This window comes from Oreochromis aureus, linkage group 14 (assembly GCF_013358895.1).
Source record: "Oreochromis aureus strain Israel breed Guangdong linkage group 14, ZZ_aureus, whole genome shotgun sequence".
Lineage (NCBI taxonomy): Eukaryota > Metazoa > Chordata > Actinopteri > Cichliformes > Cichlidae > Oreochromis > Oreochromis aureus.
Genome location: NC_052955.1, coordinates 36904134 through 36965081, shown reverse-complemented (window position 1 = coordinate 36965081; position 60948 = coordinate 36904134). Strand labels below are relative to the sequence as shown.

Below are 60948 nucleotides of genomic sequence, written 5' to 3'. Positions count from 1 at the left end.
TATTTTGTCTCTATCTGCCATTCTGCAATTCATCTCATGTAAACAATAACGTGGCGCACAGCGTGACGTGAAAAGAGGCACATACCTTTGACGTTGCGTGACGAACTCTGTATTCCTCGTCCACACGTAAACGCAAAAAAGGAGTTTTAAATAATCTCCGTTTTCGGTGAATCGCAACGCCGTTTACGTGTTGACGAAAAGCCCAAACGCATAGAAACAGCTGAGTTTTCAAAAATACCCGTGTAGGTGTGGACGTAGCGTAAAAGAGTATATTTTATTACTACCTGTAATTTATTGCCATTTACTTGTATTTGCTTAATTGTTTACTAAATGTTTGAGGTGTGAAATAAACCGCAATGGAGTTTGTAAACAAAATATGGGTGTGTGTGTTTGGAGGATGTGTTTGCGCGGGTGGGGGGACATTTTCTTGTAAAAAGGGGGCCTGGCAAAAAAAAGTTTGGGAACCACTGGGTTAGTGAATTCCACAGTAAACCATCTTCTGTTTGTAGAAACTGTGCAGAACCTTTATTTTACAGTAGAGGTTATTCCAGTCAACAAATTCTTTGCACTTCCTTTTTTTGGCTGGTACAGAGAAAGCAACTTTATTGCTCTGTTGAAAAAAGGAAAAGATGAACTTTAAACTCTCCTTGTCAGCTGACTAGAGATAAAACTATTATGTGGGACAACGGCTCAACAGGGCCAGAAACTCTTAAAGAACAAAGGCCAAGAATAAAAACATGCCTAGATTTCATGAAAGGATCTGGGAAATGTAGAAGGCACAGACATTTACAAGCATTTAGAGTGGCTTTTCTGGTTCTGCAACAGAGAGAGTTTTAGAGCAGAAAGGCATTATAAGCTGGTAAGACTAGGTTGAGTTCAGGAATGTTGGCACATAACAGGGTGGTGTAGGGAGGGAGAAAGAGGGAGGGACACAAACAGAGGAGGGACAAAGAACAGGAGAGAGTCATAAATGTAATAATTACACTGTAGTCATAAATAAGCGTCAAGCACTCATTCCACAGGTTACCCATGTAGTTAACAACATTATTGTTGTACGGATAGAAGGAAGAGAAGGCTGAGGATTCCCTTTTCTGATCTTAAAATTGTTTTCAACTGTATTCTTTTTTTTTTTTTTCATTTTTCATCTGAATTTCTGATTCAAAGTGATGGATTTATTTCTGGATTCTGGCTAACTATGGCAAATTTCTTTCCACTCATTTCCTCAACGCCAAACAACATTTTCCTGTCTTAGTTTTTCAGTTAATTGAACAATAGATTTCACTATGTCTGTAGCTACCCTGTTCAGGGGTAAGTGGGGGCAGAAACCAAAAGATGTCACAGAAAAGCAACCAGTTGTGGTTCAACAAAGCCAAGAGGAAGATGATGATGATGACTCCAGCACTGGATTTAGTAGAGAACCTATTCGCAGGAACTCCCGCTTTTACCGGTCAATGAGGAAGAAGAGACTGATCTCATCTGAGCAATCTGAAAGTAAGACAAGAAGACCAGCAAAGAATTTGGCTGTGACCACAATTTAACAATGTATTTCCTGTTAAGTTAATTTTAGCTGGGTTTTAATCCCAGCTAAAATCTTTTTTACTTAATGCTAGATGTATAGTTAACTTTAAATTAATGATTTATATATAACTGTGCTACAGCTAGGTTATGAATTCAGTTCTCACACGTTGTTATCATAGGCATCTTTTTAGGGACTGCTCTAGTTAATGGTGCAGTTGTTATTGAAAGTAGAAGAAAGGCACTTTCTACCCTTCAGTAGAAATCTAAATGAATACAACCTGAGAAACTGGTTCTGTTTGAACCGCATACAGTGGTGAATAATGTATTTCCCACAGGTAAATGGACTGGCGTTCAACATATGACCTCAAGCTATTAAAGCAAGAACAACCATGAGTTTAAATGTTAAAATGAACCTACCTGGATAACAATATACTTGTCCTGCTATATAACCCCAATTTTGAACAAACAAACAAACAAACAAACAAACAAACAAACAAACATGCTGTTTAAATGCTGAGTAAATAAAACAGATGCAACGATTTGCAGATCTCATAAACCTGTATTTCATTCACAATAACACAGAAAATGCCAAATCAAGAGCGTGCATCATTTTAAGAAAAGTATTCAGTTAGGATTTGATTTCAGAAAAAAAAAAAAAAGTTGGGACAGGGTCATGTTTAACAACAGTCCATAAGGAGGATGAGACTGAGGAGACCAGTTGCTGGACTTCTGGCAAAAGAATGTTATCTCATTCTTGTTTGATATAGAATTCTACCTCCTCAACATTTCTTAATTTTCCTGATTTAATTTCACCACTTGTTTTCCAGTTGATGATGCCTTTCTAAATTTCCAAGCTGCCACTTCCATAGGCACTAATGCATTCCCTAAAGAAGATGGGAATCAATAAGGATGTTATCAATGTTGCATCTCTGATGGTATATCAGATGGTATATCAACACTGGTAAAAACATGGATGGGGTTAAAAAAGGAATCCATTTCAAATAAGAGAAACAATATTAAGCCAAGATCTCCAAAAGTTGAATCTGTTCATCTGGACGTAGCGTTTGATGGGAGAAACGTTTGGTCACTCATCCAAGTGACTTCTTCAGTCTCAGCTGACTGCAGGTTTCCCCAAACCTTATAAACAGTACATTTGCATAATGACTGAAACCAGCCCACTGAAGGAACAATGGGCTGTGAGGTCAGTTCCTTAATCATAATTATGGATATTATTATTATTATCACTTGGATGAGTGACGAAGCGTTTCTCCCATCAAACGCTACGTCCAGATGAACAGATTCAACTTTTGGAGATCTACTTTCCTGGATGATTGAGAATGCATCAAGACATTAAGCCAAGATATTATTTTTTTGATAAACACAGAATATTAGAAAAGCACACATAGATAAACTCTGTTTTAAGACCCTGTATCATTTAACCATAAAAGGATTTAACATCCAACCTTATTATTTCACGTTTGGATGAAGATGAGCTGAGGGATCTCAAGCTCTTCGACAAGGGAAACAATACAGCTGACTGTGTCTACATAAAGATACAAGGTGCATAAAGAGCCATCCCCCACCTAGACCTGTATGACCATATCTCACTCATGTTGTTCCCCACCTACCAACCCCTATTAAAACACTACAAACTAATAATGTAGACCATCACTGTATGGCCCAGTGACACTGCCTCTGTGCTGTAGGACTCTTTTCAATCTACAGACAGGCAGCTCTTCAGAGACACAGTTACATATGAGGGAGAGATCAAGCTGGAAGAATACTTATCTTTAGTTACATGATGTAACAGCCACCAAGTCAGTTACCACTGCAGAACCAAGAAACCTAGCTGAATGTGGAGGTTGGATCTCTGTGGAAAGACAACGATGTCGCATTCAGAACTGGTGATGCATCAACACTTTGAATGGCCTGGAAATCCCTGTCTGCACTGGGATTTATCTCTGCCTGATTATCCCAATGACTTTCATGTCTGCTTCATTGAGTATGAAACCTCCCCTCTAGCACTACACTCACTTCAACACCAGATGAACTACGATTCAGCTTGACCTCAGCAGAACTGGCCCACATGAAGTTGCAGGCACTGACAGTATTCTAGAATGGGCACTGAGAGATTGTGCCAGTCAGCTGTCAGATAATAGGATCTCATCAGTGTTTCCTGATATTCCAACCTTGAGAATAAGGACTTGTATATATGTCTCCTATTCTTGGACCACTTATGGCCTCAGTACAATAATTCCACAAACTCAGCAACAAAAACTTGCAAAACTTGACCTGAGCTTCTCCCTCTGCAGTTGGTTCCTGGACTTCTTAATCACTAGACCCCCCTTGGGTTGTGTATGATATCTCTCCTGTTCACTCTGCTGACATATGACTGCTCAGTAGAATATCTAAGCCCTCACATTGTGACGTTTGTAGATGACACAACAGTGGTGAGATGGAAACCAACAGTGATGCGTCTGACTACAGGCAGGAATTACAAAACAACCAGTGAGCTGGTGCTCTAGAAAACCAAGGAGATGATTGTGGATTTCAGGAAGTGTAGAATCCCCCCCCCCCCTTCACACTCCTATACATCAAGGGAGTAGCTGTTGAAGAGGCCTCCAGCTGTAAGGATCTCAGTGTACATCTTTCTGAGGACCTTTTCTGGAGTCACAATACATCCTTCCTTGTCTAGAAGACGTACCAGTGTCACTACTTTCTTAGAAAGTTGAGGTTCACTGTATTTGAGGGCTAAGTCTTGACCTCAACAGGAAAAGACTCAGCTGTGTTTTAGAAGAAAGGTCACACTTTATAAAAAAAAGGAAGCCAAGTAAGTCCACTGTAAGTAACCATTATTGAACAGAAGGGGCGGATTATGACACCAGCTATTAGTCAGCTATACTCCTACTCCACCTTGCTCCAAGTCACCATCAGTAATTCACATGATCGTGTGTTGGGGTAATGTCTTACAACATGGCCCGTTACAGTCAAAATGATTTTTTCTCCACATCTCAGCTCATGTGACAACCAAGGTGGTTACTAATGGACCCTAGGACCACCACCAAAGTTACAACCCCCAATAGGAGTTAACTACCTTGAACTTAAACACAAACCTAAACAACTCCAATTGCTTATTTTTAAAGTGCTTGAGACTACAATGACCAGAATGAATGAAAACCTACGCAGGGATCTTTTTTAAAAATCCTAATATAATATATAATATAATATAATATGTGTTCTATTTAGTAGCTTGTGACTGAGCTCTCATTGTTTTTTCATGGAGCCTTGTCTTCATTTTTGCTGATCAACGGGAGAGTATTCACTAAGGTTTCTTTTTGTGTGTGAAAAGGGTGTAGATCTCAGTAAGTGTTCAACTTCTACCTACTCCTGTTTGGGTACAGTATGCACACAGTGTGTAAATTAAACATTATTTCATATTGTTGCACATGGAGTGTAAGGACCCTTGTTCTCCCTCTCAAAGGACTGCTCCTTTGTCCATGTATTGTAGATGTTTATTATTATTTTATTAACCTTTATTTAACCAGGAAGATCCCATTGATATTAAAAACCTCTTTTTCAAGGGAGACCTGGCCAAGATAGGCAGCAGCAAGTGTCTCACAGTTACAGAAATTACTCAATTAAACACAGGCAGCAACAACACACATGCAAAAATAAATGTTGTTAATAGTATTCCGGAATAAAATACCCCTCCAAAAAAACAAAACAGTTTATATATAATGATTTTGGATGCTTTTATGTACTGAAAGAGTTATATCATTGGACAACTGACTGATACTATTTGATTACTTATTTGATTGTTTTTAAGAATAGAAATCAATAGGAAAAGTATCAAGTTTTTCCTACCTTTAAGAATTCCTTCCTAGAGTACTTGGTATCTTGGTAGAGTCGGACTTTCTGTTGCTTCTGCAAAGTGTCTTCTTTACCTGGGAAGCCTTGTACATGAGACGTTGTAAATAAAATATAAGCTCCCTACCTGCAAAACTGTTGTTACTACAAGCTTCGGAATCTGATGTCAATGACTGGACATCTAAATATTTTAGGGACTTCAAGCATCAATCATTCTATGCTTGCTAACTTGAAATACGCTCCTGAATTTCTGTATTCATAGAGCCATAGTACCAGTTATTTAACCTAAAAACAATTACAGACCTATCTAGATAATGGAATTTTAATATGAACCTTCAAAACATGTCTAAAAGCACTCTTACCTTAAGCTATGTTTCTTTTCTCTTGCAGTTTTTATAGCAAATCTCTGATGTTCAAATGGAATGGCCTTTAATCCATCCATTCTCTTCCACTTATCCTTATCAGGGTTGCGGGGGGGGGGGGGGACTGGAATTTATCCCAGCTATCATATGATGAGAGTCAGGTATACCCTGGACAGGTTGCCAATCTAATACAGGGCTGAAATGCTATTAAGCCACAAGAAAAAATGGACACTGATTCATTCAGTCTTCATTCAACTCCTGTTTCAGTGAGATTTCTTGAATCCTTGTTGTTGAATTACACTTAGTCTAGCCCCTCACCAATTTGTCTTTGGAGAGCCTATCAGGCACAAATTGCCTCTCAAGACATAGGTACTAGGATCAATTCGGCACCTAAATCACTTTGACATAATAAGACAGTTACTCATAGCGGAGGGATGTTTACATTCAAGTGATAACGCACTGTAGTGATAACTGAATAGCAGAGTTACAGGTCAACAAAGAGGGCTTAGTATTTTTTTTCATTTCCTATTACCAGTGGACACCTTTTACTCTGACAAAATACTTTACCCCAAAATGTAAATGTTTATCTTATGGCTGCTGGCAGTGACCTGTGTCTGTACAGAGTAATTAACTTGTTAAGGCGCTCTGAGTGCTTGAAAGCCTAGAAAAACAATGACAATCTAATACTTCAGCCAGTTTAGTTACAAAAATTAATTAAAAAAACCTACTTCACAGAGGAAACAGGTGTGAGTGAAAGAGAAAGAGAGAAAAACAGATAGAATTTGTGTAACCGACTAGAAATAAGTGATTAAATTGTTGGCATTTTAACTACTGTGTAATTTTCAAATTCCTCCCTACTGTACCTATAAATACACTCTCTGTCTTTCTAACTTTCCAGATTCCACCAGGTCTACTTTAGACCACAGTCCATCCAGTAGTGCAGGATCTTCCTCTTCTCATTCTCCCTTACCCCACAAGTCACCTTTGTTGCCAGGGGCTAGACGGTGAGTCTGCATGCCTTCACTGCCCAACCCTGTAACCAAACACACCCAGAAAACAAACAATCACATAACAATGCTTGCTTGAACATGGCACACTGCTTTATATTTAACACCTGGCACTCTTAGTGGCTTATCATATCTGTGATAAGCATACAAGTCTCTGTGAAAGTTAAGTCTTTGTTCCTGTCATGGTTCTAGATCTTTCACCAAAGAGTTTTGTGTTTTGACTTTTGAATCGCGTTAATTCATTATTGTTTTGATTGAAGAATTGGGATTTGTTTCTAGATTCTATTAATTATCTTTGGTTTCGTTGCACTTATGAGTTTTCTTATCTCTGTTTGTTCCCAATTGTATTATTTTATGTAACTAGTATAGTCATAAATTACTTTAGGTTTGTTAGTTCCCTTCTGATTCTCTTAGTTTCATCTCTGTGTTTTGCCTTTATTATCTCCCATGTTCAGTCGGTCTTGTCTTTGTGTCTGATTACGCTTTTGTGTGTGTCAAGCTCAGGTGTCTTAGTCTTGGTATTAGTTCCTGTTTTATTTTGATAGTTCCTTGTCTCATGTGCTTTATGTTCAGTTTTACTTTTCCCAATTTTTTTACCCTGATGAGTTTCAGCTCTGTTCCCTGGTATTTCCCCATCTCCCTTATTAGTCTCCTGTGTATATATTCTCTCTGTTTCCCTCTGTCAGAGCACTTGCCCTTGTTTGTCTTCAAGCTCTGAGTGCTTGTTTTCTAGTGGTCTTCCCCAGTGTAGGTTTTCTGTTGACAGAAGAGTTAAAAAATAAGAGACAAAATACCCATCAAGTCAAAAACAAATTTACAATATTTAAAATTACTAATAAGAACAGAGGATTCATGTGAAAGGTGTAAGATAATCTGAGCAAGTATGTTTAAAGCGGTGCATTTTAAGAAAGGATTTGAAAATGCAAAGATGTTAAACTTACTGGATCTTATATACCTCTTTTCTAATGAGCTCTGAGCTCTACCTGAGCACTCATTGTGCTTTATACAACTTGCCTCATTCATCCATTCATACAGAGAGCAACTTTGGGTTAGTATCTTGCCTAGTGATATTTGCCATGCTGGAGCATCCAGGGATCAAATCACCAACCTTCTGATTAGTAGATGACCTCCCAGGTATTCTAGCTTGACCTAAAAAGTCACATTTGACATTTGACAACCATATATATAACAGTAAAAAGGCCTTTAGTGTAACTTGCCTCTAGAGGGTCACCCTCGCTGCCCCACAGCGCCGCACTAAATAATCACAGGGGTCATGCAGAGCCTAGAGGGCATCCTTTTTCATTGGCCACCTCTGTCCAACTCACTTGAGGGTGAGTTCCCGAGAGGAACCATTGACTCTGGCTTCCGAGGAATCATCTCCTCAGCCATTGGCAAGCTCTAGCTAAAGCATGGGATTAGTCACGTTTACAATACATTGTTTGAGGCTGGACCAGCCAAAATACCAGACAAGTAGATGTGGCAAAGGTACTGACATACTGTACTTAAGTAAAGGTACTGATAAAAAATACTGCTGATTCAATTTCTTTACTTAAGTAAAACTGAAAAAAAAAAGTTTCTGAAATGTACTCAAAGTAAGAAAATAAAAAATAGCTCTTTTGAGGACATTTCAACCAGCTATTTTTATGCAAAGCTAAATGAACCTTGCAATATATTAATATAATAAACTATATGTACATGGGAATACAAACTTTATTTTGGTATAAATTTTATTTCTAATAAATGCACTCAGTTTAAATCAAATATATATAGCAGAGGAAAAGAAGGAGAATCTTTAAAAACAGCTCTATTTTCTGTCTATTACATTGTAGTAGAGATGGCACGATACCACTTTTTTATGTCCGATACCGATATCATAAATTTGGCTATCTGCCGATACCGATATGAACTGTTTTTTTAATATCTTGCTGCATTTTGTATAAATTCATACTCAAGTTAAAAAAACTAAACTAAACTAAAGCTATTCTGTTATAACTGCATGCAAAAAATACACTGCACCCAAAATATTTGATAGTTCAGCAATACTGATCAATCTAATAAACTTGAACCTACACCATCCTCCCTATTCTGGTACTTGGTACTTAGCGGAAATATTAAGCAACCTAACTAATAGGGTTGCAAACTCCCAGCAAAAAAAAAAAAAAAGGAACCAACCCCCACCCTCTGCCTTGTGATGCTTAATCGATGTAATCAACTTTAATTTATTGCACGTGTAAAAAAAAAAAAATGCACAGAAATTAATTATTTTTCCACAATAATTAAATAGATACAACATCTTTCTTCAAAAGAATTGCAGACTGCACAGATGATACCTTCCCAAAGGAAAAAGTACTATATACAATAATGGACTTCTATACATTTTACATCAGATTAAAATTTGGGTGTAAGATTCAGATAATTATTTATTAAAAGCTAGATGTTTTAAATGAGAATAACAAAGAAAAGTATTTCGTTGTGCCCCCTTTTCCCTGTTAATGCCCTATCTGCCCTCCTGGCAAAACTTTGCTAGACCCGCCCCTGCACAGTTACCAGCTGTCAGCTACGCAGAAAAGGATCCTGGGGCCCGTTCTTCGTACCTCGCTAAGTAAGTTAGCCGGATTTGAATGTTGACGATTTCGCGTGATCTTGGATCGTTCGGTTCTCCGAAGCTCATCTGGGACTTGCTGTCATAGCAACAGATCCGTAAGCGTAAACCTGCTCGGGAGCAGGTTTACTTTATGTAAACAGGATTAGATCGCGGCCACTCAGGTATGTCCGCTGCAGTTATATGAAAGCAAGAGCGATATTTCGCCACTGTTTTACCATAAATAAATATTATCAATGTAACTAAAGATAATGCAGCATTTGATTCTTTTATTGATTCCATACAGATACATACAGGTCATTTCCGAAAAAAAGGGAAATGTACTATTAATCATTCTATTACATGTAGTAGATCATGTCAGATGTAATTCATATTTTAGGGTAGTAATAGTAAATTACTACGTGCAATCAAGATGAGAGACCACGACTATAAAAGCGAAGGTGGATTTGGGAAGTCTGTCGCAGCCATGTCCTGTCCGTTTGTACGCGAGCAAGGAAGGTGCAAGATTGATAAGGAGAGTTTACAGAATTTAGCGTATATTGCGGGATAGACAGGATCCTTTAGCTCAGCGCGACGGTGTGCTCATAGAGAGATATCGATTCTCCCGTGAGGGTATTATTTACTTTCTTCCTCTCTCTCTCTCTCTCTCTCTCTCTCTCTCTCTCTCTCTATATATACTTACTGTACTGTATATACTTACTCCCGACTTACTGTGCATGCTTCAGTCACCCCTTGCATGGGAACAGGTAAAAGTGATGGAGTGTTATGTCAAACTACACACAAAAAACCCACAATGTCAATAAATGTCACAGTACAAAAAGGGGTGTGACGAGGGGGTGCAGGACCACCACCTGTCTTTATTTGCTCTGCCCTTTTCTTGGTTGCTGTTATAAACAAACAAACAGATTATTCCAGGGTCTCTTGTCATAGACTAAAAGCAATATAAGTGATAAATATTACCATTCTGTGGAATATTCTTATATTTCACTTTTTACTTTTTCCCATGTTCTAGTGGGTCCTGTTGTGGCTCTAATGTGAAAGAGGATATGATGTAATATAATATAATGTGGTATAATATAATATCACATGATATAATGTAATATCATGGATCACTTACGAGTTTGATTTGTCAGCAACTTTCTGCCAGCCCTCTCTCCTTGCTTTTGCAGCCTTTGCAGTGTTCCCCTGCGTTTTAATTAAACTCTGAAACTCCTGATATCCCTCAATCAAGAGTTCTTGGTCTGCTGCCGTGAAATACTGTGCGCGCTCCTTCGACATCTTCGCCGACCAATCACAGGGTTGCCGATCAATGTTTCTACTATCGATGCGTAGCCCCTTTTAAGCCACCCAGTGATCTCAGATTACTTCATCCAGCTATACTAATCGTCAACAACAGGTGTGTTCGGAGAACCGGATTAGCGAGCTCAAAGTTAGCGCGATGATTTGATCTTGGATGTGTCATTTGATCTTGGATGTAGTAAGCGAGGTACGAAGAACGGGCCCCAGGTGTAGAAAGTAATATTGAATTCATTCTAACAACAGCTTATCAAGCTTAAATGTGCTGCTATTGTTCAGCCGCTGGTTTCCTCTTTCTGGTGCAAAGTGGACGATAAACAAACAAGAGAGACGGGAGTCACGACAGAAAAGCCGATCAGCTGACCATTAATCAGTTTCACGACTGAAGTAGCAACAGGAGAGGGAGGGAGAGAGAAGAGGCAGTCGCTCCATATATCGGTTATTAAGCTTAACGTCGGAGTGCTTTACTAGCATTCAAAGATGAACTTACACACTTGTTTTACTTCTCTGTGGGATAACTTTCTGAGATGACATGGTGGTTTGGTAGCGAGGCTCCAAATGCTCAACTAGTACTCAGACAGGTCTCGCACACCATAGCCGCTCTATCACATGACGCATATTCCTCCGACGTGCTAAGGTTCTGAGCTGAGTTACGCCATGTCGCAAGTTTTGTGAGGTGCTTTCCTGATATTTAATGGATCGGATTACATTTTTTATTTCTCTCCGATATCCGATCCAGTAATTTAGTCGTTTGGTCGTTGTGTCCTTGGGCAAGACACTTTACCCTACCGCCTACTGGTGTTGGCCAGAGGGGCCGATGGCGCGATATGGCAGCCTCGCTTCTGTCAATCTGCCCCAGGGCAGCTGTGGCTACAACCGTAGCTTGCCTCCACCAGGGTGTGAATGTGAGCGTGAATGAATAATGTCATTGTAAAGCGCTTTGAGTGCCTTGAAAAGCGCTATATAAATCCAATGCATTATTATTATTATTACAATCTGAAAATCAGTTGTAGTAGCTCAGGGTGGGGAAAAAAATCACAACTCACAATAATTTCTTCTGTGGGCTCCATCAGATTTTCAGTGTATTGGCTGTGATCAGCTGACCATTCAGCAAGATGTGAGCACATTTATGAACAGCCTTCACTAATTTCCCTCCCCTACACTGACAGCATACTGTTTATACTGTATTAATAGTAGGTGGTATAACTTTGGTATGAAGGTGAAAATCAGTGAATGAATCTTAGCATCATCAGCTTAAACTTAATTCTCGATTTTAGCAATTCTTGATGCATTTTTTTTGTTTGTTATTTTGCTTTGATTCTTTGTAAGGAGCTTGGAAATTAAAGTGACTGGACTTCTTTCAATTTCCTGAAGACGTTTCACCTCTCAGCCAACAAGCTTCTTTAGTTCTGAAACCAAATGGTGGAGTGCCCCACCACTCCCTACTATTTGGTTTTAAAATTAGAAACTTAAGCCACCACTCTCCTTAGATTACCATGACCTGGATGACTGAGAACCTACACAGATACTCTGATTCTTTGTTTAACGCACAGCTCTGTAACACTTAGTTGTCACCATGTAAACGCCAGCGTTTCACCTACATTTGTGACTAAAAATAGACCTGCAATATAAACATGTATAAGAGGAACCTAAATAAAAATCAAAATAGTCTAAGGAGCTTGAAAAGAAAGTGACTGGATCTCTTGAAGTTTCTTCACAAAACTTAAAGAGATGTAACACTGTCTGTGAAGCTGGATTTAAGAAATAAATGCTTAAAGATTTAAAAACATGTTTAGCGCCATCTTCTGTCAATAAGTGATGTCATGTGGTTGGTTGGTTGGCTAATAGACTTAAATTAATTTATGTTAGCTAACTAAGTAGAAAATTGATAACTCAGAAGAAAATCAGGACACTAAAACTAAAAATATGTTTAAGGGGGTCACATCGGGGCTGGCCCTGGCTGCAACAATGATTTTTATGATAAGAAAACAAGGCTATACTGTCCACTTTCACTTTACAGGCTGCTGAAGACACTCTCCGTATTTTGCTCTGGTTTCCGACGCACAACAAGTATGTCAAACTTCCTTTGTTGCCTGATCTTAGACTTCTCATGCTGTGCTAGACGAACCTTCTCTGTGAATTCAGAAACCCTTTTTAAGAGTATTCTCATCTAGAAGCATAGTAAGTCTCTGTCGGATCCGCTCCTCTTTAGCACTTCTTTGGTAAAATTTGTTTGTCTCACCTGTTCATTGAGCAGCTGGTGCTGTGCCTTCTGGAGGATTTATGTTGCCCGGAAGTCCTTAACTGAAGAGCTCATTTGCAGACTTTTAGAAGTAATCCTGTTTTGTCTGCATCTGAGGCTGGATCTCAGGTGGTTCCTGTAATTAGCCATCTTATGTCCTGTTTGCTCATACTGATGTACAAGCTTTAGGAAGTCCTTGCCAAAGTGGGTTAAAATTGTATGTATTTCACATACAAGGGTCAGTACTGCAGGCAGAAACATGGGTGTACCATGGGTTCCCCAATTTCACCCATTCTGGCCAACTTGTACATGGAAGAAGTGAAAAAGAGTCCTTTGTTATAATACCCTCGAACACCACCAAGTCATTAGTTCAGGTATGTGGATGACACCTGGGTGAAAATCAAATCTCAGGACCTACCACAGTTCACGGGTCACATTCACTCAGTGGACCAAAACATCAAATTCACCAGGGAGAATATGAAAAATGGCAAGTTAGCCTTAGACTGTGAGATTTCCATCCGTAATGGGGGACATTTAAAAGTTGATGTGTACCGTAAACCTACACATACGCATTAGTTTTTAAGGTTCAACTCTCATCATCCACTGGAGCATGAACTGTGGATGATGAGAGTCCACAGTGGTGGTGATGGTAAAACAGAGACCGAACACCATCCCCACAGACACAGCGGCCAGGGAAGCAGAAGAACATCACATCAAGAAGGCCCTGAGTAAATGTGGTTATCCCAGCTGGACATTTGTTAAAGCTGGGAAGGTGCATAAAGAAAGCTCCAGTCGATCCAGGAGAGAAGGACAACCGCTGCCTAAGTGAAAACCCCTGGTGATCCCATATGTGTCAGGCTCAGGAGAGACTCGGAGGCAGACCGTCACTAAAGTTCACAATTTATTACACACAGACACCAGGTGCAGATATATACAGGTGAGGGGGCACAGGAAGAGGGTCTCCGGGGAACACAGGCACAGGAAGGGAACGGGCTATATACACAATCCTCCACTGAAGCTCAGGTTAGCTCGGACTAGCTCAGACTCCGGCTTTTAGCTCACCACACGGCGGTCCTCAGGCTGGCGAGAAATCTGGCACAGGGAGGAAGAACATGTGAGTTGCGGCACGAAAGAAACTCGGGAAAAAGCTCAGACTTGCAATGACACTGACGAGTGTTACACAATAATCCAGCGAAGAAGCACTCTCAGCAGCCGCCTTAAGAAGTGAGCATGGTGATGATATGATTGCTTGCAGGTGTCCGAGCCAGGGGCTGGAGCCGTCATGACTCCGCCCCGGTAGAGCGCAGTGCGCGGGAGGGGAGAGAGAGAGATGCAACACAACAAAAACACTTGTAGCCATACAGAGTCAGCCGAGAGGGCACAGGGTCATGACAATATGTGTCAATAGTATCGGAAAAGCTGAGATGCATTTATCCCTCTGTGGCTTTTAAACCCCAAAACACGCTTGGCCAACCCCAAGGATCGGGACACAAACAGAGTAATATAGCGTACGCTGTTAAGTGCCATGATTTATGTTTTGGGGAAACCAAGCAACCTTCGGATGGCACAACACAGAAGAGCTACCTACCAACTCCGCAGTGTATTTGCCCCTACAGGCCAGTGGGCACTCTTTCAATGATGAGGATGTACAAATCCTGAACAGGGAGGAACGCCGGTTTGAGCATCGAGTCAAGGAGGCCATTAACAGGAAAAAGGAAAGACCATCTCTGAATTGAGGAGGTGGCTGAAGCGTAAATCTTTCATCTTTCAGCTCCATCCCCACAACATTACCAGCCTTGCGGATCAGTTTATTGAGTCTGTTCGCGTCTGCGACCCTTAACCTGATGTCTCAGTGTGGACCAGCACGGCAGTAAGGACGGCACTGGCCACAACAGACTAATAGAAAATCCTGAGCACTGTCCAATGTCAAAGATGTTAAATGATCTCAGCCGCCTCAGAAAATAGACACAACTCTGTCCCTTCCTGTACAGTGCAGTGGTATTTTTTAACCCAGTCCAGTTTATTATCTATGTGTACTCCGAGGTATTTATGGTCCTCTACAATATCAACCCTCTGGATTGAAACATGGGTCACAGGTTTCCTGGTCCTCCTAAAGTCCACAATCAGTTCTTTGGTCTTCGTCACATTGAGCTGCAGATGATTCTGCTCACACCACGTGACAAAGGAGCCAACCATAGCCCGGTACTCTGTCTCATCACCCTCTCTGATGCATTCAGCCACTGCAGAGTCATCAGAAAACTTCTGAAGATGGCAGGTCTCTGCAGTGGCTGAAGTATGTGGTGTAGAGGGTGAAGAGGAAAGGGAAGAGGACGGTCCCTTTGGTCCCCCTGTGTTGTTGATCATCTTGTCAGACACACCATGTTGAAGATGCACATATTGTGATCTTCCTCTCACGTAATCAACAATCCAGGACACGAGAGAGGTATCTACCTGCATCGCTATCAGCTTATCAACCAGTAGGGTCAGTCTGATGGTACTGAATGCACTGGAAATGTTGAAAAACATGACTTTCACAGTGCTCATCAGCTGGTCTGGATGGGTGTAGACATGATTAAACAGATAGATGATTTTGTCCTCAGCTCTGAGTCTGAGCTCTTAAGTGAACTGAAGGGGATACTGAGGTGGCCTGCCAATAGGTTGGGGCTGGTCAAGGATGAGTCTTTCCAGGGTTTTCATGATGTGGGAAGTCAGTGCCACAGGTCTCCAACCCTGGGGGGCACTGGGACATGGCGTTTTTGGTACGGAAATAAGGGATGACGTCTTCCACAACACTGGGACCCTCTACGGACTTAGACTCATCATGAACAGTTTATGAAAGACTCCACAAAGCTGGAGGGCAGACTTGCCTGAGTGGAGTCTTCTCATTTTTCTCTGAATCTGGTCATGAGTGAAAGCGACAAGTGGGGGAGAGGTGTCAGGACTTTCACAGGAGGCTATGGTGGAATGTGGAGACAGAGAGAGAGAGGCTGTGGATTGCAGGCTGAGTACAGGTAAATCACTAGAGGGGTGAGCATTTACCTCAGTTTCGATTCCGATGAAAAACACATTCAGCTCATTGGCTTTGTCTTCACTGCCCCAGCTTTTATGCTGTTGGATGACCTGGATCCAGTGATTGTCTTCATGCCAATGCACACCTGTGTCATGCTATTCTGCTGGAGTTTTCACTCCAGCTTCCTCCTGTAATTGTCTCTCCTCTTGCCCTTCAGTAATGCCTGAACCATTTTCACCTCACTTATTAATTAACAAGACGTTGAGCAAGTTAACCCAATTCCTTCTTCAGGTTTCCTCACTTACATCTACATGAAACTAGTTACATCAACTAGCAGCTAATTTAAAGATTTCTCATGCACAAGGGCAACAAATTTTCCTGTGATAATGAGAAAACCTAATTAAAATATCCTCTAAATATGCACACAAATTTAAGAATTTGCTGTTGTCAGTTAAGCTTTAGATGATGTGAATGGCTTCTGTATATGTATTTCTAAGGTGTGTTTCTTGTTTTTTCTTCTGTCAGATGTAGTCCTCAGTTCTTGCGACAGCCTCATCATTCCAGAGATTTGTTGCCAAGCAATGGTGAGTTCAGTAGCACACATGCTCTGTACAACCAGAATGCTGCGGATAAGAGAAGAGGAGGAGTGGGAGGAAAGAGGACTGTGGAAATATCAGCTGCTTCATGCAGTCAGCAAAGAGATTTTACAGCAGAAATGAGCACGAACTGGACTCGCAACAGTGACAGTGAAGTCATAGAAGAGCTTTCTGAGCAAACAGCTAAAGCTTGCACTGTGAAGGACACCAGAAGGAAGACCATGAACTCACAACAGCTTAATTCTGAAGAAGACCTGGATATCCACATGAACCACAGGTCAGACCAAATTACTTTAGAAATAGAGATATAAATATTTTAGAAACAGAGATATAAATTTAAGAAATTAAAAAGGACTCTTTTTTAAAATGCCTAATCATTTGAATTCCGATGAAAGCAAATAATAAGATGAGAAATTAGGCAAATAAATAACATAAAAAATGCATACTGTTTTTTCGCAAAATAAAATTACACATTGTAAGAATGTATATTATGAATTATATTATATTATATTATGAATATATCTATCTATATACATACACACACACCGAGAGAAAGAGAGAGATAAGCTCTCTCTTCACAAAGGTATGTCCTTTTTTTCTTCGTAGGGTGCTGAGGAATGGAGAATGCGCACAGACAATCTGCCACAGTCTCAAAATCGTCAAAAATATTGGTGAGTTTGACAAAGGGTGAGAGTATTGCATACATTACACCCACCATCAGAGCTATTGCTAGAAAACCCATTTGTATTTGTTTCTATATTATGGCTAAGATAAGCAGTGGTAAGTCACACCATTCATGTAAGCTTTCTAACACTTTACTATCTCAACAATATGCATGACAAATGCTGTAGATACAGATCTCTGACTGGTTAAGCGATTTTGTGCCTCTTGTAGAGTTTCCTGGATTGATAGACTACTCCACACAGTCTTATTCACTTTGGATGATTTTTACTGGGTTAGTAGAAACTTACGCATGATGGCAGCGTTTAAGAATATAATAAACAATTCAAAATCTTAAATGAAGAAGAGGAAGCCTGAAAATTGACTAAGAAGTGGAACAATACAGTACACATAGACTATTTGTTTCTCCAAAGTCTGTGCATTTTTTTTTTGCTATGTGTCAGACTGTACTTTCACCCTGCTCTTATGTAATTCAAGTCCAGTTCTACACCCACCAAAGTAATCTGCAGTATATGACTGAGGAAGATTACACAACATGTTCCAATTTCTGTACCAGCAAACTTTCAGCCCACCTGTGAGAAACACAGTTTAGCTGTATTAGGGTGTCTGTAGCTCAGGATGTGAAGAGGTTCATCTTATAATTTGAAGATTGGTAGTTTTGATCCCTGGTTGCTCCAGTCTCCAATCTGCATCCCTAAGTATACTTGGGCAAGATACTTAACCTTAAGGTGGTCTCTGAAGATACCCTCCTCAAGTATAAATGTGCGTGAATCTTAGATAGAAAGCACTTATGTGTACTAAAAATAGTGCTTAAATGATTGTTTGGGTTTGAGATTGATTGGTTGTGAATGTGTGAACATGTGTAAAGGGCTTTGAATGGTCAAGCAGAATAGAAACGAGCTATATAAGAACCAACCAGTTCATTTATTACTAAGAAATTTTAATTATCCTGATTTTCTATTAATATTTTGTTAGTATATATTTGAGTTTGTCTAAGGAGCTTGGAAAGTAAGTGAATGGACTTCTTTAAGTTTTGTGAAGATGTCTCACCTCTAAACGTCTTCTTCAGTTCTAAAATGTGTCCATGGAATGAACCAGTTTTTCTGCTTCTTCAGTTTTGATTTTGACCCAGGTATCACCACATATCATATCAACTCATTAGATAGAAACATAGTTCACCAGGAAAGATACAGGGAACCCTCAAAATATAAGCTCTAACACTGAAGTTTACCAGAAGCCCCCCCACACAGTCTGGTACCTAGTGTTTGACTCCCATCACCCTCTGGAACAACAACTTGTGATAAATCAGAAAAGATGCACAGGAAAAAAGGTCAGACGCCAACTAGGGAGAAAAACAGAATAACATAAAAACAACACTGTTGTCACTCATGTAGCAGGATAATCAGACAAACTGATCCAGCCACACCCTCAGACAAAAACTTGTTGAATCCAAAGACAAAACTCCAAAATGCAAACTAAGCAACATACTGTATATTGTGCAGTGCAGTACATTTGCAATACATTTCTTTAATGTAGAAACCAAACAGCCACTCTATAAATTCATGATGCAACATAGAAGAGCCACCTCGACAGGACAAGACTTAGCTGTACATCTGGACCTGAAGGATAAAGGTCATTCTTTTGAGGATGCCAGTGTTCACATTTTGGACTGAAAAGTAGAAGGAGCCATCTATGTCCACTGTGAACAACGATCATTAAACAGAGAAGATTTGTCATGGCACCAACTGTCAGCCACCTACAATGCAGTTTTGAGATCATTTCCCCGGCGCCTCAAACCGTACTCACATCTTGGGTCAGGTGTCCTGAATAGGTCACAAAAAAGATGGAGACAATATCTCGCAATGGTTTCACTTGAAACTTCTGGTAATAATGACCAGCGCTGTTTTTCACACATTGGCTCATGTGATGAGGCATATGATTAGGATAGTGGGTCAACAACCCTTTTAAGGGACAACACCCAGTATGGGTTTAAATACCTGGGACTCGCCACCATTTGATTTAGCACTGAATAAGCCTCCTGGATGAAAGGTGTCTTCTCGACACTTAAAGAAGTCCAGTCACTTTCTTTCCAAACTCCTTAGACTATTATGACCTAGATGACTGAGAACCTACACAGATATTTAAAAGTGTCACGAGAGTTTGATAATATAACAATACAAGTAATTTAGACATCCCATTCTCAATAAATATTATGCATAAATTCTGGATCATGGTTCTATTGATTATTTGGCCACACCAAAAAATTCTAACACCAAAGGCAATTCCTGTATATTTTTGTTTTATTTTTATTTAATTTGTAAGTATCTTTGGCAGAATGTTGATTAGCACTGGCACCTCAGCGCCAGTGAATGGATGGATAGACTATATGACAGTTCATTTTTAGCTAACTGTTAAAATAGACTTTTCTAAAAATTTACAAATTGCCACTAGCTGTTGGGGGACAACTTACTGTAAATTAGCCACTGTTAGCCATCCCAAGCAGATGGGACATTAGGCCAGCTGGGTGACGGTGAGTGGGAAGAGTAGCCCTAAGCAGAAGCCCCTGGTACACCACCAGTCTCTGCACATTTCAAATTGATTTTCCCCCTTCACACACCTGCATGTGCTAAAAAAACTCTTTAGCACATGTTTTCTATAAACAGCTGGGTACCCGAGTGCTGTCCAGAAAGTGACATGGACTTCTTGGGGTCTTGCTCAAGAGTGAGGGGAGCAGAAGATTGACAGATGGATCAGGGGCCAGTTGAGGTAGTTTGGGCATCTGACGAGGATGCCTGGTGGGTGCTTCCTGGGTGAGGTGTTCTGGGCATGTCCATTGCATTAGAACGCCTCTGTGTTTCTCCCAGTAAACTGGAGGAGGTGGCAAGGGAGAGGAAGTTCTGGGCTTCTCAACTTAGGAAGCTGCCCTTGTGACCCAGACACAGATAAGTAAAAGAAAATGGATAGATGGAGTATTAAAACCTCACCTCCTGTTATTTCCTAAAACTATATCCCCATGGAGATTTTGTGTGCTCCCTGACCATAACAAATAAACCAAAAATGAGCAAAAATTGATTTAAGCTTAAAAATGTAATAAGGAAGAACAATACATTATCCCCAACAGATGGATAAGTAAAAGAGTTAAATGTGGATTATTAAACATAAGGTCTCTCTTCTAAGTGACTGTTTGTAAATTATATAAATGCCCCCAAACTCCCAAGTGTTAACTCATTTGATCCTGAATGAACACGCTTAGCCTTGTCCACCCTAAAAGGAAAACTCTAAAATCAGTTTTATTTGTTGTTATCTTTTGTTCACCTTGCTTCACTGTTTCTATCTGATTTCGCAGACCTTTTATCTCATTTTGTAGTCAGAGCTAAAACTTAATAATAGTATAGGTTTTGTGGTTCCTAACCAATTTCCTTTTACAATGACATCTAGGAGTGATGAAATTTTAACTTGTTCCAGTGGTGGCATCCTCTTATAGCACCACACTTAAATTCAGTGAACTCTTTAAAACAACCCTATAACAAATGTTTGTAAAGGCAGACTAAATTGTTAGGTGCTTGATTAAAAAAAAAAGTACCTTTTCAGCCTAGCTGAGAACTTTTATCCATATACAATAGTGTATGCCTTCTGTTTAGACACCGTATGAAAGAATAGTAATTGAAGCCACTGAAAAAATAACTTGTATATGCATACTCCATGCCCACTAATTGTTTTTTGACTCTTTAGCTTTCCTGTACCAGGAATACCGAGACACCTCCAAGCAGCAGGAGATTGAGCAGCGGCGTCAGCGTGACAACCTTTTTCCTGGGGTCAATGCAGGGACTGTGGTGACAGACTCTGGTGTAATGTCTCCACCAGTGTTACAGCTGCAACTGAGGAATAGTGCTCAGTCACTGACCTTGTGGCAGAACCTGGAAGCTGTGCAGGCAAGCGGTCTGCTTACTCAGTTACCGCACAAAGAAATTATAATGCAAGAGGTGAGCAATTTTGTGAGGCCAAAGAGTTTTTTGGCTTGAGTAACGTTATTTATTACAGTAACATGTTTGATTTCAATGACGTCTTTAGAACAACTCGTTTCACTCGTTTGTAAAGGCAGACTGTATGGCTAGGGTCCTTTATTGCAAAGTGAGTTTAGTGTATCTAGATTATGTCTCTGTTATCTGAATTCACTTACCCTACAATGATGATCAGGAAAAGCAGTCTCATGAAGCTGGTTATCAACTCGCTATATTAATCCAAGGTTTTGATTTTATTCACCTGTGGCAATGGGACTGAAAGCACCTGCATTTAAAATTTAATGTTTTAATGTGTGTCTATATAGTGTACTTTATTAATCACAAATTTGGGAGTAAAATTGTAGTGCTGGTCATTTGGTCCTTGATCCTTCTACAACTTAAAATTGCCCTGGGCAAGACACTGAACCCAAAAGTTGCTCCCAAGCAAACCAGTGCTTTGGTTTGCTTGGGAACATCTTTTTGCAACTTTTGCTTACATAGCAAAAACACATTGTAAAGTGCAATGCTTAAAAAGGACTAAGTAAAGACTATTTGCCCAAATGGTAGACAGACTAACAATGCTGCTGAGAAACAAATTAAAAGACAGCTGCCCTGGTGGTGATTTGTTCATGCTGTATTAAAATTTCCTTTTGTCCCTAGGCCATGTTTGAGCTGGTCACATCAGAGGCATCCTACTACAAGAGTTTGGAAATTTTAGAGACACATTTCCTACGTAACCCTGTTTTAGTCAACACTCTAAGCCAGTCCGACATGCATTTTCTGTTTTCTAACATCGAGGAAGTGATGAAAGCCAGTGAAAGGTGGGACAGTCTATGTTAACCACAATCAGTTTATACTGTGAAGTTTTAGCCACACAAATATCCTTGAGTTATAGAAATCTCATAAATTTTTCAGGTTCTTGATGGATCTTGAACACCGAATTGAGAAGTCTATTTTGATTTCTGATGTGTGTGACATTGTTTATTACCATGCAGCAAATCACTTCAATGTTTTTATCACATACGTCATTAATCAGGCGTACCAGGAGAAGAATTACAGACGCATTTTGTGAGTATTGCATTTTATATGCCTTCTTCATACACAAATAGTTAAATCATGGAGTTTGTTTGTTGTTGTTTGAAAAGTATGAATGATCAGAATTTATATTTAATGACACTTATATTTTGTTTATGATTAATTTTTCATAGTACTTTTGTTTCTGTAAAAACAACACAATATAGTTCCTGCAATTTTTTGTATGCAGTGCTGTTAATGATAAATACATATTTGGAATTAGAGATAGTTTTAAAAACAAACATCGTCTGTTAACCTTTTAAGTCTCTATTAAGCATTTTTTTTTTTTAATGACAAATCTTGAGAATGTGCAGCGTTGTGGATTTGACCATTACAATGGGAGAAATAATCATTTGATCCCTGCTGAATTTTGTAAGTTTGCTTATAAATGAAATGATCAGTCTCTAAGTTTAATGTTAGCTTTAGTTTAATACATGTAATCATGTAAGCATCTTGCGTGTATTCAACAAAATTGCCTCATGCTTTAAAGTTAAATGAAACTACATGATATGCAGAGAGGGTATATTAATTTATTCATATCATGTTTGAGTGAAGTAAGTCAATAATATAGCAATGTTAAATCTCATGACACCACACGCGATTTAATCTCGTTCGCTTTGGATCGTGGTTTGAGGAAGGCATCCATCTCAGTCAAGTCAAGCAGCCGCCTCTACTTTTTTCGGTATACCGAAAAAAGGACATTGGGTGGTTGTTACATTTACAAAAGTCTAACTTGTAATTTGAACAAAATAATTTCATGTTTCTATGGTGAACATAATTAAATCATGTAGGATCTGTAAGAAATTCAACAATTTCATTTGTTCTTGTTAAGATGATCTGATACAATCTAGTAAGAGTGGTTAGTTGCTGGACTCATGAAGTTCACAAGATCACATGAGATTTCAAAATGCAAAATCACTGGAGTTATCAGAGGCAGACAACTACGCACACACCACGTGTATGCTATCGTTATTTATTGTGGTTTAACCTGTCAAGGATAAATCATAGCTTTCCTAGGCTGGATTGGTGGCATGGTGGTTAGTGCTGTTGCCTCACAGCAAGAAGGTCCTAGGTTCAAATCCACAATCTGGTTAGTTTGAAGTGGGTTCTCTCTGGGTATTCTGGCTTCCTCCCACAGTTAAAAGTCATGCAATTAGAGTAAGGTTAATTGGTGATCCCAAATTGCCCATGAATGTGAGTGCAGTGGTTGTTTGTCTCTATGTGATAGACTGGTGACCTCTCCAAGGTGTACCCTGCCTCTTAACCTATCATTTTGGGGTTATGCCCCAGCCCCCCTGCAACCCAGATAAAGATAGCAGGATGGTATGAAGACAACATGTAGTATTTAAGTTACCAAGTAGTACTGAAGTAAAAGTTATTGAATAGTGTTGGAATTAAATGACAAAAGTGTGAATGATTAAAATATTCCAAAGGCTCAACTTACTTCATCTAAACATGTTTCAATCACGTTTCATCAACACAAAATGCACAGGTTTATTGAATATGAATAAGTTGTGTTGATTTAACTAAGCTGTTTAAGTTTCTGCCAAAGCAAAACAATTGTATGCAACCAATGTCCACTACTGAATTAAGTAAATCCAACATGCTCTTTTTTTCAGTGAGAAGGCTGACAAAATATCAACCAAAAAATGCTGTTACATAAAAATTATACATTTATTTGCACGCCATTGACTGAAATAAGTATTTAATCTCCAAACAAAACAGTACTGGATCATCTTTGGTTGCCAAGTACAACAGAAAGACATTTCTTGTAGTTGGTCACCAGGATTCAGGAGGGATTTTGGCTTACACCTCTTTAAGTAAAGTCTTTAATAAACTCAGTTTAAACTAACCCCTAACCCAATTTATGAAGCCCACATTATTGTCTTAATCCCTTTGTAGCTTCTAATTTTTTTTCCTTTGTTTTCACTTCTTCAAAGGAAATTGTGGAATTTTAAGGAAATTCTGGTTTCTTTCTTGCATTTTGTTAAAGTGTTTTTTCATTGTTTGGTTCATATGTATGTCATTGTAGTGATTTTCAAAATGTGTTCTCCAAATGTTGTCATTTTGGATAGGTAATGATTGTTGGTTGTTTGTATTGTAGCTGTTCCTCATGAAAAATATTGATGTCATTAGTGACTATATTGACACCTTATTTGTACTGTCTTTAGTAGGGACATATTGTTTTTTGTTATATATGACTAAAAAAAGACAGGAGAAGGAGCTAGAGGTGGCAGAGATGTTATGATTTTTATTGGGAGTGATGAGGATGGAGTAGATTAGAAATGAATACTTTAGAGGGGCGCCTCAGATCGAATGAATTGGAAAGATGATTTGCAAAGGTAAAAAAGCAAAAGTTGATTTGAACATGAGCAGAGCAGTGATATGTTAGACAAAGGGTGTTGAATGTGCCAGGAGCTGCCAGGGAGAGTGAAAAGCGAAAGACGAGAGAGGAGATATATGTAAGTAGAGAAGAAGGATATGCAGAGGGTGTGCAAAAAAGGATACTAGGAACAGATTGAGATAGAGGCTAATGATTTGCTTTTATGGACCCTAAAGGGTGCAGCTGATTGCTCTTGATTTAGTATGAATCTCCCTAAAGAATCTCTTTTTAACCTATCATTAACTATGTACGGGCCAAAGACATGTCATAGACATACTGCCTCACTGCCACTTTCCTTATCTCTCAACACATATAGAGATAAGGAGAAGAACATATAGTATATAGAGAACATATAGTATTCAAATAAGCAATGTGTTTGAATGTCTAAGTTCTGATTATGACTGTCTGTCCAGAGAAGGAAACCAGCAATTTCGGGACACTATGGCTGCACTGGAAAACCATCCACGTGTCAGGGGCCTGTCCTTTACATCTTTCCTCATCCTTCCTTTCCAAAGGATTACAAGGCTCAAGCTTCTTGTTCAGGTGAGTTTGCCAACACTATTACTGGAAAATAAGTTTAGTCTTGAGTTGGTACTTTCATGCATCAGTTTATTTTTATTTCTGGTTCATGTTTTCTTGTCTCTGTCTCATCCCTGTGTCTCCTCTGACAGTCTGTCATGTCCTCGGTGTATGTTTTCCCAGTCATTTCTCTGTTTATTCCCTCTCCATCTCATGTTTGTGTTCCCTATTTGTTTCTCGCTTCCTCAGACCATGTGTCTAAAATTGTGTCTCTATGTTTCATCTTCTTTACCTGTTCCCATGTTCCTCTCCATGTGTTTCATCCTTTGTCTCCCCCAGTCTGTTATATGGCTCGATGTTTTGTATATCCCAATTTTCTGTCAAGCTTGTTTGTTCATGTACTTCCTGTTTTATTTTGAAAGTCACTCGTCCTGTGCTCAGTGTGTTCAGTTTTGCTTTCCCTGTCTCGTTATGTTTAAAATTTGTTCCTGCTGTGTTTCCATGTATTTCCACTTCCCTCGTCACCCTTCAGTATATATTGTCTCTGTCTTCCTCACCCCTTTGTCAGATCGTCTGTTCATCTTCCTCACGTGCACAAGGTTTTCATGTTTCTAGTTTCATGTTCCTTGCTTCATGTGTCACATCCTTAGTGATTTAGTTAGTGCCCAGTTAGTGTTTCCTAGTGATCTCTTGTCATTGTTTTGCATCTTTATTTTAGCCTCAATAGCCTTTTGTTAAAACCTAGTTTTTGCCTCAAAATGTCTGCATTTGGGTCCTTACTACAACTACAAGGAACCAGTGACAGTGTCACAGTTTGATGTTTACTCCATGCCCCAGGTCCTGGACCGGTTAGGCACTGCTTGTTTTTTCACAACACTGGATTTAACTAAGGACTACTGGCAGATTGCCTTGCCTGTAGTGGAAAAACCAGCCTTCTGCACTGCATGGTTGCCTTATGGGTGTTGTGTCATGCTGCATATCCTTCCATCTACTTGGATGATGTTATCATCACCAATGGCATCTGAGCAGAGTATGTGCAGTGAGTAGCCACGGGCCTGGAGTCTCTAAGACTCACAGCCAATCCAAAGAAGTGTGCAGTTGGACGGAGAGAGGTACAGTATCTGGAGTACCACTTAAGAAGTGGGCAGATGTACCCTCAGATGGAAAAAAAACAGCAGCCTTCACATTCTGCCTACATACCAAGACCAAAAAAGAGGTGAGGCAGTTCTTGGGGCTGGCTGGTTACTATCTGACCCTAGCTGACTAGCCCCTCGCAGATCTGGTCTGGTGAACGGAGCGGTGGCAGGCAGGTTTCGTGCAGGTAAAAAATGGCTCTTTATTGGGAACCCCTGCTCCACACTTCTAACGTTTCCCTCCCTTTCATTCTGCTGACTGACGCCTCAAACAAAGGGCTGGTGACAGTACAGTGGAAAAAGAATGCCTGGCCATGCAATGGGCAGTCGACTCTCTTCATTATTACCTCCTGGGCAACCCTTTTACCCTCTGTTTGGATCCCTGCTGCATTCCCTCCATCATATGAAGGATGCCAATACAGATCAACCACTGATATCTGGCTCTCCAGTCTTTTAAATGGTAAAAAATGGTAAATGGACTGATTCTTATATAGCGCTTTTCTACTCTCTTGGAGTACTCAAAGCGCTGTATACAACATGCCTCATTCACCCTTTAAGTTCTAGGTGATCCATAGGCCATGCGCACAGATGGTTGTGGCTGATTTCCTAAGTCAGGAGATAGGGATATGTGAACATCTGAATTTAAGAAGGATGCAGGGACCTGATGACAGAGCTGTCTGGGGTGTGTAGAGCAGCAAAAGGCAGCAGAAAAGCTGTGCTGAACAATCTACAGGGTGGGCCATTTATATGGATACACTGTAATAAAATGGGAATGGTTGGTGATATTAAAGTCCTGTTTGTGGCACATTAGTATATGTGAGGGGGAAAACTCCTCAAGATGGGTGGTGACCATGGTGGCCATTTAGAAGTCGGCCATCTTGGATACAACTTTTGTTTTTTCAATAGGAAGAGGGCCATGTGACACATCAAACTTATTGGTAATGTCACAAGAAAAACAATGGTGTGCTTGGTTTCAACGTAACTTTATTCTTTCATGAGTTATTTGCAAGTTTCTGACCACTTATAAAATATGTTCAATGTGCTGCCAATTGTGTTGTATTGTCAATACAACCCTCTTCTCCCACTCTTCACACACTGATAGCAACACCACAGGAGAAATGCCAGCACAGGCATCCAGTATCCGTAGTTTCAGGTGCTGCACATCTCGTATCTTCACACCATAGACAATTGCCTTCAGATGACCCCAAAGATAAAAGTCTAAGGGGGTCAGATCCGGAGACCTTGGGGGCCATTCAACTGGCCCACGATGACCAATCCACTTTCCAGGAAACTGTTCATCTAGGAATGCTCGGACCTGGCACCCATAATGTGATGGTGCACCATCTTGCTGGAAAAACTCAGGGAACATGCCAGCTTCAGTGCATAAAGAGCGAAACACATCATCATGTAGCAATTTCAAATATCCAGTGGCCTTGAGGTTTCCATTGATGAAGAATGGACCCACTATCGTTGTACCCCATATACCACACCAAACCATCACTTTTGTTGTTCCAACAGTCTTGGAGGGATCCATCTAATGTGGGTTAGTGTCAGACCAATAGCGGTGGTTTTGTTTGTTAACTTCACCATTCACATAAAAGTTTGCCTCATCACTGAACAAAATCTTCTGCGTGAACTGAGGGTCCTGTTCCAATTTTTGTTTTGCCCATTCTGCAAATTCTGTGCGCCGATCTGGGTCATCCTCGTTGAGATGCTGCAGTAGCTGGAGTTTGTAAGGGTGCCATTTGTGAGTAGCTAATATCCGCCAAAGGGATGTTCGACTAATGCCACTCTCCAGTGACATGCAGCGAGTGCTACGCTGTGGGCTCTTGCTGAATGAAGCTAGGACAGCCACTGATGTTTCTTCATTGGTGACAGTTTTCTTGCATCCACATTTTGGCAAATCCAACACTGAACCAGTTTCACGAAACTTAGCAAGCAGTTTGCTAACTGTAGCATGGGAGATGGGTGGTCTCGTAGGGTGTCTTGCATTGAAATCTGCCGGTTACTGCGTTCAACAGATATCAACACAATTTCGATCCGCTCCTCACGTGTTAACTTCTTCGACATGTCAATGGCTGTGAACAAAGAGAAACTTGTAAATAACTCATGAAAGAATAAAGTTACGTTGAAACCAAGCACACCATTGTTCTTCTTGTGAAATTACCAATAAGTTTGATGTGTCACATGGCCCTCTTCCTATTGAAAAAACAAAAGTTGTATCCAAGATGGCCGACTTCTAAATGGCTGCTATGGTCACCACCCATCTTGAGGAGTTTACCCCCTCACATATACTAATGTGCCACAAACAGGACTTTAATATCACCAACCATTCCCATTTTATTACAGTGTATCCATATAAATGACCCACCCTGTACAATAAAAATACACATTTACAACACTGCAACGCTGTGTGTGGGGGGTGCTTTTTCCTTTACACAAAGTTATTTAAAATCATGGTCAAGACAGGTAATATTTCACATGTCCCCAGTTTGGAGAGTTTCTTGTCTGACAACAACCTAAACCTTACCAATGGAGTCATAGACAACATTGTTACATACTTTGTCTCTTTCAGACAACAGTTCAGTAAATATTTTCCAGGGAGAGCAGAAGTGAACAGCTGGATGAGAAACCCATTCAACATCAAAGCATCTGACATGTCTGAAGACTTTACAGTTGTTCAGCAGGAGAGTTTAATAGAACTGTCTTGTGACGAGACACTGAGGTCCGCTTTCAGAAATCAGACATGGTTGGACTTTTGAATACAACTCCCCAGCAAATCACTTAGGCAAAGCCATGTGCTTTCTTTTTCCATTTGTGACTACATATCTATGTGAAAAAGTCCTCTCTTCACTCACGATCATAAAGGCTAAATGTAGAAGCAGGTTGAATGCTGAATCAAATCTCAGACTGAAACTGACCTCAACTGACCTTTACATCACAGAGCTGTGTTTATTGAGCCATGCCCATCCTTTTCATTAGGTGGGTAGGCTGTTTCCTGGAACCAGGAGCATAAACCAGCTGCACTCCACTGAACCATCCAAGATGTGCTCTCAGTGGCAGAGGAACAATATGTGAACAGCCCCACCAAGGGTGGTGACAGAGCATATGGGAGAAGGACGCAATTTATAATAACAATGCTCAGTGGCCAGTGGAGCTAATAACAGACCACAGTAACCTCTCTAAACAGGATCCAGTAACCATCATAATGACAGACATCCAAGAAATAAACTCAAGCATGAAGAGCTGGACAGCATGAAGAGTTGGACAGTTCTTACATGCACATGTACTGTCTAAATAAGTTAACTGCACCTGGCAGCACAAACGAACCAGCTATTAATGGATAAGACACATCCAGACTGGCTAAGTGAAGGTGGGACAGTCCGAAACCCTAAAGACCAGCTTCAATACTACATGAAAGATCCTGTCATTGTAGCAGCTAAGAGGAACAGGCAATAGAAAGGAGTAGGCAGAAAAACCAGAGAGGCAAAGCACCTGCTACGGGTAGATATAGCAGTAGCTCTAGACCATAAAACAAGACCAACCTGTGCACTGCCTGGATGGACTACAAGAAAGCCAGTGGCTCAACCCCATACACATATGGATCCTGGAATGCCTAGAACTATACAAGCTTCATCAAGCTCAATTTGTTGGGGTGTGGTGAACAACACTAGAGACCAACTTCAAGCCAATTGTAAAAGTCACCATCAATTGCTGCATTTACCAAGGAGACGGTCTGTCCAAAATGCTATTCTGCATAGACCTGAAGCTCCTCAGCCAGATCATCAACAAGACTGGCTATGGATGCAGAATGAAGCAAACATTAGCAACCTCCTCTACAAGGATGGAATCAAGCTGTATGCCTGAAGGGAAGGAGACATCGATTCACTGAAACATACCACTAGATCTACAGCAACAACATGAGAATGTCATCCGGACTTGAGCAGTGTAGTTGGGTGGTAACAAAGAGAGGGACGGTAGTCAGAACTAAGGGGACTGCATTACCAGAAGGGAAAGACAGCTACAAGTACCTGGGAATCCCACAGGCAAATGGGAACCATGAAGACACTGCTAGGAAAGCTGCAAAAACCAAATGTCTACAGAGAGTAAGGCTAGTCATTAGAACCGAATGGGAAGAACAAGATCCAGGCAATCAATCCCTATGGCCTGTTGTTCATCAGATAGCCTGCTGGGATAATCAGCTGGCCAAAGGGGGAAATAGAAGCCACTGATATCAAGACCAGGAAGCTCCTTACTATGCATGGAGGGTTTCACCTGAAGTCCAGCACCCTGAGGCTGTACACGAAGCATAGGGAAGGAGGCCGGGACTGGTGACTGTCAGTATCACAGTCCAGGATGAGATAACTAACATCCACGAATACATCAGGAAGATGGTCCCAACCGACCGCGTGCTCAGGGAGTACCTCAGGCAGCAGAAACCGAAGAAAGAGGAGGAAGAGGAGGAACCAACATGGAAGGATAGGTCCCTGCACTGTATGTACCACCGGCAGAGGAAGTGGCTGACATCCAAAAATCCTACCAGTGCCAGGACAAAGCTGGACTGAAAGACAGCACAGAGGCACTAATCATGGCAGCAAAGGAACAAGCTCTGAGCACAAGATCCATACAGGCTGGGGTCTATCACACCAGGCAAGATCCCAGGTGCAGGCTATGTAAAGATGCTCCTGAGACAATCCAGCACATAACAGCAGGACCAAAGATGCTAGCAGGCAGGAATGTACATGGAACGCCATAACCAAGTGGCCGGCATAGTATACAGAAACATCTGTGCTGAGTATGGCCTGGAAGTCCCGAGGTCAAAATGGGAGATGTGAGGGCTAAGTGAGGATGCATGAACAGCATCCTCACATAGCGCGTCCTGTTCTCCAGATGGCTCAGTGCTCTGTGAAGGGTGATGATGATGGCATCCTCTGTGGAGCAATTTTCTCTGTAAGCAAACTGGTGGGGGTCAATGGAGTGGGGTAGACAGTCTCTGATATGCTGAGACACTATCCACTTGAACACTTCATGACTACAGAAGTGAGGGCTATAGGTCTGTAGTCATTGGGGCTGTCTACACCAGTCTTTTGGGGGATGAGAATGATAGTGGAGGTCTTCAAACAGGTGGGAATGTTGGCATGAGTCAAGGAGAGGTTGAATAGCCAATTGGTCTGCGTAGGCTTTAACCACAGCCTTTAACCCTGGAAGTTGCGGATTAGGGGTGGTCTCAAACAGAGCAAAGAAAATGTTGAGCTCCTCTGCTAGTTTATCTGCTGTCGGGGGTTGCAAGGCTCTGGCCTTTGTAGTTGGTGAGAGCTTGGATGCCTCTCCACACCTGGCAGGGGTTGTCAGTGAGGAAGCCCCCTATCCTCATCCCGTAGGCCTCCTTGGCCTGTTTGATGCCAATTCTCAGGTTGGCTCTGGCAGTTGTTAGGGTTCAATGTTGAGAGAAGAATCCATAAATAACCACAGATCCGGTCCGGTGTGCAATTAGACAGTATTTTAATAAACACATGTGTGAGTTCAACAACCCAATCAGGGTTGAACTGTCTTTCTCATATTCAGACAACTGTTTTATGGGGTTAAGATAGTACAGCCCCCTTTCCTGTTACTAGGCAGATTTAAACAAAGCATACGTCACTCCAAAACCACAATGACTTTTAACATAGAACATCATCTTCGTGTCGACGGCTGATGCTTCCTGTCTCCATCCTCGCTGTCGCTCCATGAGCGCCTCCTTATCTCCCCGATCAGGTGGACTTCCTGTAACAGACTACCACGTACGCCTCGACTTTGCAGCCATAGCAAAACGTATTTCAACTCTTGCCTACTAAATGAGTCTCTCTAATTTCTGTGTGCGTGCACGTGCAGGGGCGCGTGCATGCTGTGTACTGCGTACGTGTCATGACCTCTCACTATTTGTCTGTCTGTACGTGCAGAGTTTGCATCTGCTTTCTGAACCTTAGTTGACCTCAACTTAAGCAACCAACCAGGCTAAGGCCATCCTGTGTGTAATGATCTTGACTTATATGTAAAATATATAACAACTGTTTCAGTCTACCACAACTACTTAAGGCTTAATCCGCAGTATGCATACTAAACACCCTGCTCTTCACTTGCACTCACTCTGCTTTCGGTTTCACTTCTGCAAAAGCATGTAACTTCCTGTCCCTGCAGTCAGCTTCTCACCCACTGAAGACTTCAGTATAAGAATATAAAAACATTCGAAAACCTTTAAATTTTTGCACAACCTGTAATAAACATGTTAATATTTGATTATGATAACCCCTGTAATACAAATTATAACCTAATGCCAGCACTTCAATAAATGCTTGGATGAAATGATAATTAATGCAATGATAAAGATGATGGTTATGAACAGTAACCCTAAAATAATTCCTATAATTCTACACAGTGCTGTACAGAGAACTGTTCCCCAAGCTGAAGGCTGAGTAACGACTACTGGTTCAGATTTCAAACGTTAACGTCTCCTCATCAGCTTGCTTGGTAGATATAATGGCCTACACTGAATGTACATGGCTTCTAAGTCCGGTGAACAACTGTCTATAATTCTATGCACAATAAGGTAGTGGGCTCACACAGAGCCTGTCGTTTTCAATTTCTTCGAAGGAAGTACAGGGCAAAGATTTAATTTGCTTCGGCAGTTGAAATTGCACGTTTAAAGCACCGAACCTCTCTGTGAACATAGCCATCTGTCTTCACCGAAAGGATGACCCTGAATCGGGCTGTACAGTTTTATACCCCAACAATAACACATTATTATTATGACTATTTTCTTCCATAACCAATGTGACAGTCCTGATGTCTGATGCCAGTACTTGTCTGCACAGCCACATTTCAGTGTGGCATATTGTACTGGTCTCTCTGAATTCTCTCTGGGCACAGGTGAGCACTCTCATCTTGTCCATTTTATTCGCCAGGGTCCTTACGTTCCCTATAAGGACTGATGGCACACAGATTTCAAACCTCCTCCTTTTCATTTATTGATTAACCCCTGCTCTACAGCCAAGCTCTCTTTATCAGTTCATTCGGTATTGTAGGCTTTTCAGTGTAAAAGAGAATATATGTCTTCAGGGCAAGGAGCTGATGCATGTTACACAAAGCTGGAGGTGCAGCCAACAGGGCTTCCAGTTATCAATAACAATCTAAGTGTGGAAAAACGTGGTCAAAATTGTCTGAATAATTAAAAAAAAAAAATTAAGATTAAGCTTAAAAAACAATAACTATAGAGAAAAAAGATAACAGAAGCACTAAATATCATGATTCTGGGTCATTTGATGCAGCTTTTTGATTTTATGTTGTTTTCTGCATTCTTTGTCTTGTAATGTTTTAGTTTTTTTTATTGTGTTGTTTTGTTTAGTCATGGTTTATCCTTCTAAGTTAATTATACTCCCAGCCCATGTTTTCTTCTCCCCGTGTCATTCCTTTTCTTGTCTGAGTCCATGACGTCCTCTGTGTCGCACCGTTGTCTCTAGACTCTTTCCTGTGTACATGTTCCCCTCCTTGCATTTCATTTCTTGTCTCCCCTGTCTGTATTGTGCTTTCATGTATGGTCTCCCCAGCCTGCCATGTTTTTCACTCTTGCTCTCTCCCCCCTCTTGTCCCTTACTCTTTCTCTCGTCCTAGCTCTGTTAAGGGTAGACTCGTCTCCCTTAAATGTTTAAATTTCCCCTCTTTGTGTCTCCTCCCGTTATCTCCCAAGTCCCGTCTCCCTGAGTATTCCTTCCTCCAGCCTTCTGTGTCAAGTTGTGTGTACTGTCTGCGTCTTAGTGTTTCCTGTTTTACTTTGACAGTCTCTCATCTCCTGCTCAGTGTTCACTTTTGCTTCACTTTTGTGTCACTATGTCTGTTCATCCTAGCTGTGTTCCAATGTGTTTCCACTTCCCTCGTCACCCCTCTGTGTATTTAGTGTGTGGATTTTTCTTTTGTTTATTGTCAGGTTGTCTGTTTGTCTCACATCATTTTTCCAGGTACTCATGTTCTAGTCCCATGTTCAAGGTTTAGTGTTTTAGTTTTCCCAGTGTAGTTTACTGCTAGCTCCGTCTTTGTTCCCCTCTGCCTTTTGTTTTTCATTTTTTCCATCAGGCACAATAAAGGCTCGCTTTTTGTTAAGTTCAGTCCCGCCTTTGTTTGTCTGCATTTGGGTCCACACACATCACAACTTAGGAAACTGCTACAACAGACAGGACAGCACCATAATGAGCAATGCTGGTGCTCACTTCATCCATAGTTCCCATATGCATTGTAAATAACCTCGCTCAGTGGGTTTGCTGGCATAGTAAAAACCAATCCATTCTGTGTTATCAGTTATGTATGGTTTGTTCCACTATCCCACTAGTCATCAGTATATCCTGTTTCCTCAAAACTTGATGTGGACCTTGTTTATCTGGGAAATATCTGAGTCAGTTAGACTTCAGTTATTTGTCTCTCGTTCATACTTCGAAGACGGCTTAGGTACCATGGGGGGCCATGATTTTGTTCCAAAGACAATGTTGCAACCAGACTATCCAGTTGCATAAACACACACCTCAAACAATTAAACAAACACACAAACAAAGGGTTCTTAAACAGTTTAAGCTGCTTTGGTGTTAATCAAATTAACAACAGGTTCACTATGGTAAATGGACTGGTTCTTATATAGCACTTTTCTACTCTTCTGAGCACTCAAAATGCTTTACTCAACTTGTGCATTCACCCATTCACACCAGCACATTTTCTTAGTGCTTTCTAACTAACATTCACACTCCAATAGATACATCAGGTCGATGCATCAGGTCTTCAACCTATCAGCAGGAACGGTATCTGCTCCTCTGTGCAAGGAGGAACAGGATGAGTTCAAGGATAAGCCAGCAGGCCAGTGGTCTGAATGTCTGTAAATAATCAGAAACAGACTTCATGAATGTGGCCTGGCGGCCCCACATCCTCTAGTAGATCCTTCTACTCTCTACCCAGTATTCTGGATCCCAGTTGGTATTGCCAGGTCTTCCACTGGTGCCCTGTGGTTTTCACATATGAGAACAGGTTTGTTCAGAGCACTTGTTACAGTACAGATGTGAAAGGGTCTGGAGAAGCTGGGGGGAACATTATACTGCCTGTAACATCATTCAGTATGACCACTTTAATGGGTCAATGATGGTCTGGGGTGGCATATCATTGAAGGAACCCACAGACCCCTACAGGCTAGGTAAAAGCACCCTACATTCTTGGACCCATTGTCAGACCCTACACTAGTGCAGTGGGTCATGGGTTTCTCCTTATGCACAACAATGCCCAGTCTCATGATCCACAACTTAGACATCCACATCACTCACACTCTCATAACACATACATATAGGGCCTTGAGGGTGGGCACGTTAACGGCATCCAGAGGACGGTCTGTGTATTCAACCCCACCTCTGACGCCAGTGCCCACCTCTCAATTTTAAATCCATGTAGACATTGAGGGTTCTCGGGAGGGGCCGTGCTAACACCTGCTGTTCTCTGGCAGCAGCACCATGCCCTCCCGTGTTTTAAATGCACTTTAGAACAACACGCAGCAACACTACACATGAGCGGGAGGAGGGAGGTATGGGGTCTTCACACACCCCTGTTCTCTGCTGGCCATCGGGGCGGGGGGGGGCTGGGAGGAGGTGTTGGCAGTCCGACTGGGATCTGGGTTGTGGGGCCTCCCTGCTGCTGCGGAGCTGGGGTGGTCAGCTTGGCTCCACCCCAGGGGAAAGGGTAACATCTCTTGGGTCTAGGTGCCGTTTCCCCCTCTGGGGGCGAGGGTACCTGGACCCGGGGTATAGAGTGTGTTTGGGGAGTGTGATTGTGTGTACAATGTCCATTTGTGTCTATCTTTACGTTGGGTGAGTGCTGAGTATTTGTATATGTGTGCATGATTGTGTCTGTGTATGCCCGTTTGTCTGTCTATATGTCAGGTCGGGTCTTAGACTCCACCTCTCTGGGAACTCCCAGGCCCTCCATAGCATGGAGGCCTATCTCCCCTCACCACACTCCCTGCCGGTGGCTGATGCCCTCAGGGTTTGGTGCGTTGGTGGTTCTTGGTGTCCGGGGCTGGGCGCTCAGGTATGTACCAGCTCACTCCCGGTGGCTACTTGGCAGGGCCTGGCGCCTGTTGCTCGGTCAGGCCTCTTCCGGGGGGTAGGGGGCCCTCGGGCCTCCGGCCTCTGGGCCTGCGGCTTGGTTCACTCTGGCACAGCTGGCAGCCGGCAGAGCCAGCGGGCGTGCCAGTGCAGCCCCCTCTGGCTTCTGCTCCGTGGCTGCTGGGTGACCCCTCGTCTGGGGCTCTCCTCAGCTCTTCCCAGGAGGGTGGCACGGATGCCCCTCCGGTGGTCCTCCTTGGGCTCTCGCACTCTGGGGCCTCTGGATGTCTGGGGCCTGAATCTCCTCCATGCCTGCTTCATGCCCTGGGGTAGGGGGCTATGGCTCCCTACACCCTCTAGCAGACCATTACATGGGGAAACCTTTTGAATACAAGCGCGCTGATCCACACAGGTGTGCACACGGGTGTTCACTGTCTATAGACATAAACTACACCTTTCTTGGCTGCTACCTCAAAGCACATTGTGCGCTGTCGGTCCTGCGTGCTGCACCACAACATGCAATATTTAGTATTTACTGATGTTTACACTTAGCTAGATTAATGCGATGGTGTTGTGTTTATTATGTTGCTCTCTTTATTTGCTTGTTTTCTCTTCTTTTTCTCTCAACAGGTGATCCAGGAGTTTTTTTTTCTTTATTCTCTCTCTTTCTCTTTTTAAGTGCCCTTTCTCACTGTCCCACTTCCCTTTGTTGGCCTTCAGACAACAATTCTGACGGCTAAAGAACCAAATGGGACAGGCAAAAAAAGAAAAAAGATGCATCTACCATATTTGCCTCATGCAAATAGATGCATGATGCAAATCCTTATCCTCCAGGCAGTTCCTGGAGGAGGAAGGAATTGATACTATTGACTGGCCCCCACACTTACTTGAATTCAGTAGAACACCTCTAGGACATTATCTTTCACTCCATCCAATGCTGAATGCACATGGGACTATCAAAATAAAACAGGAAGTAATGAACACAGAGACCAAGACTAAGAGACAAGAGACAAGACTGAGGGAACCGAATGGGGATACAAACAGGAGGGGATAAAAACTTTGCGGTAACTCAATGCAGAAATAACTGGGACATAACAATAACACCATAATAAAAAGCCAGAATGACAACAGTACAAAATGCAAAAACTATAATACTAAAATAATCAAACTAGAAAACCATTAAGCATCCCCAAAACTCAAAACAGAACATCACAAGTACCCTGTTGTGTTTTTGTTTCAGTTTGATTTTTTGTAGGTGAATAGTTTTGATTTCCATAAAATGATGTGGTCCTTTCTAGACTAACTAACTTTAAATTCCAACATTATCTACCATGCTGGGGGGGGGGTTCCCAGTGAAATCTGATCTGTTTTTGAAGTGTTCCTTTAATGTTTTAGGCAGTGAATGTTTGCAAGTAAAATGTATATGATGATGATAATGAAGATGACCTCTTTGTCTTTGACAGAACATTCTGAAAAAAGCTGAAGAAAACTCAGATAGGGAAGCAAATGCCATAAAAGCACATCAGGAACTGGAGAAGGTGAGCAACATTTTGGTTTTTATTTCCTTTTTTAGTGTTTAATTTTCTAATAATTTATTGGTTTATGACACTATTATTACTGCCACATTTTAAAAACATTTTTAATTGAACTTGAATTTGGTGGCAGCAACATGTCTCAAAAAGTTGTGACAAAGCTTATTACTGTGTAGTGTCATCGACTTTTCTTTTAACAACAATCTGTAAATGTCTGGGAACTGAGGAGAATAATGCTGTCCCATTCTTGTCTGATATAAAATCCCAAGAGATACTATCAAAAAGGTCTTCTTTCCCATTTTGTTTCATTAAATGTTTAATGTTTTCAGTTAGTGTGAAGTCTTGACTGCAGGGAGTTAAATCTAGACTCTTATACGATGAAACCTTGATTTTAAAAAATATCTGCAGTAAGCAGTTCAGCATTTTTAAAATGCAATTCACAAAAGGCATTATCTGGATGAGAGCTTATGTTGTTGTATATACCTTGGTATGCAAGGCAGCCAGTATCATTAATGGGGCCTCATATTGTCAGAGATGCAGGCTTTTGAAGCAAGCTCCCATTAGTCAGATGATCGCTCTTGTTTGTAGACTGAAGGATACAATGAAAATTATTTAAAAAAAAAACAGATTTCAAATTTTGATTCATTTGCCTGCACTATTCATTTTGCCTCATTTTTGCAAATGTTCTTTGCACGATAGAACTTTTAGGTCAAACTACTGTAACTTTTGTACCACTGGTGCAATAGTGAAATTCCAGTGCTTTTCAGTGCTTTTCAGTGATATTTGGGTCATTACAGTAATCCCAGGCAAGTTGCCACATTAAAATCATTACAGATGTTTTTAAAAAATGTTGCAAATCAACTATCTGACACCAGCGGCATGTTAGGTTTTAGAGTATTAAGCTGTATTTTTGGATGGCATGATTCATCGTGTTCACAGACAGTTATTTCTGGAAGCGTTGCTGAGCCCATGCAGTGATTTCCATAGCAGAAATATACCTGTTTTAAATGCAGTAATTTTTTCATCTTGTCCCTTGTGCATGGGTCTCTGATGATTTTATGAATCATTGACATGATGTAGATTAGATAACAAGATATTCACAGATTGTCGCAGTTTTACTTAGATATACATTCAGAAATTTTTCCATAATTTGGCATCAGTTTTGTGGAAACTGGTGAACCACAGCTTATCTTTTTACCTTTGTTAACTTGCCTACAGCAAGTTAAACTAATTAGTTGCAAAATGTTCCTCCACTTTCTTTCTTTTTAGCATTACTTTTTCAGGCTTTTGTCAGCTTTTTAGAGAATGTAACTGCCATCAAAATCAAAGTGATTAAATATTTTCATGAAATAGTCAAATTTTTATACTTATTTCATTCATTGTGTTGTATTGTAGCTAAAATATTGGTTTATGAGATCTGCAGGTGTTTAAATTCTGTTTAATTCCATTAAGATTTTATATAGCTGGGGCTGCAATATATACAACATCACATAATAATATAAGGCTATGGACAGTTTGAATTTATGTTTAGTCTTTTCCTGTTATACAGGGTAAAGCATTTTTTCTTTGTCTCTAATTTTTGTATCTTTCTCAGATTGTAAAAGAGTGTAATGAAGGGGTGCGAAAAATGGGTCGCACTGAGGAGCTTATCAGCATTGAAAAGACACTTGAGTTTAAATCCAAGGTAAAATAAATGTTATTGTAACAAGCTTTTTCAATCAAGGGGGAGTATGTTGGTTTTTGGACCGAAGTGCAGACTCATTAGACAGAGTGAAAAAACAAAAAAGAACTTTTTTTGTAGTTGGTCACCAGGTTTGTACACATCTCAGGAAGGATACTGGCCCATGTCTTTTTTATAGAAACTCACAGCACAACGGCTTTCTTGGCTGCCTCTTGGCAACTCAAAGGTTCATCTAACTCCACAGGTTTTCTTTAGGATTGAGATCCTCATTTAGGTGGCACTCTCACTTGTTGTTAAATTTCTGCAGTACAGTATCACTTTTAGACAATTGGTGTGTAACTTGGCCCAAACAATGTCGGACTCTATAGTTTTCTCTGCTCCTCTTCCCAGTAGTGGAGTGACATGTTGAGCCACGTGTTCTTCTTAAATTGCTCTCTGTCTGTCTGAGTGGTGTCCAAAACTGATGTGGGGTTTATAGCTAATTCAGAAACTTTCTGGGGGAAACCTGGTCTTGTTAGAAGAGACATCCATCCCAGTTTGAATGGAGCTGTTTATGTGTATTATTTCATAATAATATTTAAATTTACAATAATGAGGAATACATTTAATCACGGTAGATGTCTTTCTGAAAGTGTCGTAACTAAGGCTTCACTTTAGCATTATAGTCAGGCTTACAAAAAGTGAAAGCTCTGTTGAGTTAAAGCATAGCAGCGATCATCATTGGAATTCTGCCTTGGCCACATTGAGTGGTCTGCCTCTCGCCAGATTGAACACAATGGGACTCCAATGGGAGACGTGGAGATGATAATTATGTCCAGTTTGGAAGTGAGGTAGTAGAGAACCATCTAATGCTTTTCCAGCTGAGCTCCATGTGTTGAGAGGGTTTCTGGAGGGAGTCTGCATCCAGTGAGTTCATAATGGCCATAATCATTTTGTCACAAAGCCAATGCAAGGTCAGGATGCACTTGCTGGACACAAAAGGTCAGCATTAAGGGTCAGTCTGCACTAAGATAGAAATATTTCATACCAGGAACAAGCAGACACGAAACTAAGAACAGTTTTAGACCATTAAACTGGGACTGGGACTGTAACCATCTGGTGGTGACTGTGGTGAAACTTCAGCCTTAAGATGACAGCTGTGAATGACGGCATAGGCCACAGATTCGTTTGCAAGGAAGGACCAGGGGACTGTGATAAACACATATTTTTTCCAATATTTTTAGTTGAATCTATGATAAATTTCAATGATAACACAGTTCGAAGGGCATAGAATAGTATTTTTAACCCAAAAGGTGATTACTAAATAACTATTAGCTATTAGCTGAAAACTTGGGATATTTTGGCATTATGTGGAACACATTTGAAATTTGAGGAAACTGGCAAGTGGACGGTAAAAGAAGAATTGGAATCTTAAAAAAAGATTTGCAGTAGATGAACAGTACCTGAAACAGTACCTGAAAGTACCTAAAAGTCATAAAAAGTCATAGGAAACAAAAACATTCAGAAGAGACCTGACACAGGAGAAGAGAGATGCATGTCCACTAAAGCCTCTTCAGACATAGTCTTAATGGTAGGGTACTTCTGGTAATGAGGATACAATTACCATCCTAATCATACCATATCAATGCTTCAGAGAGGTCAAGTAGCAGACTCTTTTCAACATCAGGAATTAGGTTTTCTTGCTCAAATTGCAGCAAAGAATACACCTAATGGAAATCAAGAACGGTTTGACCTTCATTTGTTAATTTGTTGCAAGAAATGCAGCAAATGAGGAGTCTGAGGAGAATTCTGGTGAAGTTCTGGTTCCAACATGTACCGGTGTCTTTTTGACACACAGAGAAAATGTATTGTTTCAGATAATTGATTAAAATTTATGGAAATCTTGAGCTGGCTATTATTCTCATAGTTAATTAAACATTAATTATTAAACAGCTGTGTTTATCTCTGTGACTGGGATGTCTTCCATATCACCCAAAGCAACTGCTTGCTCTTGGTTCATTGAATTTCCAAATGTATTCTGTTTCTAGCATTAAACAATTCAGTGAGTCTGTACCCCCCCTTTTTTTTGTTACTTCTCTTAACCTTGTAGTCTGTGCCCATCATTTCCCACTCACGCTGGTTGCTAAAGAAGGGCGAATTACAGCTAATGGGGGGACCAAAGAGTACTAGGACCATGCGAAGCCGTAAGCTCTACCAGCCTGTCTACCTGTTCCTTTTCAACAATCTGTTGCTGGTCACCAAACGCAGGTAAGCATTTAGTAAAGTATTCTAACACAATAGTTTTGCGAATTTTTTGGATATATATTTCATTGGCACCTGATGAGGATTTAGGTTCAGTTCTGAATTTCAGTCTTTTGACAAAAAATGTATGTTTTCGGTCAAATATAACACTTTTTAAAAATCTTGTCAACCAAGCTAAACATTTTAGTCAAGCTTTTTGCCTATTTTTTTCTTCATTTAAAAGAAAAACACTTTGAGGTTTCACCTCTTACCATTTTTTTGTACAGTTACCACATTTGTTTTGGGATTTGTTAATGGAGTAGGTATTCTATTTCTCTCTGCTCTACAGGGAGACCACAGTAAATTTAACTTTATACATCACAAATTCATTCATTGTTCTGTCAGACATTCTTACTAAGCATTAGTGCCACTACATTTTGTGTCCATTACAGAGCAGCAGCATTGTTCAGATGGTTTACTTGACATTTTGAGTGCCTAAATAGGATTCAGCTGCATTTTATGGATCCTAATTTGGGGTTAAATACCTTGGACTCTCAGCCAGTTGTTTTAGAACTGAAGAAGCCTCTTGAATGCAAGGTGAAATATCATAATGAACTTAAACAAGTCCATCTACCTTCATTTTAAGCCCTCAAGGCTACCGTACTGAGAACTTACACACTTAGTTATGTTCTTGTGACCAAGTGTCACCAAAGAACATGATGAATGACATTAAATTTCAGATCAATTTTGCTTCCATATTGAGAAAAGAAAAACAGAAAAACAGAACAAAAAATAGTAATTCATATTAACTCTTACAGATTCATTATATTACAGAATGAACATTGTTTTAACAGCAGTGGAATCTGAGGGGACACCATGACACCAGTTGAATGGTGCTAGCTATGTCAGAGAGGGTCTAACCAGCGGTCCTAACTGTATTCATTCTTGTGAATGAACTTACTAATCATGGACTTTTAAGTCTCATTCAGTTGCTGCCCTAGCTTGTCAGGCAGAGGGTGGTAGACGCTGGTCCAAACAGATTTGTTTTGGTGGACAACCTTGCATCACACAGTCCACATATCACAGTGCCCATTAATGCAATTAGCCCAGGCCAATCTTTTCCCAGAATTAAGGGTGCATCAAGGCAGGAGCTTACAGCGGGACAGAGAACTTAAATCTATAAATTTTTCCCAAATATTTAATTTGGCACCCGGGGAGGGCAGCACAGTGGCACAGTGATTAGCACCATTGCCTCACAGCGAGAGTTCCATTTCATCTACCCTGGCTGGGGCCCTTGTCCCACCTTATCCCACTGTCAGCGTTGGCCATCCCACCAGCCACGCTGCCAGGTGATCCTCTGCTGGTGTTGTTGCAACATCCAGGGTGGCCGATCAGTAGCAGCCGATCCACTCTGCCATGCTTACCGGAACCGTCAGATGAGCCTCCTCATCAAGCACCCCTGTAATAGGACCCAGCTGCATACAGAATTGGAATCATGAATGCCACTGGTGTCGGCCAGGCTCCCCTGGCTCTGCCGTTCCGCCACCCCTCACAGGAGAAGCTGAGGGACAGCGATCAGTCCCGAAGCCCAAGAGGGACACCAGCGTAGGCGGATAACAACCAGTCCCACAAGGCACCTACTCAAGCCCCACACCCTTGCACCCACACCAATCCCAGAAGTGAGAGGCACCCATACCACAGGTTAGCCTTCGGCTGAGTGTGGGGTGTACCCAGGACCCCCTTCAAGCCAGACCAATTTATAAAGTTACGTAGTTTCGCAGCCCCTGTGATTACCACCCATACACTATTTTTTAATGTAACTAATTAATATTGGTTTTTTTTGCTTTAGCTGTCAAAAAACAAAACAAACAAAAAATCCTGTAAGCTCAAACTCAGAAATGTGCATTTCTGGACGCACACAGGAAACTTTTTTTTTAATCACTCTGGTCATAAACCGAATATTCAGTTGTTTGCTCAGAAATGAAACAGCCTTATTTTTTGATTGTTTCAGAAAAATACACTTGGTTTCATCTCTTTGAGAAGGCAAAAAACAAAACTCAAAAATGGTCTTGGGTCAATGACCTGTGTCCCCCAAGTCATCTTCAGAGATTCCTGCATCTTATCCCCATGTATCCTCTCCCATCTCTTTACTCTGTTTGTGTTTCAGTGTTTTATTTCTTCCCGTTTTATTCTGGTAGCTTTTTCTTGTGCATGTTATGTTCAGGTAGCTTCCTCTGCCTCCCTAGTTACATTTTGTTCAGCTGTGTTGCCCTAATCCCCAGTGTCATCTTTGTTGCATCCTCCGCACATGCTCTGTGTTCGGTCTTTCTGTCGGCCAAAACCAGGTCAATGGACCCAAATGCAGACACAATGGAGGCTAGAGGTTCTAACTTGAACACCAGACTTTTATTTACAAATCACTCTGACAGTCGGGCGATGGCTGTGAACTAAACAATCTTGAATGTGAGCAATATGTCTGAACATGAGCTATGAACTGAGAAATGGAACATGAACTATGAAATAGTAACATGAACTATGAACTATGAAGTGAACACATGAGCTATGGAGACAACTCAGGGAGAGGATGGTCACTCAGGCAGGGGAGGTCAGTAGCACTAGAACACAGAGAGAGAGAAATGTAAGGCTACGTTCACACTGCAGGTCTTAATGCTCAATTCCGATTTTTTGATCAAATCCGATTTTTTTGCCTGCTTGTTCACACTACAAATAAAATGGTTCTAGTGTGAACCCTCAAAGCAGCCCGCATGCGCAAAAGAAGACGTCACACACAATGCGCTTTGTTTAGACCCAGACCAAACAGTATTGTTTGACTGATGGCCCTTAATATAAAGACTTGTTTTGGACTTTACGTTTCCCAATTTTGCTTTAAGTTGTAAAGTTATTTTGTTATTTACGCATGGCCTAATAATTATCCTTATTGCTGTTTTAGAGAGGAGCGGTGCTTCGAAGGATAGTTGCAGATTTCTGTCAGAATCTGCAGATTATAATAAAATTATTAATAAAATGTTCACGTTTCTCCAACGTTGTCTTCCAAACAGTTTCACTGACATCTACAGTGGATGGCCAGGAAGCGTTCACGATGTCTTCTCCGGCGCTGATAATTGGCGGCTGTGTTGTGTCACTGACACAACACAAAATGCTAGTTTTTAACATTTTACATTAAATGGTTCTCAAATTTTTGTTAGTTTCTTAGTTTTAGACTAGCCAATTAGTCTAACTTTGCTCGTTTAGTCGATTAGATAATTAGTCACCAGGAACATCCCTAATTTAAACGTATATTCCCTTCTACTGTACTGATGATAAATGAAAAAATTTGGACATGCATTTAAAACAGTTCCACTAAAAACTAAAAGCTATCTTTACTAAGGATTACTGTCTAGACTACTTTACAAAAGTGTGCCAAATAAAGTGGAAACTGTGAAATGTTTAGATTACAACAGATTATTTTACTGCTGCTCTGTAAAACAGGGGATATTAATTCTGTTACACTGTTACCAGTGGGGACAAGTTCCAGGTTATTGATTCCTGTACACGGGCCATGTTGAGAACAGAAGATCTTGAAGACCAAGGTCAGCAGCTGGCCAATGTTTTTAATCTTAAACTGCTTGAGAACCAAGATGAACGTCAGGTCAACTATATGCTCAAGACCTCCAGTATGTGAGTATTTAGAGAAGAATCCTCCTAGGATTCCATTAAGCAATTTCTATCATGTCTTCTATTTCTATTATTTGTAAAATACAGTGTAAAGGCTGGAAAAATATGATAAAGTAAGAAACTATTGCCACAGTCAAGAAACTTAAAGCATTGGGCCTTCCTGTAAAAGGGAGTCAGCAAAAATCTCTCTTGAAATGCGTGTAAACCTGGTGACAATTAAAACAAATGCACAAGAATTACAAAAATTGAGAGACTCTTGATTTCATTGTATGTGGGCAAACTTTGCAAAATTGTTTAAGTAAAGCAATTTAGTCCTTCTGAAGTTTTTAGCACTTCTGAAATGTCTCCAGTTATGTCACAGAATGCATGAAATCATGAACTTCTTTGCTGTTTGTAAAGAAACTTTCATAAATTCATGTTGGAAACAAGTCTGTGAATGATATTGAGAATCTGAGCTACAGAGACAAACTAAAGTGTACATTTGCCTGGACCATTAATGAAGAGTAAGTGCAGGTCAGTGGGGAGCAGGAATAATCATGCTCCAAGCATGGTCCAAGAAATCACATGTTCTGTGAATTATGATTTCTTCTATGGAAGGAGTCATGGCATTGGCTTGGATCTTACAGGTTTAAACTGTTTTGTATGGAATGTCTGCTTGCAAAAAAAAAAGAAAAGAAAAGAAAGGTGAAAATACTGTAAAGCAACTTGGTAGTCAGTTTTCTTTAAATTATTATTAATCAGTACTATCATGTGGACAGGAGTGATAAGCTTCGATGGATGTGTGCACTCACTCCTAATCGGCGCACACGCTTTATGTCTACTAGTACCCACCAAGCAGGTGAGACGAATACGGAAACCACAAGTAAACTTCTTTGTCTGTGGAGACATGAATTTAAAGTTGTCTATGACTTTTATCAGATTCTCCACAGGTGCAGTGTATTCAGTCATACACAGCTCAGGAACCAGATGAACTCTCTACTGAGATGGCTGATGTTCTGAACCTCCTAGAGAGAACAGATGATGGTGTGTAGATACAAAATCTGCTTATGTTTGTTAACAAAAACAATTGCTTTTTCTACTGGATATATTTTGGTTTCTGCATTATTTTCTGTAATTTTGTCTTTGGTCACCTCGGGTCTGGTCTTCTTTATTCCAGGCTGGATGATGGGTGAACGGCTCCATGATGGTGAAAGGGGATGGTTCCCTAGTCGAGTAGCAGAGGAAATCCAGAACAAGGAAGTCCGAGCTCAGAACCTGAGAGAAGCCTTCAGGATCCAACAGGCCTATGAAAGTGGCCTTCATTCTGGAGCCAAGATTGGCGTTAGGGCAGGAAGACATGCCCCAAAAGGCTCTATCTTCTCCAAATCATGAACTAATCAAATTTGTGCAGCAATGAAGAATAGCAGTAATGCAATGTAACTTTATTTTTAGACAATCGCATCATACACCTTCACAACAATAAATCATTTTGAAACTCCACAATTGTAGCGTGAGAAGGGACAAAAAATATAGTACTTGAGTCAAAAACTCAAACCAATGACATTCTTTCGGGGCAAGCAAGGCAGTGAAATCTGAGAAATAAAAGTCACCATGCACTACTGGTGCAAAAAATGCTTCGTATCCCAACATGATTTGCAGGACCACACACTTGTGTGCAATGCAATGGATTAATAAGTTAAATGTTGTCAAACAAAAAGGTTTTAAAACTTTGCTGTGGTCATTTCATTATAAAGTTACTTTCATTACACTTACAGAAAAAGACCCAACACACTACAAATGGACAACATGATGAAAAGATCTTGATCAATTTACAGAATTTAAAGAAACTATTACAATAAAAACAAAGAATGCTTTCTTTTGTTTCTCTTTGGTGGACAAGCACAAACATGGGGTGAAACACAGTCAGTTGTTTTCTATCACTGTACATTATGAAGGAATGAAGTTTTTAATTATTAAATTAAGTCTTGTATCAGCAACCAAGAAGGAGGGCCTAACGCTGACATCAGTTTACTTAGTTTAACAGAATGCATTCAAGAACTAAAATGAACTCAGGAATAAGATACACTGCTAATCCTAGTGTCCATTTAAGCTCCCTCTGTTATGTCTCGAATGACTGCCCCAAGTTTCACATATTATAAGATCTACCCTCTTTAGACTGACAACCAATGCAAAAGAAATTTGACAACTTCTGATTACAACAGTGCCACTGATGTGTATGTCAAGACCACTCTGCTGCTCTCCATTCCTCTATAGACCATCATTATCTGCTTGATATGTTCCAGACCTGTACTTTAATTGTGATAAACATTTTCTGCACTTTAAAACAGCCTTTCAAATAGCCCTTATATCGATAACAAATACAAAGTAATTAAAAAACGCATGCATGGCTTTTGTTGTACAAAAAGGGCCTATTTTGTTTCTGAAGTAGTGTGTTGAACACACACAGTTCTCCTGATTTTCTCCTGATTTCTGGTCTACCACAATAACCTGAAGCTGCAACTCTTGTTTGCTGTCAAAGAGAAAACTATTCTGTGTGAAATAGCACATAAAACACAAAATTTCACGAAAACAAACACAAAAGGGTAAAAAAAAAAAAGCAAACGCAATTACTTTTAAATTAACTGTATAGAATGTAACTACGAACAACTATTCACTATGCATGACTCTAAAATTCTGTTATAATATATTATTTGTGCACAGTAATGAAACATTTGTCATCCTTGGATATAAAGGATGTAATTACAAATAACAATTTGTTCATTTTGTAAGATGTATACTAATGTTAATAAAAACAGATGTGTGCAACTTGCTGATCTAAACTGATTTTAGATCAGAATGTTTGTTTTTGTCTACCCAGTGCAAGGAACAATACACACTTTCAGATGCCCTTGTTGATTTGATATATGCCAGTGGCACAGGTGTTTAGAGTAGAAAATATAATTGGTTTAGAAAATATTGAAAATCCTTTTTTTTTTCCACCCTCTGGTTGCAGTCTTGCACTTGCAGCCATTGGCATGTGTCACAGAGATGGACCCAAAAAAGCAGAACAGCTTAACACCCACTAAATCTGATGGTGCTCCCATCGGTTTTAGGTCAAACGTTTAGGCCATAAGTACCATAATCTTGAACCGCTGGCAGCAACTCTGTGCTTTTCAGTGATGTTAGGGTCATTACAGTAATCCCAGTCAATGCACACATCCAGATCTGGGCATGTAATACAGAAAACAACTCATCAAACAGCAAAAACAAAACAGTAAAAAAAAAAAAAAAAAAAAAAACCTGTAAAAGGAAACCATAAATGGCCAATAAAATATCTGTTTTCGCCATCCCACTCAATCATTCTCTCTTCTCTTAACCAACCTTCGTTTTCACTGGGCTGCTTGACACTGCCTGGGATTACCATAATCACCCTAATATCACTGAAACGCGCAAAGTCGCTGCTTTCAGGAAGTGTTGGAATTATCCCAATTGAGCAAATGTTTCAAGAGTTATGGGAGTTACAGATGTTTAGCAAAAACTGTGGAAACACCTGTCTGATGCCAGCAAAAGGTTAGGCTTTAGAGTTATTCACACACTTCTTTTAAATATTTATTTACAGTGTAGACCACAATGCAAAATAATAAGGCATAGGAGCTAATTAGGCTGAGGATCTCAGGCAATCTAAGAAGAGAGAGAAACAACAGTGGCTGAAAAGCGTTTAACTGGATAAACGCATTTATCCTTAGCCAAGAGTTTCAGGGTTCCTTCTATGTCGCCTGGTCTGGCCCTTGGAAGAAAACTAACAGTGGTTGCTGGTATCTCTAACTTCACATCTCAAAACAAACTCGGCAGGTGTGTCACTGAGTGAAGAAGAACAAAATGATGTTTGCGATTGCTGTCTAATGATGGCTTTTCTACCTTTAGCCACACCAACTACAGAGAGATTGCTAGTTATGGGGCTTTCTGGAGCCAAGTCTCAAGTTTACTAAGCCTGAACAGCAAACGGGGTACATTAAAATTATTATTATTAAAAGCATCATTATTAATAATGGAGGCCTTTGTTTTCGTCTCTGTGTCTCGCTCCCTCGCCCTCTGTGTGTCTTAGTCGTGTCGCTGTGTTTTGTCTCCTTAGTCCCATGTCTATTTCTTCCAAGACACCAGTGTCAAGCATGTGTCTTAATCTGCATTTCAGTGTGTTTCCTATTTTATTTTGACAGTCTCTTGCTCTGTTTTCAGTTTTGCTTTTCTCGTTCCACGTTTAGGGTTTCATGTCCCTGGTGTCTAGTATTTAGTTATCCCAGTTTTAGTTCTAATTAGTTTAGTGTTAATTTCCTACTGCCTTTTGTTTTTGTATCTTTCATCAGCCACAAATAAACAGCTCACCTTTTGTTAGCATCTAGTTTGGCCTCCCTGTATCTGCTTTTGATTCCTCACTACAAACTCCACATGATCTTCCATCACAGATCGTGACATGTGGAGTCCAATCAAGTTGAAACATCTGACAGATGGTCAGTGAGAACATGATGCACCTAAGTTCAATTTTGAACTTGAATTTTACCCTCAGAGTGACTTATCTGGGTTAAAAATAACAAACAGGATATAAGAGGAGGGAGTGATGGATACTAAGCAGCAGATTAGTCTTCTTAGAAACATCTAATATAATCTGTTTCTAGTTAGACTGATAAGTGTTCTATATTACTGTATGAGCCGTGTACTAGTACATTCACGCACATTGAGCTTATCATTGAAACTAAAATTTAGGGATTTCAAATCAGATTTCACATCATTTCAAATCATTGAAATCTGTACTTACCAGATTCTACCAACATTTCAAGTGTCTTGCCAGGGGAGAAAGGACACTGGACCTGTCAAGGTACAGAATGGACTCAAGTGCAGACCAAGACTCCTTTTCGAAAAGACAGTTTTATTAACAAAATTCATCTCGTGCAATATATACAATATACGGGGGTCCAGGGCCCCAGGGATCCGTGGGGAAAAGGCCAAACACACGATGCTCCTCTTCAATCCTCCACACTCCTCTTCAGTCACTCAAGATGAGCTCTGCCCAGGCAGGCGGAGACAGAAGAGAGGGAGGGAGAGAGCACACAACAACTAGAAAGCGAAAATTTTGGAAGAAATTTTAAGTGTGCCTATGCTGCTGCTAATCAGTGTAGTTTGCCATTCATACGGCTACAGAGAGCAAAACTCAGCAGAGCAGCCATTCTCCACCATGAACTATGGTAAAAAACAAACACCGCTCACGCCTCACAGATGACAGTGATAGGTTTGTAGCTTGAACCTATTCGCTGGAACGTTAAGGACAATTTAATTACAAAGCAAAGCAAGACACGAAGTAGGCAAAGTTCTTTGTAGTACTCATGCATGAGGGAGGCCTGCCTGGAGCCAAGTGTCGTTCCACCCACTTGACCTCCGTCAGACTCTCGTCCGCTCTCCCGTAACATATGACATCTTACATAGGTATACATGTGAACAAAGAATACCTTGTGTGTGTGTGTGTGTGTGTGTATCTGTGTGTGTGTGTGGGGTCAAGATGTGACCCCAGGAAGACTCCCCAAAGCCGTCCATCTAAACAAAAGGTACTTGTGCTTAACCAGATACAGAGTAGGTGTCCTCCTATACCATAAAACAATAAGACAAGGCACGACCTCTCCCATGCTCCCAGAGTGGTCTGGAATGCACACAAAGTTTGTAGACTATTAAGGATCAAACCTCTACCAATCTACACCTAATTATAAAACTCTAAGAATATATAAGTAGATATTTCTAAGCATAAATGACAATCAACAATACAAAAACCTAACAGAAAGCTTACAGTTTTGTGTAAAGATGAGGTGACTTCGTACAGCCCCGATTTGCAGACGCTGTGCACAGAGGTTCATGAGCAGAAGTCCCATTGTACCACGGCAGACCCGACAATGTTTATGTTACGTTTACATTTACGTTATGGACCACTTTTCACACATGGTTGGTGTACCCACACAGCGGGCTGTAGCTTTTCAACTCACAGCCTGACACACACCCAAAAAACAGCCAAGAGAGCACAGACTACGCCCGAGAGGTGTGATTGCAGATGCCGCTCAGGTGGGTCCATTTCCCCTGCAGCGGCACTGCAGACCACGCCCCGCCACACACATCAAACACGTAAAATAAATATTTATGCACTTTTGCATTCACTTTTTGTTTTTTGTTATTTTTACATAGTGTTCTGAATGATGAACAATGGTCTACAGCCAATCTTGTCTATTGTTATACAAACTTTGGTTGTAAGATTCAGATAACTATTTAATAAAAGCTAAATATTTTATATGAGAGTAAGAAAGAAAAGTATATCTTTGTGTCCACCTTTCTCTGTTAATGCCCTACCTGGCCCCCTGGCAAAAGCTTTGCTAGATCCGCCCCTGCACAGTTACCAGCTGTCAGCTACACAAAAAAGGAGCTTCGTGTTTATTTGTCTCTCAGAAACAGTTCATAACTTCCCTTCAACTCATTCATGTCACCTAAAGGGTAAACCTGTTTCTCCATCACCAGTTCAGCTCTGATGATTCAGTAAGGACATCTCCTGGTTTGGACCAGCCGTTTTTACAGCTGTGGCTCCATCAAACATCAGCTGATACTAGAGAGTAAAATCAAATGAATTCTAACAACAGCTGATCAAGCTTAAACGTGCTGCTGTTGTTTAGCGTGATAAACAAGAGCGAAAAGCCGATCATTGATCAGTTTCATGATTGAAGTTGCAACAGGCCAGAGAATGACAGGGGAGGCTTCATAAAGACAGAATGAATCGTAATATTTTCTCTGAATGTGGGACGATTCCGTTTGTACGGCAACTCTATGAACTAACCCTTATGAATAAAATAAAGTTCAACGTCAGTAACTTAGCGCACACAGCTGTAAAGAAACTCCCGTCGTGCTAGCTAGCACGCAGCACGATTGTAAAAAGTCAGCACAACGAAAATAAACTACACCTAAACTCGGTTTATATCTGACCCAAATAGAGTGCAGTTCATAACTTCTTACTTGAAATTCAGTTCACCTCACGCTCCTGCCTTCGGTTTCCAGCATCATCGGCCCATATAAACGAAAAATAAGTCCAGCTAAAACACAGACTGTTGGCGAGCGATCGGGTGTTGAAACGAGTTTCAGCCGCGTCACTATAAGCCAAGCCTGGGTGCTTTTTCACGAAGGGTCGCTAGCGGCGCTAGCTAGCTAGCCAGCTATCAGCAACACGTAAGAGAACTGTCGCTAATATGGGATGTCTTGATAAAACGAGCAGATATTTGAAGTTTACACACCTACATTCTCGCCTGAAAATATCTTAAAAGTTTATTTTGTGACCTAGAAACACTAATAAAAGACATATAAAACGAAGTGGTGGCCGCCATTGTTTACTCTGTAGAGGCGTGCTATCAATTGTGGGATATGGAGTTTTCCCCCAAAGCATACATCTTTTCGGCTGTACTACTCCGGGTATACCACTAGAGAGAGCCAACACACCACAAATGAAGCCTGTTTCTCTGGTGCCAAAAGTAGAATCTTTCTCAGGAGCCTAGAAATTGGCCCAAATTTGCACTAAAATCAAAATATTTAAAAAAGTATAAAAGTCATAAACACCAAAAGTCATACCTTACTAGTCCAGCTCCAGCCGCACAAAATGATCTAACATATGTAACCCTATTGTCAAAACTGTGCGGCAGAGAAGCGCGGGAATATTTTCACTAAAATATTAATATTTAAAAAACTATAAAAGTCATAAACACCAAAAGTCATAGCACACCATTCCAGATCCAGCCGCACAAAATGAGGTAACATATATGAAGCTTGTCTCAAAACTGCGGGTCGAGTTTCACTGCAAAATTTCAGGCGGAAACTGAAGAATAAAGAAAGAAAAAAACCTTGTGGAACAAGGTGGGATTGAACCCGTGACCTTTGAGCTGCAGAGCTGTGTCATTACTGATTGCGCCACCTGGAAAGGGGGTGGGGGTCTGAAAGACAGAGACATAGACATGAGCAGTCAAAAAATAGATCACGGTGAGAGGCGAAAAACGCCGTTTTTTTGAGTTACAAAACGTCGTGTAACTCAAAAACTAGCAGGGCTAGCAGCATAAATCTTGTACTGGGTGAATCAGCGGACTTTGGTGTACTTTGACTGCGGTTTTCATAGCTCTTTGACGAGAGAAGAAACGGCTTCATTTTCGGAGTTTGAAAACTGAGAGGAGGACAGATTTCCACCCCTCAAACAAACGTAATTCATTGCTCAACGGTAAGATAATTGTAAAAACTGCTTCCACTGTGAGTGTCAGCAGTGTCTGAAGATATATTGGCACAAGCCTCATGTCCTAACTTTGCTTTGTTAAAGAGATATGACGATTTGAAAATGCCTCTCATTAGAGAGTCCCAGCGCTGATTTTGAACAGACTCTCCATTGACTTTCTATGGAGAGTTTTAAGACTTTGTGGCGATTTGATAAAAATCTGTAACTTCCGCAACAGTGATAGTGACATTTTCTGAAAGCCAGCAAAAATACCTACATTTTGATGTGTAATTTGTGGAGATTGAGTGAAAATTGAGTGAGTAGCAAGAAGTTGTTCAGACATGAACAGAAAATTGAAAAAGGACAAGCGCTCACTCTGAGTTAATTGCATAGCAACCATAGCAACGCATGTATTTTCTGAAAAATCACATTTTTGCAACTAAAAACTTAAAGAGAGATAAGATTAAAATGGTAGAAGATCTGAAAAAGCTGAATCATACAGGAATAGGCCAATAATTTGAGAACATTTTAAAGTTTGAATGGAGTTTCTAGGTGAAAGTATGAGGAAGTAGTTAAGTTTCAAAAACAAGCAAGTTTTAGCAGAATTGTGGAAGTTTTCCATTCATTTCAATGGGACAAAAAAAAGGAAAAAAGTGTAATATTTTAAAAAGTATAATAGTAATAAACACCAAAAGTCATAGCAGTCATAAGCAAAAAGAGCAGAACAGTTTGGAGTTTGAACGGAGAAAATCGGCTGAAAACTGAGGGAGTAGTTAAACGGCGAAATACGGAGCAACTAGAAGAAGAAAGTATAAAGATAAAGAACTAGAAAAATTTGCATTTCCTGCGAAAATGCTGTGTGGATGCCTTAACGCTGAAGCTGTCTGCTGAAAAGCTGAAAAAGATAAAAAGTTGCAAAAAGTTGTATGGTGGTGAAAAAAAAAATGTCACCCTGAGCAGGATTCGAACCTGGCCCTCCTGGTCTCAAGGCAGCCACTCATCTCACTGAGCCAAACTCATTGTGACAAATAATAGGTGGAGAGACTGACGATTTTGCTGAAATGAGCAGAAGCTGCTGAGAATTGTGCTGGTAAGAGGTGAAAAGGCTGAAAATTTTGCAGAAAAGAGGTGAATCAGCAGAATTTCTGCTGAAAAGAGGTAAAGAAGCAAAAAGTTGCGCTGAAAAGAGATGAATCAGCAGAATTTCTGCTCAAAAGAGTTTTTTTCTGAAAAAAGCTGAGATTTGTGAGGATAAGAGGTGAAAAGGCTGAGAATTTTGCAGAAGAAGTGAATAAACAGAATTTGGGCTGAAAAGAGGTGAAAATTCTGAATATTCTGCTGAAAAGAGTTGAATGAGCAGAATTTCTGCAGAAAAGATGGGAAGAAGCAGAACATTGCGCTGAAAAGAGGTGAATGAGCAGAATTTCTGCTGAAGAGACTTTTTTTCTGAAAACAGCAGAAAAAAATCAAAATTTTGCTGAAAAGGGGTGGAAAAGCTGAAATTTGTGTTGAAAAGAGTTAAAAAAGTTTAACTGTTAACTGAAAGAAATGTTGCCATAAGCGGGATTTGAACCCGGGCCTCCCAGTCTGAGAACGGCTGCTCATCTCACTGAGCTAAAACACGGCTCAACCGGGCAAGGAAAACTAGTGACCCCACTGATAATGTGCAAAAATGGGCAAAAAATATTGCAAAAAAAATTCAATATCTCAAAAAGTATAGAAGTTATGAGCACCAAAAGTCATAGCAAACATTAGCAGAAAGAGCAGAATTTTTTAAAGTTTGAACTGAGAAAATTGGCTGAAAACTGAGGCAGTAGTTAAGCGGCAAAAAACGTACGGAAGCAACTTGAAGAATAACTAGAAAAATTTGCATTTCCTGCGAAAATGCTGTGTGGATGCCTTATTGCTGAAGCTGTCTGCTGAAAAACTGAAAAAGATGAAAAGTTGTAAAAAGTTGTATGGTGGTGAAAAAAAACTATGCCCTGAGCAGGATTCGAACCTGGCCCTCCTGGTCTCAAGGCAGCTTCTCATCTCACTGAGCTAAACTCACTCTGACCAAGAAGAGGTGGAGAGACGGACAACTCTGCTGAAATGAGCAGAAGCTGCTGAGAATTGTGCTAATAAGAGGTGAAAAAGCTGAAAATTTTGCAGAAAAGAGGTGAATCAGCAGAATTTCTGCTGAAAAGAGGTAAAGAAGCAAAAACTTGCGTTGAAAAGAGATGAATCAGCAGAAATTCCGCTCAAAAGTGTTTTTTCTGAAAACAGCTGAGATTTGTGCTAATAAGAGGTGAAAAGGCTGAAAATTTTGCAGAAGAGGTGAATAAGCAGAATTTGGGCTGAAAAGAGGTGAAAATTCTGCTGAAAAGAGTTCAATCAGCAGAATTTCTGCTGAAAAGAATTCTGCAGAAGTCGTTTCAGAATTCTGCAGAACTCTTTTCAGAATTCTGCTGAAAAGAGGTTTTTGCTGAAAACAGCTGAAAAAGCTGGGATTTGTGCTCAAAAGTAGTGAAAAAACTGAAAATTTTGCTGAAAAGGGGTGAAAAAGCTGAAATTGAGTTAAAAAAGTTTAACTGTTAACTGAAAGAAATGTTGCCATAAGCGGGATTTGAACCCAGGCCTGCCAGTCTGAGAACGGATGCTCATCTCACTGAGCTAAAACACAGGTCATCCCGGCAAGGAAAATCAGTGAGGCCACTGATAATATGGCAGAAATGGGCAAAAAATATTGCAAAAAAAATTCAATATCTCAAAAAGTATAGAAGTTATGAGCACCAAAAGTCATAGCAAACATTAGCAGAAAGAGCAGAATTTTTTAAAGTTTGAACTGAGAAAATCGGCTGAAAACTGAGGGAGTAGTTAAGCGGCAAAAAACGTACGGAAACCCCAAGAATAATAAAGAACTAGAAAAATTTGCATTTCCTGCGAAAATGCTGTGTGGATGCCTTAATGCTGAAGCTGTCTGCTCAAAAACTGAAAAAGATGAAAAGTTGCAAAAAGTTGTATGGTGGTGAAAAAAAAAAACCATTGCCCTGAGCAGGATTCAAACCTGGTCCTCCAGGTCTTGAAGCAGCCACTCATCTCACTGAGCTAAACTCATTCTGACAAAGAAGAGGTGGAGAGACGGACAATTCTGCTGAAATGAGCAGAAGCTGCTGAGAATTGTGCTGATAAGAGGAGAAAAGGCTGAAAATTTTGAAGAAAAGAGGTGAATCAGCAGAATTTCTGCTGAAAAGAGGTAAAGAAGCAGAAAGTTGCGCTGAAAAGAGATGAATCAGCAGAATTTTTTGCTCAAAAGTGTTTTTTCTGAAAACAGCTGAGATTTGTGCTAATAAGAGGTGAAAAGGCTGAAAATGATGCAGAAGAGGTGAATAAGCAGAATTTGGCCTTAAAAGAGGTGAAAATTCTGCTGAAAAGAGTTCAATCAGCAGAATTTCTGCTGAAAAGAGTTCTGCAGAACTCTTTTCAGAATTCTGCTGAAAAGAGGTTTTTGCTGAAAACAGCAGAAAAAGCTGGGATTTGTGCTGAAAAGTGGTGAAAAAACTGTAAATTTTGTTGAAAAGGGGTGAAAAAGCTGAAATTGAGTTAAAAAAAAGTTTAACTGTTAACTGAAAGAAATGTTGCCATAAGCGGGATTTGAACCCCGGCCTCCCAGTCTTGCGCTGAAAAGAGATGAATCAGCAGAGTTTCTGCTCAAAAGAGTTGTCTTTTTTCTGAATACAGCCAAAAAGCTGGAATTTGTGCTGAAAAGGGTGAAAAAAAATGAAAATTTTGCTGAAAAGGGGTGAAGAAGATGAAGAAGCTAAAGTATACTAAATCAAAGTATTTGTGCCAAAACATAGTGTTTCTGCCATATTGTGGTACTACTACATTACAACATGAATACGGATTAAAGATGAAAGAAACTGGCAACAAATTCCTCCACTACAAACCAGTCTGATACCACTTCTTTGCAGTGTTCACGTTTACTAAGGCACTACCCAAAAGGCGCCACAAGAGGGCACTCAACACAAGAGATGAGGTGAATGAGCAGAATTTCTGCTGAAAAGAGGCAGAAGGTTCTGTATGTAGAAAAAGAAACACTGTTGAACCATGTGTGAAATAAATAAAGAAATGAAATGAAAGAACAACCTGGTTCTGCTCAAATTCACCAATCAGAGGTACTGCCTCAGTCTGCTTCATCAGGCTGTGTACTTGTTTCTGCCATGGAGCGTTAACAAGAATCTGAGGTCCATATTAGAAAAGCTGCTAAAATCATAAAACTTTGCAGAATTGTAATAAATTAGCAATATAAATTACAGGTCTGTGATAGTGTATAAATTTGTAGTGAAAAAAAAAAAAACGTGGACCAAGGTGGGATTGAACCCACGACCTTTGAGCTGCAGAGCCGTGTCATTACTGATTGCGCCACCTGGAAAGGGGCGGGCGGTCTGAAAGACAGATACTTGGGCAGTCAGAAAATAGATCGCGGTGAGAGGCGAAAAACGCCGTTTTGGAGTTACAAAACGTCGTCGTGTAACTCAAAAACTAGGAGGGCTAGCAGCATAATTCTTGTACTGGGTGAATCAGCGGACTTTGGTGTATTTTGACTGCGATTTATCATAGCTCGTTCTACCTCTGTCGCGGAGATATGACGAGAGAAGAAACGGCTTCATTTCCAGAGTTTGAAGACTGAGAGAAGGACAGATTTCCACCCTCAAACAAACGTAATTCATTGCTCAACGGTAAGATAATTGTAAAAACTGCTTCCACTGTGAGTGTCAGCAGTGTCTGAAGATATATTGGCACAAGCCTCATGTCCTAACTTTGCTTTATTAAGGAGATATGGCGATTTGAAAATGCCTCCCGTTTCAGAATTTCAGCTCTGAATTTCAAAACCTCCCCATAGACTTTGAATGGGGAGTATTGAGACCTTGTGTCACTCCGAGGCAAATTAAAAAAACGGTAAATCTCACAATAAAGATAGTGACATTTTCTGAAAGCCAGCAAAAATACCTACGTTTTGATGTATAGTTTATTGGGGTTGAGTGAAAATTGAGTGAGCAGCAAGAAGTTGTTCGGACATGAAGAGAAGTTTCAGAAAGGACCAGTGCTCACTCTGAGTTAATTGCACAGAATTGTGGAAGTTTCCCATTCATTTCAATGGGACAAATTAAAGGAAAAAAGTGTAATATTTTAAAAAGTATAACAGTAATAAACACCAAAAGTCATAGCAGTCATTAGCAGAAAGAGCAGAACAGTTTAGAGTTTGAACGGAGAAAATCGGCTGAAAACTGAGAGAGTAGTTAAGTGCCAAAAAACGGAGCAACTAGAAGAATAAAGATAAAGAATAAAGAGAAACAGGAAAACAATAGTGTGGAAGCCCTTTTAGGGCATCCACACAATAAAGAGAAAAAGGAAAACAATAGTGTGGATGCCTTTGAAGGCATCCACACAATAATAATAAAGAACTAGAAAAATTTGCATTTCCTGCGAAAATGCTGTGTGGATGCCTTAACGCTGAAGTTGCCTGCTGAAAATGACTGAAAAAGATGAAAAGCTGCAAAAATTGTATGGCGGTAAAGAAACTGAAAAATTATGCTGAAAACAAGTGAAAAAAAAGAAACTTTTGCTGAAAAGAGGTGAAAAGGCAAAGATTCTGCTTCAAAGGGGTACAGAAGTTCAAATTTCTACTGAAAAGAGGTGAAATGGTTTCCTCTGAAATGAGCAGAAGATACTGAGATTTGTATTGATAAGAGGTGAAAGGCTGAAAATTCTGCTTAAAATAGGTGAATCAGCAGAATTTCTACTGAAAAGAGGTAAAGAAGTAGAACGTTGCACTGAAAAAAGGTTAATCAGCAGAATGTCTGCTGAAAAAGAGATTTCTGTTGAAAACACCAGAAAAATCTGGGATTTGTGCTGAAAAGGGGTGAAAAAACTCACAATTCTGCTGAAATGGGGTGAAGAAGAGGTGTTTGGCCGTTGAGAAGAGTTAAATAAGTTGAACTGACAAATGCGATGATATGAAACAAATACTATGATTGGGTACAAATACTATAATTTGGCACAAGTACTATGATTTAGTACAAATACTATGATTTGGCAGAAATAGTATGACTTGGCAATAATACTGCATTTTAGCACAACTACTGAGATTTGATTGAAATACTATGATTTAGAAAAGATATTATGACTTTGTACAAATACACTGTTTTGGCACAAATAATATGATTTGGTTCAGATGCTATGATTTGAAACAAATACTATGATTTGGGAGAAATACTATTATTTAGTTGAAATACTATGATTTTCCAGAAATACTATGCCTTAGTAGTAATACTATAACATAACAGATATATGATGATTTTGCAGACATTCTGGTTTTACACAAATACTATAATGTGGCAGAAATACTATGATTTGCTATAAATACTATGATTTGGCACATATACTGTATTCAGCAGATATACTATAACAAAATAGAGAGTCTACGACTTAGTAATAATACTATAACATAATAGATATACTATGATTTTGCAGACAGTCTATGTTTTTGCACAACTAGCACAATGTGGCAGAAATACTATGATTTGGCACAAGTACTGTGATTTAGTAGAAATACTCTTTTGGCACAAATACTATGTTTCAGTACAAATACTATAATTTGGCAATAATACTGCGTTTCAGCACAGCTACTGAGATTTGATTGAAATACTATGATTTAAAAGAAATACTATGATTTCGTACAAATACTATGTTTTGGTTCGAATACTATGATTTGCAAAAAATAGTATGATTTGCACAAGTACCATGATTTAGTACAAATACTACGAATTGGCAGAAATACTGTGACTTAGTAGTAATACTATAACATAACACATATACTGTGATTTTGCAGACATAGAATTTTTTTGCACAAATACTACGATTTTGCTCAAATACTATGAAATTGCAGTAATACTATGATTTTGAAGGAATACTATGATTAGGTAGAAATACTATGCCTTAGTAGTAGTACAATAACATAACACATATACTGTGATTTAGCAGACATAGTATGTTTTTGCACAAATACTACGATTTTGCTCAAATACTCCGAAATTGCAGTGATACTATGATTTTGAAGGAATACTACAATTTGGCAGAAATACTATGTTTGGGCACAAATACTATGATTTGCTATAAATACTATGATTTGGCACAAATACTATGATTT

The 60948-nt window shown here is 40.2% G+C and overlaps 1 protein-coding gene across 2 annotated transcripts; it reads left to right on the top strand.

Annotated features, from left to right (window-relative positions):
* Nucleotides 1–1016: 1016 nt before the first annotated feature.
* On the top strand, nucleotides 1017–48304 carry ngef (neuronal guanine nucleotide exchange factor). Of its 2 annotated transcripts, XM_039598270.1 has the most exons (15): nucleotides 1017–1491; nucleotides 6646–6751; nucleotides 16430–16777; nucleotides 17107–17171; nucleotides 20914–21164; nucleotides 21843–22003; nucleotides 22098–22250; nucleotides 25053–25182; nucleotides 37861–37935; nucleotides 39524–39613; nucleotides 41700–41857; nucleotides 45350–45508; nucleotides 46264–46343; nucleotides 46424–46528; nucleotides 46662–48304. In XM_039598270.1, the coding sequence occupies exons 1-15, from the start codon at nucleotides 1284–1286 to the stop codon at nucleotides 46874–46876; spliced, it is 2304 nt and encodes a 767-aa protein (XP_039454204.1). In that variant the 5' UTR covers nucleotides 1017–1283; the 3' UTR covers nucleotides 46877–48304. The 2 variants fall into 2 exon arrangements, with proteins under 2 accessions (XP_039454204.1, XP_039454205.1); XM_039598271.1 differs by lacking the exons at nucleotides 1017–1491; nucleotides 6646–6751 and adding an exon at nucleotides 9327–9356.
* The last annotated feature ends 12644 nt before the right edge of the window (nucleotides 48305–60948 follow it).

Bases quoted from the DNA above. Each gene is read 5' to 3' on its own strand.
- ngef (XM_039598270.1), top strand. From the start codon at position 1,284: ATGTCTGTAGCTACCCTGTTCAGGGGTAAGTGGGGGCAGAAACCAAAA. The intron at 17,172-20,913 runs GTGAGTTTGACA...TTGACTCTTTAG, and splicing joins CAAAATCGTCAAAAATATTG to CTTTCCTGTACCAGGAATAC. The intron at 25,183-37,860 runs GTGAGTTTGCCA...TGTCTTTGACAG, and splicing joins GGCTCAAGCTTCTTGTTCAG to AACATTCTGAAAAAAGCTGA.